Source organism: Lycium ferocissimum, chromosome 1 (assembly GCF_029784015.1).
Source record: "Lycium ferocissimum isolate CSIRO_LF1 chromosome 1, AGI_CSIRO_Lferr_CH_V1, whole genome shotgun sequence".
In the NCBI taxonomy this organism is placed as follows: Eukaryota; Viridiplantae; Streptophyta; class Magnoliopsida; order Solanales; family Solanaceae; genus Lycium; species Lycium ferocissimum.
In genome coordinates, this window is record NC_081342.1 from 18,181,133 (window position 1) to 18,253,221 (window position 72,089).

Genomic DNA, 72,089 nt, shown 5'->3' on the forward strand with positions numbered 1-72,089 from the left:
TCAGTAGGACAGCCTCGTATCAGCTTTTGGGTGAGCCCCATCTCATTCGGGGTTTAGTCAACTCTTTGTTTTATAATTAGTTATGCATCTAAGGTATGCTGGGGGCCTTGTCCCAGCAAGCATGTTCCATGTCAAACTCATGATAGAGGTTTCATAGACTAGACAAGTCGGTTATGTTATGTCAGACTTTCGGAGTCGTATAGCCATTTTTGGCTCATTCATGTTATTTCCGCACTCATGTTTAAACAAGTAATTTTATTAAGTATTATGACTTATTACGTTTTATAAAGGCTCATCATGCATTCACGTTATATTCTGCTCATGTTATGCCTCATGATGATTCAGCAAGCCATGTGGTTCGCTCGGTCACATGCGCAAGAAGGCACTGAGTGCCGTGTTTCGCCCAGGCCATGGTTCGGGGCGTGACAAAGCTTGGTATCGAGCCCTAGGTTCAAGTGTCTTAGGGAGTCTATGAAACCGTGTCCAGTGGGGTCACTTTTATATGTGTGTGGCGCCCACACATATAAACATTGACCACCAAGACATTTAAGATTGTCTCACTTCTTTCAACTCTAGATCGTGCAATAGAGCTATGTTCTTAAAATCACTCGGACTCGTGTGTTGTTTCCCATTCTACCGAATATGCCACGTCTCAATGGATGAGGATGATGTAAATCCAATCCTTATCGATGTGTTGCTTTCAGATGGAGTCATCAGGAATTATTCTAATTCGTGCCATGCAGTTTAGAGCAGTAAGTAACATTTTTTTTTTTCATCGAATTCTGAACGTATCAAATGTGTAAGCACCAAGAAGGAAATTCGAGACCCAAGACTTGCCAAATAGTGTGTGGTGTGTTTATCAGGTTTTAGTACCATTTTAAAAACAAGTTTCGGCATGGCAGTACACATAGGTTATATACCTTACAGAATAAGTTTATTTGGATTATCTGACCATGGAGCTACAGTATAAGGATGATAGTTCAGATTTAAGACCCTACAGAGTAACATGTTATGAAATTAGCTGCAGCAATCATAAATTGTCCACGGTAGTTTTGAGCAGGAAATAGCCTAAGAGCCAACCACCTGTAATACTAGAAAGTCTTGACTTTTTTTTTAAGGATATATATATATTTTTGCCATATGATCTATGTACATGACTAGGAAGGGATTGATGCGATAAGAAAATCACGAGCAGACGATATTGAATTTTTTTTGTAGGGTTAGTCATAATTTATTTAAGCTTTTTCGAATCGACCTAGAGAGTATGATGTTAGTGAGTTACTACAAGAAGCAGATATTACTATGAGATAAAAGATATGACAATTCCCTCTTAGGTTATGTGATTAAGTATTTATCCCTGATGTGTATAGTATGATATAATTTTGAAAGTGTATAGGGAGTTTGGGGTTAGTTATTCCAATTTCTCATTTGAGAATTTGAGACAGATAAAATTTCCCTAGGTGTGATCCGTGTCTATAGTTCAGAAAGATAGTATACAACCCCAGAATAGAGTCAGATAAGGAGGAAAAGTTAGAAATAACCTTATGCTTCACTTTAGTGCTCAGAGAAGAATTAGATAATGTGATGCTAGCAAGTGGTTAACAGAAGCATAGTAAGTAAGTTTGAATAGATACAGTGAATTAGAAATTTTCGGCAGAGTTAGTAGAAGTACGATTTGAGTACTTAGTCAAGTTAGCACTACTAAGTGGGTAACTGTCTGAATACACCGAAGGCGTGTTAGAACACAAAGGGTTTAAGTTAAATTTGAGGTATAGAAATTGGTGAAAGAAGAAAACTATCTAAGCAATAAGAGAGCAAGCTACAGAAGAAGAGCCTTTAAGGGTTATCAGAAAAGAGTTTTCCTCAAGACTGACAAAGCTAGTATGTCAGTTATGTACATTAGAAACCCGTTCATTTAAGTAATCCAGTTTTCCCAGTAAGTAAGACTTGCTTGATGTAAGCCGGAAAAAAAAAATGAGTCATCAGTATGTTAGAGGAAATTAGCAGAACCACTAGATGACCACTTATCGCTAACTCGAGAGATCCACACAGCTTTAAACGTCGCTTTTGAACTAAGGGGGAGATCGTGCGATAAGGTGCCGATATAGATTATGTGTTTTGTAAGTTGATAGGTTAAGGAGATTATGTCAGAGGATCACAATTTCATGTAGCCAAGATAAGGTGCGTAGAATGCGATTTTTGTCATGCCCGTTGAGATCAAGTACTAGGTAATTATGTTATGAGATAAAGTTCTAGATCGAATAGCGGGTTTTAAAGGTATAGCGGTTCCAATTTTCGAATAATTCATGCACTATGTAGTACCAATGCCCAAACGTACTCTACACATGCATAGCATACCTATCTTATGCCCTTGTTAAAGCTTTACACTCCATGTTTAAGATACAAGAATTAAGTCTCCATACGATAGTAAGCTATGCGAGGGAATGTTCTTTCATGTTTCTCACATCAGGTTGTACTCATGTCCAAGGTTAAAGACCGCATTCATGTCTCACGTATCTATCGTGCTTTTATACCCATGACCACGTTCTAGCTTCTAAGTGCTTTCCGAATATGATGTTGATTTTGATAATGATTGAGGAGAAGGTAACACAATAGTTTAAAGACTAAGAATCCTAATGCCCACCTGGTCCTTGAACAAGGGAAAAATGCCTTAGGTAAATGATTTATTTCAACTCCAAAGATATGCTACCTACGTTCTCACATACTCGTGCCCACGACCGACTTCTTTGAGCATCCACATATAGAGATAGCATAACAGTGGGGTTGGTAGGTAATGATAAGAGTAAGTCAAGATGGATGTCCTACCCACGATTCTACGTAACTCATGCTTATGTTCCTCTGGTTACTGTTTTAAAGCAGCTCGTAGCTTGGCACAAAGGATGCCATTTTCTTTTCCGAAGTACTTATGCCCTGTTTAAGTTCAAGATGACTTTCTACTTATGCCTTAGGTGCTTGACGAACGAAGCATTTATGCCTATGATCCTTGCCTTCATGAGTCTTATTTTATAATGAGGGTGTCGACTTACAGTAATAAGAGTAAACTATGTTGAACCATGTCCCATTCTGTAAGTATAGCTAAGTTCCAAAAGTGATATCTTATCCATCCCCATGTACGTCTATGAGTACCCAAGAGTGAGCCTACAATTGTACTCCACGCAAATCACGCTTATGTCTTATTAATAGCTCAATACTCATGAAATTAGGTCCGACGCCACGATATGCATCCATGATGTACTCATGTAAATGTCAGGTTGCTCATGGTCCCATGCCCCATGTCATGCTATTCACGTTTCATGCCATATGACTCACGTTCCCATGTACGCATGTTCCACGTTACGTCCTCCATGTACAATGCACCATGTCATGTCTGTTCTCCAAAGCAAAGTATCTTATATAAATAGTACTAATAATTCCTTTTCTCTCAGTCCTCTATAATTAGCTCACGAGAATGAGCAAGATGAGCTAAGGTATTTATAATCATGATTAACAGCTAGCAAGATAATCAGAAGTAAGGTGCATTCCTATATTCAAATAGATATCTTTTCATGTACCCTATGGTACTTATCTCGGGAGTATTCTACTCAGATTCGACGTATTCATGTCATGCCTATGCTAGAGATTTATGAACACCTATGTTAGGATCATATTCTTGTTATATGACTCAAGTCTGTCGCATTCACATCGAGTTGCACTTACATTCAAAGCCTAAGTCATAGTTGCGCTTACATTCAAAGCCTAAGTCATACTCCTATCTCATATTACCATGGTGACATACGAGCGTCTATGATTAAGTCTCTAAGTATCCAAATCCTACACGCGCTTAGTATTCAACCCACATGTTGTAACAATCATGTTTTCGACATCCAGATTCCATGTTACGATATCCATTTTCACACGTATTCGTATCTCATGACAGTTTAGCACTCATGTATTCATGTCATCCAGTCTTCGTGTATTTATGTCCCACGTCATACATCTCACGCCCGTAATCATGTCATGTTCATGCCTATTTCCCGGTATTCATGTCATTCGTGCCTACGCATTTCTTCCAAACCCCATGTATAGTAATCATGTAATCATTCAACCAATATTCGTGTGTTCAAGCTAGCTCAGTATTTATATTAGCTACATTCAAGATTCAGTAATCACGTTATGTCACATCATGCGTATTAAGATGCTATGTGAGTTGTGTGTTGGTACTTTAGTTATTTGGCAGGCGTTTGAGAAATGTCGTGAGGGTCCGAATTATGAAGGAAGTCCTGCCATAAATTTTGTAGATTCCAAAGTTAGTAGCGATTCTTAACCACTAGTCACAAATCGAGGACAAATGTTTCATGATTCTCATTCATGTAGTCGCTACTCGTTTCATGTTCCCCAAGTACATGTTTCCATGTAATCACGTATTCAGTTCTCATGATCCATGACCATGTTCCCACGTAACCATATCAAGCTCTTATGTTTTATGTCATGTTTCCTTCATGTTCAAGTATTCAAGCCATGTCCAGTCCCAATCTTAACCACGACCCATCATTCGAGGACGAATGATCCCAAGGGGGAGATATTGTAACACCTCGTACTTTCATACTAAACCATATCGGTAATATCCCGTAAATCCGAGTTAGATGTGAACGTATGAAACTAGTATAAAGATCATATTTTAGCTATATGAATCCATTCGGGTGATAAACAGTCGTTTTGAAGTCAAACCAAAAAGTGAAGTTCTTAAGGCCTTCTAAATTCGTCAAAGTCTGAGACAGTTGTACTTATGGCCAGTTTTCGGGTAGTGACGTTAGGAATTTGAGAAAACTCAAAACATGAAAGTTGTAGGCCTTTGAAATACCTTTCCAACCATATATTATGGAGCTCAAACGGAGCTCTGTGCTAGAAGTTATACCCGTTTTTTACTCATTTGCGCGAAGTGCCGCGCGATCGCGCACGCAGGCGCGTGTTACGCTTCGCCGCGCGATCACCGCGCGAAGTAACCTCCGGCTGCGCGACCGCGCACCGACCACGATGTTTTAAGAGCCAAATTTCGTTATATTCATTCCCACTTCGTTTTAAACCAATTTTTCAAGGGTAAAGAACCCTAAAGAAGTCTCTCAAGCCCTAAGGACTAAGCTCTTCTCTCCCAACCTTCAAGAAACTTTAAGGTAAGCCTATTCCATGCATTCCAAGTCAATTCCAACATACGTTCCTGATCATTAAGCAAGAACTCATCATTCTTAACATAGGGTTTTCAAGAAAACCCAATTAAAGGGATTCAAGACTAGGTTTTGGGATTCTTATTCAAAGTTCATATTTTCATTACAAGTTTGGAGCATTAAGGTATGTAGACGCTATCCACGTGTGGGAACATCCTTGTTCTTCCCCATGTTTCATAGTATTCCATGATTACACACTAGGTTTTAGAGTTCTAGGAATATTCATGATAAACCCTAGACACTTGAACCATGATATATTATATTGTTGTTATAATTCCATTTGTTTAGTCTTAATTTACTGTTTTGGTGATTGAGACTCAGTCCGTAATCTATGAAAAACCCATAACTTGCATTCCATGGGTTCTATAACACAAGATATGAGATATTATGCTTATTTCCATGAAAAACTTGTATATATGTATTTATTGTCATGTCTTCATGTATCCATGTTCATGTTAAGAATCTTTAAATCATGTCTTCAAGTTATCTTTCATGTTCGGGAGTTGTATTAATACCGAGAAGGCTCGATAGACAAGTTATTTCGAAACTACGTATGCCAACGTAGGATAAGGATCGCTCCGCTATATTATGTTCATGTTTTTAGGACGATTCCTTCATGTTTTCCCCATTGAGGGATTTTGGATCCATTCATGTCATGTTCACGTCTTATACCCCGGCAAGGTACAAGATGGCTTAGCTGATCGGGCAGAGATCAGACTCCACGTTTCTCCCCGTGGTGGTTCATGTCGGTATTACCGTTATTATCATGTTTTATGTTATATATATATATATATATATATATATATACTATATATATATATATATATATATACTCATGTTCATGTTCGGTTTCGCCCGTTCAAATTTCATGTCTATATATTATGTGCCCGTTTATTCTCTCATGTGTTTATATACCAGTACATTCAAAGTACTGACGTCCCCGTTTATTGCCTTGGGGGCCTGCATTTCACGATGCAGGTACTAATTTACAGGACGATGTATCTGCTCAGTAGGACAGCACTCGTATCAGCTTATTGGTGAGCCCCATCTCATTCGGGGTTTAGTCAACTCTTTGTTTTATAATTAGTTATGCATCTAAGGTATCTTCGGGGGCCTTGTCCCTGACAAGCATGTTTTCCATGTCGGACTCATGATAGAGGTTTCATAGACTAGACAAGTCAGTTATGTTATGTCAGACTTTCGGAGTCGTATAGCCATTTTTGGCTCATTCATGTTATTTCCGCACTCATGTTTAAACAAGTAATTTTATTAAGTATTATGACTTATTACGTTTTATAAAGGCTCATCATGCATTCACGTTATATTCGGGATATATGGATGTCCTCGGTTTGAATCTTGCACACTAGGTATGGTTTGCAAGATAAACAAATCTCTATATGGCTTGAAACAAGCCAGCATGAAATGGTATGAGAAGCTTACTAAAGCTTTGAATTCAAGAGGTTACACCCATTCAATGTATGACTATTCCTTCTTTTGTAGAAAGAAGGGAAGTTCCAAGGGAAGTTCCATAGTTTTCCTTGCTATATACGTGGATGATGTGTTGTTGATAGGAACTGACATGGATGAGATCATTCATCCCAAGCAATTCTTAGATGATAAGTTTAAGATCAAGGACTTGGGGAAATTGCACTACTTCCTTGGGCTAGAAATTCTGTACAAACCAAATGGTGTGGTCATCTCACAAAGAAAATTTCTTTTGGATATTTTGAAGGAATTTGATTGTAGTCAGTATAGCACCCTTAGTTCACCTTTAGATCCCAATGTCAAGCTAAGAGCCAAGAAGGAGTAGCCTTTAAGTGATCCATCTTACTATAGAAAATTGGTGGGAAAACTCAACTTTCTCACCAATACCAGACTTGACATAGCTTATAGCGTGCAACATCTTAGCCATTTCATGCAAGATCCTAGACAACCTCACTTACAAGCAGTTATGTATATGCTTAGATATTTGAAAAAAGATCTTACCTTAGGTGTGTTCATGTCAAGCACTGATGATTACACTGTAAAAGCTTATTGTGACTCAGCTTGGGTCTCTTGCCCTGACTCTAGAAGATATGTATCTGGGTACATTGTTCTTTTAGGTGACAGTCCTATCAGCTGGAAATCCAAGAAACAAAACACAATTTCACTTTCCTCAGCAGAAGCAGAATATAGAGCCTTGAGAAAAGTTATTGGAGAGTTGGTGTGGTTGAGCAGACTTTTCACTGAATTGACTATCCCCTTTCCTAGTCCAATTCCTGTGTTTTGTGATAGTCAGTCAGCGTTACACATTGCAAGGAACCCGCTTTTTTCACGAGAGAACAAAGCACATAGAGGTTGATTGCCATTTTGTGAGGTCCCGGTTGCATCGATCTCATCTCTCTTCATCACATTGGCACTAATCAGCAGCTTGCAGATATTCTAACTAAAGCACTCACTGGCATCAAGCATTCTTCCATTCTTAGCAAGTTGGATGTGCTTTCACCACTTCCAACTTGAGAGGGGCTATTGGGATAAATAAATATCTATTTGTAATGTCTTTGAGTCAGCACAGTTAGTTAGTTGGTTAGATAAAATCTGGTTAGTTAGGTTGCTTAGTTGTACAGTGCTTAGCTGTGATTAGTTGTCAAAGTTAGTTTAGATATTTTGATCTTCATAGTCAGTGGATGATGTATATATGTAGTCAACTCACAGATATTGAATTCAAGCTTTCATTTTCTCAAATCACAAATTCTCTCTCTACTTCTCCATTTTCAATTCTGCAAATTCTCACCGCCATTGTTGAGCAAGCTTGAAGCTCACATTGCAGTTACAGTACTCCGTTATAATTGATTCTAATCACTTTAACAACCTGTTTTAGCTAGCTAGTATTTTCATCCGTCTACCCCAGGAGTTTGAAAAACTTTCTAAATATGAGGTAGAATTAAGCTTAGGCTTAATTAGATCAATTACAGCAAGTATACCTAGAGGAGGGGGAGGAGTAAGAAATTTTAGTACTGGAAATGAAATAATTGCTTATTCTAGGATTAAGCACTGGAATTAGAAATTACTGACCATAAAGTCCATTAAGCTAACATGTCAAACACATGATAAGTAGTAGTTCTCTTTTCTAATTCTTAAGTGATTTGAGGAATTTGTGAATTCAACATTTCCCATATCAAATTCTGCAACGCAAGGGCTATTACCTTAACAACCCTGGACCAACTAGGACTGCAAATGAAAATTTTCTCCTACCAATGGAATAGCACTGAACTAGTTAAAAAGCAGAACAAAGAAGAAAATGTGTTTTATCCAATTTATTACTCCGTCGAAGTACCTTAGAGGGTACATTGATCTTCTGCTTGCATCATATTTGTCAATTCAAAATCTCAGTATATTCTTTCTATACTGTAATTACATGTTTGGCCTTGCAGTACTGAGCCCAAATCTTTTCCTAGGGGAACCTTAACAAGGTACCTCAGAGTCCACAAAAGTTGTCTTATTTGTCCTGACAAACATTACGTTGACTACTAAATCATAGACACATTTTAGATTAAGTTTAGCCGGCCACATGTATCCAAGGGGTGTCAACTAATACTCCTTCGTTGTAAAATTACATCATATATTTATTACATGTTCAATTTTAACTTGTTCGTACATTTACTTTTTCATATTTTGACACATTTTAATAAAAATCATACTTCCGCCATTGTTCAGCGAGTCCAACTAAATTGTTTTAGCTTCGAACATGCAAAACAAACTACTTAATTTATTTATATGTATAATAGATCACACGTTCTGAATTTAATAACTCTGCCAAGCGGATTTGTAGGAAGGGTAGACTTAGCTTGTTTGAGTAGAATTGGTCTATTGAAAATGTGTGTACAAATGAAGAAAGCCTAGGATCCTTGGATTACATTCATTTAGATTCAAGCTAGGCTTCTCTTCGAGAAACGAAATTGGAAAGTACTTTTATCCTTCTCGATGCAAAGACCAGTAAAACTCATAAATGTGGATATCATAATCAGTACACAGCTCAAATTCCGAGACTTGTTCCAAAATGTCAAAGGGTACCTTCTTTAATTACTGTTCCTCATTAGTCAAATGCTACATTACTATTCTCGAAGTACTAGCTTTCTTAGACCGCCTGGTATAAACTAAGTAATATGGATTAAATAAGGAGCTGTGGAAGTGGATCTAAAGATTGTTATCAAAAGCGAAAAGCGTAAAAAAGTTTCAATGTCCATTGAGGCTTTAAGCGCAAAATGCAAATACAACATGGACTCTAACGCAGAGAGGCACAAATGGAGAAAAAAAAAATACAATTATGTATATCTTGTCCAAGACTAATAATTATTAGCATGAATAACAAATATATGGACAACGAAATTAGGAAAAAAATTATGATAAAGTGAAACATCAATTGTTTAATGTCGCATCTTAATATGAAGCTCATTAGCAAGAAAAAGTATTTCTTATAAGAGCTTTGCTGATAATATTGAAGCGCCTGCTAAGGGAGGCGAAAACCACCTTGCTTTCAGCACGCCTGACAACACTGCTAAGGAAAGTTCTGTAGATTCAACTAATATGCATATAATAAGAAAATTAAAGATCATTTTTGCAGTGGGAAAAAGCCTCCTTTGTAGGCTTGGGTAACATAAGATGGATCAAAGTTTCTTCTCTCTTCTTTTCTTTCCTCTCTCTCTCCCTCTCATAGTCTATGTACACATGATTTAGGCATGTAGAATAAAACAAAAAGAAAAAGGGTTCTAATTAGTTTTTCATCATCCTAAGAGCCAATGCTTGAAGTTCACCCAACTCAGTTTGAGACGGTCTCTTCCTGCCAGTGCTACTACTATAGGCTTGATGATAAAACACTTGGTCTCTGCTCTGTATCTCTTGCACATTATTTATTCCATCATTGTAATGATCAAGTGATTCAAGTGAACTCTGTGGTGATGAATTGGAGTTCACAGTATATGTTGGATTATTATTATTATTTGGTGGGAAAGAGGATGCCATTAGCCCAGTTGATGGTGCCATATTGTTGGGCCATTGAGGATAAGAATTTTCTGAATTTCTTAAACTATTGAGTAAACTTTGTGCCAGCTGACCCTTCACTTGCATCAGTTGAGCTTGCAAGTATGCCACCTAACAAACGTAACCAAATTGAAATCATATACCAAAAGAAAAAAAGCTTCAGAATTTACTACATAAAGCCATCTATCTATGTTAATATAATTACTCCAAGTACTTTGAGATTTTTGTAAGCTTTTAAAGTGCATTGTTCTCATACTAGGATAAGATACATCATTGTGTTTTGGCATTGAGGATGTTTTTGGTTAAGAAAAATGTTTTTCAGAAGAAATTTTGTTACACTAACCAATACTTTTAAAAAATTTAAAACTTTTTCAAATGAACCATTGATATTTTATTTTTTTTGAAGAAAGTCATGTTTCCCCCTTTCATGGAAAATATCTTTTGGTGTTGGAATGCTAGAGAATAACTTCTTTTCCTTTCTTCGTACCAATCACACCCTGAATTTAAAACAAAAACAGTGATTATTAATGCATCCTAACCAATATTTTATAAGCAGCTTTCTCCAATAATTGCCTCACGAGTCAATCATACTTCCCATTAGCAATAAGTTTCCATTTCATACTTCAAAGTGTTTAAGAACACATAAGCAGAAAATAGCAGAAGAATGGCAAACTTAAGGATAAGAAATTATATGTATAACTTATGAATATACTAGGCAAAAAATCTACTCTATCAGTAAACCTTATGTAGCAGTAATCCAAGCTACCCTATTTTATAGGTTATTAATCAAACTTCTTATGGACAGTTGTCTATCAGCATATAGAAGCTATACTCTTGAGGTTAAATATAAACTTTTAAGGCTTCTTCTTGAAGTGGCCGAAGAACATACACTGCTAAAAAGAAATAGGAAATAGCGAAGGAAAAATTATGTAGTTAAACAGTAAAAATTCATCGTTAATTCTATTCCAGTACTTATTTTTTGTAGGGATAAATAGAGTAGAGAAGTTGAAAGATTGAAAAGTTACCTGTTGTTGTAGAGCGAAAATATGTGCAACACAGCCATAGACAGGATCTTTAATCCTAGCTTGAGCTTCATAAGCAATAGTAACAACAGCTTCACACCGATCAGGCACGGGAACATGCAGCAACAATTTAGAAACATTACTAGCTCCAAACACCTTATGTATGGCTGCAAATCTAGCAGGACCTTGTTCTGAACAAAAATAAGGAGCAAATATACAGTCTGCAGCACACTTGCGTCGCAGAAATTTGCATGCACCACAAGGTGAACCTGTCCCAGAAGCCATAGCTAGATAGTTCAAAAAGAAAAGAAATTAACAAAGAGAAGAAAAAGATTAAAGATGAAGCACACGAGTGGACTAGGAAATGGTGCAGATAATGAAGAAACTGAGAGGAAGATGCTAAGGTGGGGCTAATACTGGACTTCCAGGGACTTTATATAAGGAGATTGAATGAAAGGAGACATAGAAGGTCTGTGTGTAGGGTTCTAAGGGGACATTTATCAATGGCTTGTGTAATATATACACTCTAAGCTAGTATAAAATATTTCTCCCCTCTCAATTTATGTTACATTTTTCTTTTAGTTAGTTCAAAAAGAAATAGTAATATCTTTCTATATCTACTAACTACTCCCTCGGCCTCCAAATAGTCGTCGTATTTTTCATTTACACACCCCTTTAGGAAGCATTAATAAGTATAGTATTTTGACTTTTTTACCCTCTTATCCCTCCTCAATAAATACTTACCTATGTCAACTCCATCAATGATATACTCCCTCTTAAATGTTGTAATTAGTATAAAGGGTAAAATGAGAAAAAGCTACTTAATTTTTTCTTGGTCTTTTAAATTGACAAATATTTTTAATAAGGACAACAAGTATTTTGAGACGGAGGGAGTATGTATTTACATTTAGATTTGAGACAGAGGGAGTAAGCATTTACATTTAGACTTTCTATTTTAGTATGAATGAGATGATTTATAGCTACAGAAATTTCTATCACTTATATTTTAAATTGCAAATTTCAAAAATCTTCTTTTCTCTCAAAACTTTATGTATTGTCAAATACCTTCACATAAATTGAGACAGATGAAGTATACTCCTTTTATTTCAATTTGTTTGACATGATTTAATTCGGAATTTAAGAAAGATATATATAAGACTAATAAGAGTTTTTAAAATTTAAAGACTCTAAATATATCATAATATTTGTATAATTAGATCTTAAATATGTCATAACGTTTGTGTCACTATAGAAATTTCTCATTAAAAAAAATAAAAAATGCTATTCGTTTCTTAAATAAACTAGAAATATTGTTAAATAAAGTGGAACGAAAGGAGTATTATAATAATTTTGACACTGTTAAGTCGTAGTTTAGCTTATTTGGCAAGTGTTCCTTCATTTTTTAGTTAATTAGTTTCAACTTATTAATTAGGTGCAGTGGTGGAATCACAAATTTTAGGAAGAGTCGAAAGATGTAAAAACGCGCCATTCTATTTATTTTTAGACCACTTTTGACACTATAGAAAAAAATTACTGTATAGAAGATTCAAGGGAGTTTTTTGGAAGCTGATTTTTTGGTTTGAGAGTGTACCTCTCTGTCCATGATAGCCAGTAGAGTAGTATTTAGGGTGATTAAATGTATCAGTGGTTTAGCTCATTGCTATTATCTCTAAATCCCGTACTTTTCTCTGATTATAAAATAAAAGAACGATGCCCCCTTAAAGGCGTAAATTATATATGTATAGAGAGAGAGAAAAGTTTGTTTTTACCCGATTATTACGTACATAATATAGTTTTCAAATGAAAGAGTGGCTCCGCCACGAATTTGTTATATGCAATTACTTATAATTATCTTTTAGATGTCTAGTACTAGTATAAAGTTAGTCTATATGATATGTGTATACTAATTGAACTCTTTTTATATTTTATAGCTTGAGTGCGTATATTTTATTTGATTTGTTAAGTTTCTTAGACCAGATTAGTTTGCGCATTAGTATATTAGTTCCAATTGAGTAAGAAAAGCCCAAATCTCTTTTTATTTTTTGTAGTGTTTGTTTACCAGCTTTGTTAGTCGTAGTAGTAATAGTGGTGACAAGGGAGAGGGTCCAGTATCATTTGTCCTGTTGTTATATTGAACGTTACGTTTAATTGTTAAAATTAGAAAATAATTTTTTTGTTCTATTTGTTAAATAATTTCCCGCCGAACGCCGCACCTGGGAACTGCTGCTTCTAATTTGTTGCTTTCTGGAAAAAAAAAATGTTACTTTCTGAAGAAAAAAATAGTTTTCTTTTGATCCTAGCTAATGACACGTGGTGATGATGCTTTTATACTTTGACTTCCAAGCTGGGCCTTATTTTCTTTATTTCAATTTCAAATTTATTTTTCTGTTGAATTATTTCCGGTGAATAAAGAAGGACGAGAATGTAGAAGAGGAGTAGAGTTTTGATTCGATTGAAAGAACAATAATGTTTAAGTGATGCAGTTTATCTTAAAGGGCCTCATATTTTGTGCTGTTTGTCTTCTTATATAATTTTAATTTGACGAAATTCAACTCATAAGTTAGGTTCAAGGTCTATTTTTTCTTAACAAAATATTAATGTCAGATCAACCCTTAATATGTTTTTCAGTGATTGCCCCCCGTGCTATGTTATTCATGTCCGGAATGGTTAATGTTGACGTGTAGACAACGTTAAAATATCTTAAATTAATTGAAAATACAAGTATCATCTTTTTATATGATTTTGGATCATTCTCTACGAGTTTAGTCTGAAAGTTGCAACCATAATCCTTAAATTGGAGGGTAACACTTTCAATAATATAATGGTCTCCTTCGCGGAATATCAATCTTTAATATTTTCAATAACACATAGTTAAAAGAGGAAAATTTTCTTTTAGGGTAGCCTTTACTCATCTCCTCCCAATTCCAATCAAGTAGATGAGGTGCCCACAAATGAAAATAATTGGCATTAGCGAGTAAGATACATATAAAAAGCGAGAATTATAACTAAAAAGAGGTCAGTTATGAGTTATGACTATCTCAACTTTGAAATATGGGTGAAGAAAATAGAGCTAGAGGTTTCCTTGGTATTATACGTTCATTAAAGACCTTGGGAATTTGAAGTTTTGTGATTTACTAGTTCCCAAATGCTCATTAAATCAGTGCAACGTATATATGACCTCCGATTATAGCAAATGAGTTAAGTGTTGCACCTACTTCCTATATGTATATGAATATGACAAGAGTTGATGAAGCAAATTTACAAATAGGTACTTTTATACAACCAACGTATCCTCCAATTCCCCACTCAGTCACTGCTCGTATATACTATCCATATGTACGGATGCTATTCATATACTAACACTATTTGCTGATCGAATATTGTTCACAGCGGAGTAACAGGTCAAATAAGGAACAAGAGTTGCAAACTGTACATTACTTCGAGTAGTAATAATTTTTAAAAACTAGTATTACTTATAATTACGTGAAAAACAACTAAATTTAATTCAAACAAGTTACTTGTAAATAAATAAATGAAAAAATAAATAGGAGACATGGAAACTTATTTCTGCAAAACCATAGGTAATTGCCGACATTTGCAACCCAAAAAAATCACCATTGGATTACATATGTGAAGGAGAACAACTGGCAAAATACGTCTATAGTCAAATGAAAGCGATAAGAGGTTCGTCATCCTAACAAAAGAAAATGGCAGTTTGCAGGAAAAAGGGTAAAGCCCCATGTTATGTTCATGCATCAGCTATACAACTCAGCATTGTCCTTACTCCCACCCTCTAAATTTTTATGCATACAGCAAATATCCTCCCTACCTTTAACCAAAGCTATTAACAGTTTAACACTCCCTATGTCATTTTGAAAGTCCAAAGAAACTAAGAGAGAATAATATGTCAAATTATTCAGCAATAATAAGTAGATAAGTGACACTAAAGGTGTGCTTAGGGTTATTGTGGCAAAGGTTTCTAGATCATTAGCTTTAGCATCAGTGCCTCTGATTCGATTGAAGTTGATGAACAGAATTGAAATCCTTTTACTTTTCCATAATTATTAGTACCATCTTTCATACTATAGCCATTCATAGTTTGTTGACTTGATAGGACTTCCAACAGTTCGCAATTTAGCCAAAGCAGCCAAGAGAAACTATGTACTTCTAACTATTTTGACTTCACATTAGATGAATCGTTTAGACTTTAAACAGTTCATGATTTAGCCAAAGCAAAGCAAGGAGAAACTATGCACTACTAACTAGTTTCATATCAAATTTCTTAGCAAATTGGAAGAGAGTAGCAGCAAAAAATGATGCTAAGCAAACCTGCAGCAGTATCTCAAGGAAATTTACGGAGCAAAAGCAGCTTCAGCTGCAGCTAGCAGTGAGAGCTCTCAAGTTAATACTGCTAATGTTAGTCATAGTCGAAAAGTAGTAACACGGTTTCATCTCTTACAAAAAGGCATTAACATGTGCAGGAAGCGATCTCCTCCTAAAACCCCAAAATGAGATCTAGCCCTCCCCATACACAACAAAAGATGACCTCAATGTCAAGCCTGCACATGATGGGTAAGAAAGTGCAGTTTTTGCTAACACGGAGCGGAACCGTATTTACAAAGCAGACACATATTTACAAGTCCGAATCATAACTTCACCGCTTATAATTGAACCTCACTTTGACTAAGAACTGCAGCTTTACCTGCAGAACATACAAATTCAAAGCAATCAGTCCATCAGTATGTTCATCTATGAACATGATATTCTGCACACAACTATTAGGCGACTCTGACTTCAAAATACGAAATAATTTAAGTACTACTCTCTGGATCAACTAAGAAACTGTTTTAACAGGGTTAATTAATTAGAACACTTATTTGCTATGTAAGTGGCACAAAATTCTGATGTTCATGTAATACATAAACCTATTGATTTATACGAAAGAAGCAAAAGTAATACATAACCCTATAGTTCGTCCAATTAACAGATAGAGTTCGTTCTGTGTCAAACAAGAATAGGTTTTGAGTACTCTCAAAGGTTTATCACCAAACTCCATCAAGAAACAGACCTAATGTTGACAAGAGCACTTACTTGGGCAGCATTGTACACTATGTATTCATTATACAAAAGCTCAGAGTTCTTAACATTTGATGGTACTGGTTTTCCACATGGAACCACAACTTCATCCCCCCAGTTCACAAACTCTGATCTCTCAGGTACTGTCTTGCCAAGACCCTTAGTAGAGTGCTTCCCTTTAGGAGGTTTGTCCATATACTACATGGAAGCCAAACACAATAAATATCATAAGTAAAAGGGTAAAAGAAGGCAGACAAAGATAGATAGGACAATGCACTGAATGAACAAAATAACAGTATGGTATGGAAATCCAACTGTATTTACTCACCTTGGCTGCCTTTAGCTCATAAACCTCACCTAAAGCAACTTCACTGAGAAGCATAAACCCAACAGGGTTCTTGCGATCAGGGAAGCAATATTGTGCACTTTTACTGACCATATCAGCAAAGTATATTCCCTTTCCAAACTACAAGGTAGGAAAAGACATTGCACATCAGATACGTGTAAAGCTTAGTAAATGCCTTGATATACAGACAAAAGAGTAACTAAGAAAATTTAAGGGGCAGGTGATACCATGTATCCTGTAGCTGGGGCTTCTGGAGGAGCAATTCTCAGTCCTTGGCTTAGTATGCCCACAAAGTTTGTCAAACGGGAACCTGAAAAGGATTTCGATGCGGTTAAGTTTACTTTCGCAGTTTGATAATAATCTCACAACTTTAAATTTCAAATACAATGCAAATTATGAACCATTCAATTGATAAATCCTCCGCTTGACAGGTCGACTTGATGTGTGTTTCAACTTACCGTGCCATAGAAGCATTCTGTTATTCAGTTTCTCTCTGTGAGGTTTAAACTTGTCAAACTCCCCTTCACGTTCGAGAGAAAACACTTCTTCCACTTCTAGAACCCAGTCCTGAGAAAACTCCAACATTAGCACATACTTTTTTTTTCCAAAAAGTTGAAAAATATAAAACATGTAGTCTTTTTCATATTGCTTCAATAAGAAGGTAGATAGCTAAAGGTTTTAAAGAGGGCAGGGAGAGGATTCAGTTGCATCTATGCTGGTGGTGCTCTCACCACCGCCATCCCACTGTGCTTATAGATCCATTTTGGGTTTCCAAAAGTACAAAAACATAAAAATATTGAAGTAAACTACTAGCAAGCTCCCGGGGAGAAGACGGCTAGAGGAAGGGGGAGTCGCAAACTAAAAGGAGCTTAAAATCCACCTTATGTGTAGGAGCATGAGTTCTTTGGACATAGTTTTCAATCAATCGATAATCTTCACTTTGATGAGGAAGCGGAGATATATCACAGTGTAGCTTCTTATACTTGTCATCCAGAGAGTCATCATTGTCAATGTCGAAGCCAACAAGTCTTGAAGCTATTTCAATGTCCTGAAGCGCTTCCAGCATTTTTATCTATCAACAAATACACAGCAGCATAAGTTAGATGGTATCCTGGTACCCAGATGAGGTTTGCTCGAAAAGACGGTGAGTAAAAAATCCAACAGGACGTTTGCCAAAGAAAACAGCACCACATGGATGTTGAAGAGGCAGATAACTTAGTCAGAGCATGTCGTCTTAACTCACTCCATGCACTTACTACATAAACTTAAGGGACTCTTTTAAGGATTTAGCAATTAATATTACGAAAAGTATGAAAAAAAGCAGATATATGCAAAAAAAGCATATATATATATATGCAACTTATAAATGAGCTCAGTTGATAAATATGGCTCAAACTTTCTACAAATCATCTCAATCTTAACTTTTTCTAATAAACAAGAAATCCCTGAGGGCCAGCTGGTGTACAGTTCGAAACTCGATGGATAATGGGCCCACCCTTCTACTCGTTTCCACTTAAATAACAAGATTTTCTCCACGGAAAAGCTTTAACTTGTGACGTGCATCTAACCCCATACATTATGTTTCCCTCTTACTCCCTAGACCAACACCTTTGGGGCTCATCTGATAATAAACTTAAATTCAACTGGGTATGCTGTTGTTGTTGTTGTTGTTGCTGCTGTTGTTGTAGTTTCCTTTTCAGCCGTGGGGTCAAGATTACAAGATGTTTCTAATGGGAAGGAAATCAAGACAAAGTTTCAACTAGTCAAGTGGGCTTTGGTGCTATATAAGAAAAAAGGAGGCGCAACCAGGTCTTGACATCTCGTCGAACAGGTCTATGGAAACAAATTAAAAGACCGAGATGAGTTCTGGCCCCTCATAAGAATGATAATTGGAGATGTGAAGAAAGTCTGAATGAGGGCAAGACATGTGGATGCACGGAAACACTTTATAAGATGCTTCTCGGATCCATATAGCATCGAAAATAATCCCCACTGAACTGTTGCTGAATGCTATAGTAATGAAGTGTGGAAATGGTGTTTAGAAGAAACTTACAGGAATGGGAAATGAGAAGTATCACTCTTCTGCTGACAGAATCGGAAAAGGTAGAATTGGATGTGTAGAAAACAAATAGATTGCAGTGGATAGTGAAGAGTAATGAAGTTTTCTCAGTAGGCTCACGCTACAAATGGATAATGACCTGGAAAGGAGTAACCAACGGCCTTGGAAGATGATATAAAAGACCATAAGGAAGCTTTGATTCGGATGGCTAATACATCACGTGAAACCTGTTTAACTAGTGAAAATCTGCAGAAAAGAGGCGCCACAAAATGCAAAAGTAAATGTTCCTGAGTAAATAAAACCAGAGGAACCTTTCTCAGGCCCGTTTCTTTTTATTAAGATTAAAATGTCTAAATCTGAATACACATCAAATTATAAAGATGTACCTAGATATCAACATTGAATAGTTAAGACTGATTGTTTTCTCAACATTTAAACATGTAAAATTTATCTTTAATCAAAAATTAACAGTACTAAATATAAAATTCAAAAAGTAATAATAATAATAATAAATACTATACCCATAAATGTTAGAGAAAATTAAATTTATTTGGTGTATATACATTGTTATCTTTGATGAACGTCACTCGCAGCTGGCGATGGTCGTGGTTTATGAAGTATAGCGATGAGTTGTGCAGTGGCATCCAATGGTGGTTTATGGTGTAACCAAAAGCAATGGACGAGCAGCGATGGCTGATGGTGGTGGCTAGCAATGGAGCAGTTGGTGATGGTGGTTGCGTGGTGATAGTTTGTGCGGTGAAGGTGGTTGATAGTGGTGGTTGGCGGTGGTAGCTGCGCGACAGAGGTGGTTGGTGGTGGCGATGGCTAGTAATGGTGGAAATGGTTGGTGGTTGTGGCTGATGGTTGAGATGATTGACGATTTGGTTTTGGTAAGTGATGCCGGTGGTTGTGAGGTGGAGGCGAGCAGTAGAGGCTGGTGGAGGTGGTTGGCGGGTAGAGGCAGCCAGTGGTGGTGGTGGATGTGTGGTGGTGGCTGGCGGTGATGTTTGCATGGTGATGGTAAGAAATAGAATAGCAGTAAAAGGTAAATTAATGGAACTTTAGGGGAAGATCTTAATGATTTAAGCCTTTGTACAAGATCTGAACGATTCAAATCTATTGAAGAGCTAATGAGTGGTTGTTGAAGAAAGAAAATGCTAAAATCTAGATTCGGATTTAGACCTCCATGAAAGGCTTGTGTTCAGTATGAAGGAAAACATTTTCTTGGAAAATATTTTCTAAACAAAATAAGTGGATTTCTTACTTATTTTCTTGTGTTCGGTACGACAACAAAAAATATTATTCTAAAAGCATTTGGATATAATCTAGACAAATATATGGGGGGTGGGGGTGAGGTAAGGGTGTGGGGTAGTGGGGATGGGGACAACGGAGGTGAGTGTGAAGATGAGGTGGGTTGGAGGGTGACAAAGAAGCAATCAATGAAAATGCCACTTGTGGAACTTGTTTTCCCTACTTCTACTAGGAAAGTCATTTTCCTCATTTTTAAGAAACTTGTTTCCCAAGAGAAAACGTTTTCCAAAAATTTTGACCAACCAAACATGGCAAAATTTGATGTTTTCCTCCACACCAAACACAACCTACGTGGAAACAAATAAGTCTCTTGAATGCAAGAAGACATGGCAAGTAGCAACTGGTAATATGTTTTTTAACTTGGTAGTTGGTGATCCATCAAAATCCCAAGATGGCACAACACAGTTGGCAAGAGTAGTTGCCAAAATAAACGACAGTGATATGAAGTAAAGAGGCTTCACCTTCAGCTTAAAATCATCCTCATCTTTAATAACATGAGGATGAATAGATGGTATGACTGTGAAAAAGCGGTTGCTTGCGTCAACAAGAAGGGTCTCCTTGACAGATGGATCATGATTAGTACTGCTTAACAAATTTTGTATCTCTGTCAATGCCTCAAAACCTAAATACCAGAAGCATTATCAGGAACTAGTCGGCAGATGAGCTTAAAACACCCATAAATAGACGGAGGAGATTTCCAATAGAAGTAGATAGCTGAATAGATATACCTTTTTGAATATTCGTTTTACTCAGCTTTCCTAGTGGCATCTCAGACATATTTATCTCAAATTCCATCATAGCAGCCCTGCAACACTTGTGGGTTTAGCTGCATTTCTTAAACATACAAGGAGTTCCAACAGTGAGATTTTATTTAACCTGTATGTCTCAACATTAAAGAGAATCTTCATCAGTTCCATCAATGGAGGGGCAAGTTTGCTGTTTGTGTCATTGAGATTTCTCTTAGTAGCAGCTTTTTTGTCAACCCCATAATCCTACAAAATAAATCATTTGAAAATCTGAGCACTTGGTGAAGGAACCTTACGTTTCTATAGCACAAAAATAATAAAAATAAGGTGACATTAGAAAAGTATCTCGGGGGTGCAACCCACGGAAAAGGAAAATGTTTAAAGACTTGAGGCAAAAGGAGGCGGCTAACAATATCTAGAGGATAAAATCTTCCAGCTTGCTTCTGAAAATTTTTCTTTTGTTCCCATGCTTCCCATGAGTTCCCGGTCTTCTCAAGAAACAATCGCTTAAACTCTCGTATTGCATCTGATTTAGACATCTCCTCTAACTTCTTTCCTCCAATTTTCTCACTTCCAACGCGACCCCATTTGCGAAAAACATAACAATCTGACCCTTTGTCCTCTTCAATAATTTGAAGGATATAGTAACTGCAGACAACAGAAACAAAAGGGCCAAAATACCATATGATCAGACAGAAGCTGGATCTTACACGGACAACGTTATAGACAGAAATCATCCTTGCTATTTTGATAAAAGTGTGCTACTTTATAACTTGAAGAAGATTGACTTTCTCAGCAACATGGAAAAACAAGCTATTTATAAAATCAAATGATATATTTAAAAGAATATCATAATACTCATGTAGATGTAGAGATAGAGCTTGTCCAAAATCAAATGATATATTTAAAAGAATATCCTAATACTCATTTAGATGTAGAGATATATAGGTAATTCCAGACCACTTGTTTTATGAGGACAAAGCAATAGCCTGGTTGTGAAATGGTTATGGAGGTTTATTTTGGAGGAACAAGCGCGGTGGAGGAGAGTCATTTGTGAAAAATACGAGACTGAAAGACAGCGGGTATCAAGAGGGGTAACTTCACCTTATGCTTATGGGTTAAGTGCATGGAAATCAATCAGAACTCTTTGGCCTTCTTTACGTGCAAAAGTGAGCACAAGATAGGAATGGGATGAAAACGTCTTCTTAGGGTGATAATTGGCTAGGACAGGGAGCTTGGAAGCAGTTGTTTCCAGATACACCTTTAATCTAAGTCAGCAGCAAGATGCAAAAGTAAGCAACACTTGGGGTCAAATACTTGGGGTCAACAAGGATAGAACTTGAATTTTGCGCGTATTTCTCTGAAACTAGTTACTCTCATTGAATTCCACTTTCGCACACCCGACCCCCTAGCCACATGAAAATTCTTTTTCCAACTCTAACAAAATGAAGTTTGAAGAAAGATTGTTACTTTCATGCGACTTATCCTTGAACTTGTGCAATCAGGATAGAACAATTCATTTCATAATTCTGGCACCGGATACTCTGGTTATGTCTGATGGTTTACGTATAATATATCTAATTCACTTGAGATTAAATAGCAAGTACTCCAAAAAGATTCACTTCAAAATGAGTGAATTTAGTAATTTGATTGGGATGTTAATGTTATTATGTTAATATTGTTATGTAGCTCACGATTTGATATTAATATTGTTATGTATCTCACAAGTCACTTCATATTTACAAAGTTTATGATGATTCAATTTAAGGCAGAATCTGCAGATGACAGTTCCGTTAAACAGAGACATTTCAATTACTAATGCAGAAAAGACCACAAGTGAAATGCAGAGGAACGACCCAAAAAAAGAAAAGGACAGTCCTGGATTGCTCTAGCATATTTCAGAGGGAAAATATGGATACATCTCACCTATTAATACCAGTTGAGAGGTCTGACATGTTTAAAGTCGTGTTATAAATGCTGGTCTTGTCCTCAAGAATGTGTCCTGTATCTTGCAAGCCAGATGACTCATGAACCGCACTCCTTCCTTTTACTTTGACAGTTACCATGCTTTGAGTCTCGCCATAAGCTTCTAATTTATACAGGTCAAAAGGAAGTTTTTTCTTTCTGTCGATACTATCCACCACATAATCCTCCCTGACTACTGGCACTTTCATTCTCCTGTTAGAACGAAGCAGATGAAAGTGAAGAAGTTGCCAGGCTATAATGTATTGGTTGCAACCTGCAAGAATTTTACCTGGCCTTCTTTATCTCGGGATCTTGATCATCCAACGTCCCTACCACAACTAAGCAACCTGTGTCTGCAAGTCCAAATACTTCTAACATTCAGAATATAAGGAGGACAAATTTTTAACCTAAATTCCAAAGATTGATAAGGCACCTTTCTTTAGCTTGGCATGCACCTGTCCACCAGCTTCCTCAATTTTGCTCTTCCAGTTCTCCTATTAATTTGAAAAAAGTGTATTAATAAGCTGAACAAAAATCACAGAAGGGAAAAATATAACCTCAAATACCCATGACTCAACCACTAGGCGAAAGAAACCGGAAAAGAAGGAAAATTGTTACCCTGGAATCTCCGGACAATCCTGTCAAGGCAACTTTTAGATCACCTAGGTTTTCGCTCTTGGAAGACTGAGATAGCCCATTAGCAGCCTTGCTCGCAGATGCCTTGGTGGGTGTAGCCGGGGGCAGTATCCTTTCTGCTTTTTTTGACTTTTGTGTCTTAAACCACTGAACAAAAAATAACAGTTGTATAACTTCTCCAACTAAAGTCCAGCATGAACTTTGATTCATATCTAATAAAAGTGTAGGCTAAAAGGGAATCTTTAAAGTGCTTCTCATACTTTTGTATCAGATTTTAGAATTTGTCAACCATGTACCTTGAGAAGATACTCATTGCTGGTTTCTTCAGGAATTTTCCATTTTCCTTTAACACGTTTTATGTCAGTGACAGTGTATGAACACTTGCTCCATTCTGACAAATAACCATGGCATCTATACATGCCTCCAGAATATCGAAGGTGTCCTGAACAAAGGGGGCATTTGGGGAGCGCTCCGAAAAGCATCCCATCAGCACTGGATAAAAGCCAAGAAAAAAGAGTAAAGAAAACTTTTGATGCACAAAAATCCCATCCACATCGAACACTAAATTTGCATTCAACAAACAAAGAAATCCAGAACGGAAAAGCTGACATTGAACAATGGATATAGAGAAAACTAAGGGAAGTGAAGCCCACGTCACGCAATATCCAAGACTGTACTAGTACAAACTGCCCTAAAGTTGGCAATTGAGAAGGAGTTAGATATATCGCATGCATCACAAGTGACCAATGCCATATCTCAGGTATATCACATTAACCATACCAGCGATCTCGCAGATCAAGCTCTGATCCTGTAGATTCCTGATCATTAGCTTCAAGCATCTGTCGCAACTCTACTGTACTGACATGCTTTTTGAGATCATCCTTGAGTGCCCATAGAGCTTTACTCTGGGCCTCCAGTTGGCTCTCCAACTCGGATGCTTTGGAGAAGTCTTCCTTCACATTGTCAATATTTCTGTCTAATACTTTTTTGCCGGTAGAAACATCAGCTTCGGCTTTAGCAACCTTTAATTTCTCACTGTTGTTACTGGCTTTTTTCCTTTTAGCACCAGCCTTAGATGTTGATTCCTGTTCTGGTTCCTCTTTGGGCTCAGTTTTGTTACCTAAGATAATTGTCAAACACATTAGTTGCTAGCGAGGGGAGAAAAGAGTATCTGACAACAACAGTAATGCGCGATCAACAGAGCAAAGTTCTTATTACCCGTCGAGACAGAACTCTTAAAAAGGGATAGAGCAGCTGCCTGATCATCAGCCGAGAGGCTAGCCCATCCAGATAACTTTTCAAGCTGGGTAGTCGAAGATATTTCAGAGAAACACTTTGCATGATGCCACGCCAGCGACTTAGCACGTGAACCTTCAGGTTTCGATGATATGCGGACCTAACAACAGATAGCAAGTATTTAAGAAAATATATTGAGTTTCTAGTTAACTGTCCATTAGGATGATGATGCAATTGATTGATAAGAAGATAGATATTAAATCCAATTTTTTTTTTTTTTTTGATAGGTGATACTAAATCCAATTATAAATTCATATTTCATACTCCTGCTTGGTAATTTCGACTAGATAGGAAAGGCTAAAAGCCACGTCATTCACACAAGCAAAAGAATTCATGAATAATATAAAGCCATGCACCAAAAAGATTAATCATATTTTCAAAATCAATAAAATGATAAGAGGTTGTTATGATGATCAAGAGGAACGTACAAATAGTGATGCAGAAAAAAAAAAATCTTCTCATAACTGACATTTACAGTAAGCTTCCTATAATCTTATGGATAAATCATGTTTACTAAAATAAAATATTAAAGGAGAGAGGGAGAGGGATCAACATGAAAATAGTCTTCTTTGGGAAACTAAAACATAAAGTGTCATATTTTTCTTGAAACCATGCTTCACATCATTGTCTTTTCTTTCGAGCTGAGGGTCTATTAGATACAGCCTCTCCACCCCACAAAGGAGGGGTAAGGTCTGTGTACATCCTACCCTCCCTCACCCCACTTGTGGGATTACATTGTGTATGTTGTTGTTGTTGATGAACTAAAACATAAAGAACGCAAAGCATTGCTAATGGTGTGACCAGATTGAAAATATCTCCACATATCTGCATACAATGTTTTAAACTACACCATTTCAAATGATGTCATTTATTGAGAAAAAGACTTGTCTCACACCTAGAGATGAGCCTTTGTATAAAAATACAAATTCTCTAAAAGTAAAGAGAAAAATAACCCAAGAAACACATATTGTTCAGGTGCTTGGACCAAAAAGAACAAAGGCCTGATTTATGACAATGTTCAACCAAGACTACCTAATAGGCTAATACTTCCAAGGAAAGGAATTGTTTTTTTGACAAGGTAACTCCCAAGGAAAGGAATTGCGGCAGATTTAGAATTTAGCGAAAATTAAACAAAGAATTGGTAATAGTAGCTGACTAAAGCCTATTGAGTGACAAAACCAACCTCCCCCTTAACAATCTTTTGGTTGCAGTGCCGACAGGAAGCACGGGAGGCTGGAGAGACTTCAATACCACATTCCACTGCAGCAGCAGGAGTAGGGGTGTTTGAGGATCCACCACCCTCTACATATTCCCTTATCTTCTGCTGATCCTCCCACCGCAACTGGTCGACCCCTTCAACATCTTCAAGGCTAAGACCAAAATGAAAGTCAATGAAAAATAAAGTCCTTTCTAGTATCAAAAACCATAATTTAACTGTAATATTTGGAAATGGAAGTGGCATACGATTTTATCTGTTTTGCTTTCCTCAAGATGCAGCTAGCATGATGCCACATCTGATTCAAAAAACAAGAACAAAGGTAGGTCAGTGACGACATAAAGCAAAACTTAACTGAAAGCTTGTAAACAACAACAAAAATGAAAAATATAACAGCAATAGGTTTTAAGACTCTTAACTAATCAACAATGAGTATCATGAGGGAAGCTCTGATACCATTCACCATTAACATAAGAGCTACATGCCCCAGCAAGAAGGTGATGTTCCAACAAACGCTTCAGAAGGAATTCTTTCATTATCCTAAACTTGAGTCTCTTTTTCAGTACGCAAGGTACAGTTTTGGGCAATCAAACTAACATACTAAAAAATTTAAGGGTCTTCAGATCTCAAGAATCGGCAAGACATAACACATATAGGACTTATAATCATACTTCCATCAATAGCATACATATACAGTGCATCCTGATATGTAGTGCATCTCATATATAGTTGAAATTTCCCCATTACCCTAGTGAATCAAGGCCACCAGAGACAGATACTACAATGGAAGCAAGCATATCATCAACTTGTAGATGAACTGATAAACTAAACAAGATACCTAGAGGGCGAAATGTGCCTAATCGCATACAACAACAACAACATACCTAGTGCAATCCCACAATGTGGGGTCTGGGGAAATGTGCCTAATCGCACGAGAGCTAAAATAAGTAAAGGTGCCATCAGATTGCAAGGACACCACCACACCTTTGAACTTATTAGTATAAAACAACCATAATGAACATGACTTTTTGGGCATGTTCTAATAATAATTCACACACACATGAGTGAGTCATACCATAATGTCTCCATGAATTTGTATACTCACATCAAGAATGCCAAAATGGTTATGGGCGAAACCCACACAAGAAAAAAAAAACTAGCAAGAACTTCCAGAAAATTACTTTAGAGAAAAAAAAATGAAAAGATCAATGTCCAATTCAAGAAAACATGGGAAATACACAAATTGAAAAAGAATTATAAATAATAACAAAGGGGAGAGAATAATTGTTCAGATTACAAGATTATGCAAGTGAAATGAACTAAAATGTAAGAACAACACATTCAAGAAACAAAAAAAATAGCAACACAAGGACTCCAATAGCATAGATGACTGAGAAAAGGGTGAAATTTTTCACATTACAGAATTATGAAAGTGAACCAAACTAAAATGCAAAAACAACATATTTCAAGAAAGGAGAAAATAACAAGCCAAGGGGTCGATTACATACAGGCATGAAGCCATCAAATTGAGTAGCTTGGACCATTTTACCAAGCCTAAAAACTTCTTTAGAAATAGGACTTTTACAAGTCTTGCATGATGAACGTGATGATTTTGCATATTCTGCTTTCCACGGCTTTGGTGGATTCGCCATTTTCCACTACTTTACTCTTTTTGGGTGTTTGTTGCTCTCTATGTGGCACTCTTCAGTGGACTTAAAAGTAGGGAATATTATTGAAATGAATTCTTGAATCTTTAAGCTTGTCTGAGAAGCCGTGTCGTGTTGCTGTTTTTAAAGGGCAATTTCCACGATTGTCCTTCGTTGGGGTGGTCTTTAGTTTTTGGCCCCTCAAATTGCTCGTATTTAATATTTGTCATTCGCCTAAAATATTTGAGGTTCTGGATTCGAATCCTTGCTTAGTCATAAAAGTAAAAAAAAATATTCGCAAGCTTTGTAAAAAAATTCTGCCTTATGCAGCACACTTTGCCTTAAGGCATAGTTAAAAGTGTGCCGGAGAGGGCAGAACTTTATCTTATAAGACAAACTTTTAGTTAAAGGAAAAGTACTGTCTTATGGGACAAACTTTGTCTTAAGGCATAACTAAAAGTCTGTCCCATAAGGTAGAACTTTTCTTTAAGGCATAACTAAAAATTTGTCTTATAAGGTAAAGTCTATACGCTTTAAGGCAAGAAGCGGCAAACTTTTAAGCATGTTTAACGCAGCCTCACGTAAGGCGAGAACATTTTGCAAAGTCTTATCTTGCTAAATTTATTTTTTTCGACTTAGTGGGGATTCGAACTCAGAATCTCAGGGTATTTTCGGCCACCTTTTCAAGCGAAGGGCAAAACTTAAAGATCAGCAATTTCAGGGACGAAAATTAAAGACCACCCCAAAAGAAGCACAATCCGCGCAAAAAAAATGTTTTTTAAATGTGGACCTAATGGGCTTGAACTGCCTAACTTCTTTTGGGCTTAAGTCCACCGATTAAAATTCCAAATAATAGAACTAAAGCCCACGTAGCAAGACGGGGGAAAATTACAGCCAAAAATCATCCGGTCATTTAGTTTATAATATATATACACACACACTATACAGATCTATACATATAATGTACATACTTATACACTATGTATATAGTTGAAGTGTATTGATAGCGCATGCTTTGGCCATGTTTGATAAACTAGATGGTTGAAGGGTATATTTCTGTAAATTTCCTTAAACAAACCGTTCTGAAAAATCTCAAATATCCGTTTTGCCTTAATCAGCCAACGTAGTGGCACATAACATGACCTTAATGATAATAAAAATCGGTTTGCATTGAAACCCAATAAGGCGTTTTCCATAGTAGACTAATTCACTGGTTCGATTTATTTAATTAAAAAAAATAAGCGAGAAAAAGTGTGATGAATACTTTTGGAGTTGGAATGGATATAATTACTATGATAGTAATTACACAGCATAGTAATTACTAAAATCTCATTAGATTTTATTAAATACGCTTAATGCATATGCGACCTCCTAAACTTGTCCCTTTTTTCCATTTTGGCACCTCAACTAAGTGTTGTTCCTATTAAACCCCTGAACTCGTCCTCAAGTGTGTCTATCAAACCCCTTAAATTTGATTTTTATTAGAAGCAGAAATTAAATTGGGAAAATGAGGGTGGAGTAATATTTTAGACATGTGGTAAGCTATTCTTTAGGTCATGGATGTGTCGATTCTGCTCTTCCACTGTCAGCTTAATTAATAGCTACTCTTTTTTTCCTCTCTCAATTGCTGCTAATCTTAACTAAAAGATAGCATAATTAAATTAGACTATATATTAGCATGTTGCTACATTGAGATGGAATACTATGTAAGTCGGATTATGTTTGATAGACACACTTGAGGACAAGTTCAGGAGTTCAATAGGAACAACACTTAATTGAGGTGCCAAAATGAAAAAAAGGGGCAAGTTTAGGGGGCCGCATATGCATTAAGCCTGTTAAATATGACATGTTTGTCATAACGTAATTACAGTGTAATTGTAAATGTATTGCTTGGCTGGTGGTGTGTAATTACACAGTTAGAATTTTTAAATTTTAAAAATAGAAGATGAACCCGATGACTTTGCATACTCTGCTTTCCATGACTTTGGAGGATTCACCAGTTTCCCCAAACAAAATTTAATGTTTTGGGGTGTTTGTATATTCACTCTCTATGTGGTAGCGTTCAGTGGACTTATTAGAGTACAATAACAACATATCCAGTGAAATCTCACAAATTGAGATTTAGAGAGGGTAGAATGTACGCAGATTTTACCCTTACCTTAGAGGCAGAAAGGCTGTTTCCGGTAGATCCTCGACATAAGGACAAGCAATTCAAAGCAGGATAAAAAAGAAATAATGAATAATCCATGGCAACATACTATAAAAGTATGATAGAGCAGTAACAATCACAAACAGGAGCAGGAACAACAAAGTAATACTATAGTCAAAGAACAAGAAACAACAAATAGTAGTAGAAATCGAAGGACAAGAAACGACTAGAGTAATACTACGACTACTAGTATGAAAAGATAAGCGGGACAATGCTCAACTACCTACTACATTCTACTCTAATATGTGGCCTACACAACCTATTATCTTCTATGGTCATATCCTCGGTAAGTTGGGACTACACCATGTCCTATCTAATCATCTCTCCCCAACACTTCTTCGGCCTACCTCTACCTCTTCTGAAATCATCCACAGCCAACCTCTCACACCTCCTCATTGGGATATTCGTGCATCTCTTCTTCACACGTCCGAACCACCTCAGTCTCGCTTCCCGTATCTTATCCTCCATCGAGGCCACCTCACTTTTTCTCGGATATCGTCATTTCTAATTTTATCTCTCCTAGTATGCCCACACATCCATCACAACATCCTCATTTTCGCTACTTTCATCTTCTAAACGTGAGGATTCTTAACTGGCCAACACTTCACCCCGTACAACATAGTTGGTCTAACCGCCGCTTTGTAGAACTTGCCTTTAAGTTTTGGTGGCACCTTCTTGTTACATAAGACTCCTGATGTGAGCCTCCATTTCATCCACCCTGCACCAATATGATGTATGACATCATTGTCAATCTCCTCATTTCCTTGTATAATAGATCAAGATACTTGAAACTTCCTTTCTTTTGGATGGCTTGGTGTCACTTTTTTTAATCCCTCCCCCCAGGAGCTCTCCCTTTTGGTCCCTTGGTGACTCGAACGCACAAGCTTCCGGTTAGAAGCGAGAGATGCTTACCATCTGCATATTCAACACCATTTAGAAAAAATTTCACTGATTACCCATGGTAAAGACAATGAAAAAAGAAGAGATATCAGTATATCTATATTATATACAAGAACATTTTCACATTATCATATAACTCTATTTTCAGTTAAAGATACTCTAGAATCCCATTCTTCTTGTTCATTTCCTTGCTAACATTAGCAGGTGGCAAAAAAATACAAATGCTCTCAACATCCTAGCTACATGTTATATTTAAAACCACAAGATTCAAATGACATTTCGGTACATTACATGTTTACACGGAAAATCAGTACAGTTGAATTTGTACACGAGGGCAAGGACACGTGGATCGATATAACCAAACTTATGAAATAAATTAGTAGTAACAAGTAAGATTATTGAAATATCACTAGAAAATAATCAAAGTAATAGCCTAGGCTTTGGAGAAACGTTGAGCTAGAGTCTGAGCTACTAAAACTTCAATAAATTGAGCAAGAACAAGAGAATGCTAAAAATGATATGAGTAAGTTGTATTTCTGTATGATGTTTCAGATCCCTTACAATAGAATGAGTACCTCTATTTATATTAGAGCCACTACAAAAAAATTGGTTATTTGCAGAGGTTGAAAGTTGTAATTCGCGGAGGTTTTAGCCTCCGCTAGTTGCTAGAAGAGGCCAAAACTTAACTTTCAACCTTCACAAATTACCTATTTTTTTGTTGTGAGCTATGGGGTGCATGATTCACGAATCATGCCCTCTTTATTACCAATATTAATGCCAAAAGTAATAAAAGGTAACAAAGGGATTTAATGCTATGACAGTGAAGGGCAATAGTGCACATTTAAGACTAGAAGAAGACTTGGGATTTCTTGTAACGGTTGCACATTGAATGACGTTTGACCGGTGAGTTGGCATGCTTCTCAGGACCCTTTTTAATTTCTGTCTCCGGTAGCGGATGTCAAGTTACTCCTCCGGAGCGTCGTTATGCTTTTCCGGAGCCCCTCGCTTGCTGACTCAAATTTGACATGTCACCATCGCCACGTGTCATCCTTTGATACGTCCACTTAGTGTCGACGGATTTTACCCTATACATTACATGCATATTTAGTTTAAGATGACAAGATTGAAAAGTTTTTTATTTTTCTTAAACTCCATTTGAGTTAAACTAAGACAAAAAGTTGAAACACAAGAAGTAACATAAATGTGGTATCACATGGAAGGCCTATAATTTAAATATAGAGAACTCTACTAAAGAGTTGCATTGATCAAAATTCATACAATTGATAACTCAATTTAGACAGAAAAAATATGCCAGGACTGAAGTGATTATTAATAACTGTATCTCTTTGTATAAAACAAAAAACTTTACAATAAATTTCTCGACTCAAATGTTTTGACGGAAAATCGACCAAAGAAAAAGTCAACTTGCGCAATAATGATTACACCTTATTAATTTCAAATAAGTTGGGTTGGTTATATATATAAAAAAATTTACCAATCGCATTTTTTCATTTAGGGTGTGTTTGGTACAAAGGACAATATTTTTAATCTCAAATGTATATGCTGCATTTCTTCAAACTTTACTTGACTGTAATAGACACTCAATATTGTTATTTTATTTCTTTGGAACTTTGCGACTTTAATGTTGATGCTTGATTTCTTTGGAATACCGTACGCCACGCTTGACATAATTTATTTGAGCAGCTTGTACACTTTGATCTATCCCTTCTGTTTTCCTTTTTATTTGATCAGATTGTGCATTTGTGTTTACCCCTTATATTTTCCTTCATGATGTAGTTGTATCATATGTCGTCCGATATGGCGATATGCATGTGCTCTAATTAACATTGTTAGAGTATCAACATCTGATCATCACTTCATGATGTCTACAAGTGTCGATATTTTTATCAAAGAAGACGACGACTATGTTCAGTATAGTGAATGCATCACCCGTCATAAATACGTAAATTATATATATGGAGAGAGGGAGCGCGAGGGAGAGTGCATCTCTAATTGGTGTAAAGGATGTATCAATTAATGTATCATTTGATAAGCACATAATATCCATGAATACGAGTTTTGCTCTCAAATGGATATGAATATTATATGAAACAGTTAGCATGTGTTCTTTATAAATGACTTGATATCACTCTATTCTTTCTATCTTAAAGAATACAAACTATTTTCCTTGTTATTACCGGATAAGTCACTCGTCTAGTATAATTAATAAGATTGTGATTGGATGGATGAGATCTCTCTACCTATAATCAGAGATATCGAATTTAAATTTTGAAGATTCAAAGAAATCAGAGGTATCGAGTTTAAACTTTGAAGATGCAAAGAAAAGTCTTGTTAGAGAGCTAATTCAAATACACACCGAGTTAGAAATAAAAAAAGAAGACACTACGGGTGTATTCAGTATGAAGGAAAATGTTTTCCAGAAAAACAAGTGGGTTTCTTATTTATTTTCCTATTTTCGGTGTGTAAGCAAATATCGTCCTAAAAATATATTTGTATATAATATACACAACACAAATACTGTGGGAGGTGAGGGTGGAAATAGGGGTCCGAGGGGGTGGGGATGGGGTCAACGGGGGTTGGGGTGAAGATGAGGTATGTTGGAGGATCGATCAATAAGGAATGCTACTTGTACAATTGGTTTTTCCTACTTCCACTAGAAAAGTCAATTTCCTCATTTTTAGGAACTTGTTTTCATAGAGAACAAACTTTTTTAAAATTTTGATAAATCGAACATGAGAAATTGAAAAATACTCCCTCCATCCCAATTTAAGTGTCTTACTTTCTTTTTTGTCATGCCCCAAAAAATTCACTCTTTCTATATTTAGTAAGTTGATAATTAAAACATCCTACATGACAAGTATAAAACCACAATATTCAAAGGACATTTTAATACATGACACACGTATTTAATTTAGGACCACAAGATTCAAAATTCTCTTTTTATTTCTTAAAATTTGTGTCTAGTCAAACTAAGACACTTAATTTGGGACGAAGGTATATAAACCCTGTTTGTATGATCTTTACCCATGGTTTCATCATGTGCATTATCATATAGTATTGTACTGCATTAATAAATATAGTGTTTGGATAGATTGTATTGCTTGTTGTGGTTTAATAACATTTTTATAGTTTGATTTGATTGTATGGTATTCTATAATAACATGTAAGTTTACTAAGATACCCTTAACCCTTAATTACAAATTAGTTATTACATACAATAAAATTAAGTTAGAGGATAAAATCGAAACTTAAAAAAATAAGTTGGTGGTGGGTAGAGGGTGGGCGGTGGCGTGGTGATGAGTGGTAGTAGGTGGGTGGTGATGGGTGATAGGGTGGGGGTGGGGTGAGTGGCGGAGAGTGGGGTGGGCGGATTTGGGGTATGATGGAAGCATGGGTGAATGGGTATAATAGAGAAATGAAATAAGTAATCACGCAAAAATCACCAAATCTGTAATTACAAAAATTGAGTTATTTCATTGTTATATAACAACAAAATTAAAATGAATTTACAACACCATGTAATAAAATTTTATTTAAGAAAAATGAAAACCAACATGGGAAACGACCATCCAAACAGGAAGTAAAAGAAAGGGATAAAGTATTTTTAAAACTGGCAACTTATTATACTTTAAAAACCCATTTGTCCTTCCTAATCTTCCCCACAGTAAGCAAAAGGAATTTATACAGTAGACTCATATATTCACCTTTCAAGAAAATACAGTGTAAATTTCCGGTAGATCTGAAATTCTTCGTTTCTTTATAATTTTACTGTACGATTTAAACCCATTTTATTATCTAATTGTGTTTGATTTTTCAATTGATTTGTCACATCTCTACCCATAGGGTTGTTATACTTTGACAATTAGGATATTATTATATATTTATACTTTATGGGGCTAAATATATTGATCTATTTTTGCAATTTTAGGCTACAGGTTTTCGTCTTGCGATCCACCACAACAAAATTTCCACATCACTAGCCATGAATTCTCGAAGGTTCTTTTTTTCTTCTTCTCTTAATTAATGATTTTTAAGCCTGATCATCTGATTTATTACGTTAATCATGTTAGTAGCATAGATTTAATCATTTGGTACCCTTTCTTACGTCGAGATAGGATTATGAGCTTGTTTGGATTGGCTTGTTTTACGTGCTTTTTAGCTAAAATAGCTTTAGAACACTTCTGTAGTGTTTGGGTAAGATAAAAAAGTGTTTTTAAACACTTATTTTAAAGTCAAAATAACAAAAATAAGCCAAAAGCTATAAGTTAGGCTTCCGAACTTATGGCTTATGCTTATAAGGCATAAGTTTTAAGCCCATCCAAACAGGCTCTATGTAACTTAACACACCTGAACTATCACTTTTTCGCGAGTTTCATACCCCAACTATCGGCGGTTCCCTTTTCCTACCTGAACTATTATCATTTTTGTATTAGAACACACTTTGAAGCTGACTAGGTTAACTATCCGTTGTTTCCTTTTTCTACATGAGCTGTCACCATCTACTCAGCTAGTGATAGTTTAGGTAGGAAAAGGGAACAACTGATAATTGGGGTGTGAAACTCGTGATAGTTCAGTTGACCATTATCTCTAACTTTTTGGGATTACCAGGATACTTTTGGTAAATGGGCCTGCATAGGGTGGGTCTAGATACAGAGGATTCATATATGATATCATTGACTCAACTAGTTTAGGATTGAGGTAATAGTTAGTTGATTGATATTGTGGTAATCAGAATATTCACATGATAGTAGTATGCATTTCTACATGTAACGTGGTTTTTGATATTAACTTTAACAACAACAACAACTATTTCTCAATCCCAAGCAAGTTGGGGTTGGCTATACGAATCCTCATTGACCATGTAGCTGAATTTAATCTCATCGCGAACCAATATTTGACACGCATGACCAGTGGGCTGCAATTACCCGGTTTGATACTTTTTAGGACATAATGATGTGTTTTACACTCATTTTTTTTTTTTTTTTTTTTTTTCTCGTTTCAAAGAAGATTTCCTGTGTTTTGTTGAAGTAGGTTTTAAGAATCTTGTGAGTTCTCTTTCACAATTCATTCTAACTGAGTCATTACTATTAAACACTAATTTATGTACTATATGGACACTACTATTCGCAAAGATATATATATGGTTTCCCAGACCCGGTGTCCGGTATCCACTTTGGGGCCCGACTAATCCTCATGCTGGGAAGTCCCACTTTGGGAGGTAAAGTGCTATCTACCAAAGCCCACTCCTGAAGACGACTCCATTCCCAGGACTACCCGCAAATATATATTATCTCACCAGTATTTAGACCTCAAAAATAGCCTCAAAATGTGTAATTAGGTGGCATAGAGTTGATTTTATCTTATTCGGGTACTAGCAATGCTTTAGTAGTGCTGACTATCTTTCTCCCAACTTCAATTGTTAAATCCTTTGTTTCTTAAAGCCTTCAGATTTAGCAGGATGGATACGAACTTTAAGTTGCTGTAATATTTATGACTAAAATTTGCTCTTTTACTGTTCAAAAGAAAATATTATGACCGATTTCCTGTTTGTGCATTGAACATGTATGACCCATGTGTGTTTCCTCCTTTTTGTGGTATGAGGTGTAAATATGGGGGCTATATGCTTGATCTAAGTTTGATGGTGAACTTCATCATTTCGGTCACAGCCATAGACTCTAACATTTGACATGGCCGGGGTAATTTGAAGTGGCAAGTAGAGACCCCCCAAAAAATAAAAATTAAGTGACAACTTTTTTTCTAGCCTTATCCATGCTAACCTACTGGGGTGGGGTGATGTCATAACCAGGGCTGCTTTTTTGTTCGTGTAATCGTAAAGTAACATTCTTATTTGCACCTATCTCTTCCTATAATTGCTTAACAATCCTTGAATTTAGGGAACGTAGCAACAGAGCAGCACTATTTGATGGTATTGAGGAAGGTGGTATAAGGGCTTCATCATCATATGCTTCACATGAAATTGATGAGCAAGAGAATGAGAAAGCAATGGACGGGCTGCAAGATAGAGTTCTTCTGCTGAAAAGAGTAAGTCCTGCACATTTAGAAGCTATTAGTTTTATCCAGTTCAAGTTTTATTTTTCTATGTTTACTGGCCAAGTATAAAAGCACCGTCATTTTGGTTGTCCACTTTGAATTATAGACCACTCTTAAAGGGTGATGAGGGTGGCTTAGTTGGTTAAGCATGGGGCTTTCATAATAGAGGTCTCAGGTTCGAAACCCCCTACCTACGAAAGTAGGGTATTTGTCTTCTGGGTCGAGCTCGTCGCAGATGGCTTGCCTAATGCGGGTTATTTCTCCCGTGTGGTTTGCGGGCTATTACACAGGAATGGGGTTTACCCTGTCCGCACCCAAAAGGGTAGCGGCTGTGGTTCCCTTGTCATAAAAAAAAAGGGGTGATTGAGGCTCCATTGGGGAATCTTTTTCTTAAGAAGTAGTAGATGGAGCCTATCTGTTTGATCTCTGATGGGGTAAAATAGAAACCATCTTCCTCAAAGAGAAGATTTATGTTAAGTGTTTGAGTTCTTAGAAGTTTTTCATCTGAGTTATTGTCATGTATATTTAACTTGGAGATCTTTCATTAGGTTGGGAAAACTGCTTTCTCTTTTAGTTGCAACTTAAGTGTTTGAGCTTTTCTAAGTTTCTTTCCCTTCTAAATCATAAACTGAATTTGTGTGCATCAAGTGACATAGCTTTGTTGTTGAATGAGCATCTTGAACCTTTGAAGATTTTTGGATTTGTTCTGATGAAGCTTTATATCCAACAGTTATCAGGTGATATACATGAGGAAGTGGACACTCATAATAGAATGCTGGACAGAATGGTCAGCACTCTTCGAATGTGTAACTTACGTCATGCTTTTATGTTGGTTGTATTACTGAACATTTGTTTAAGCTTTTCTTGTTTCGCTGTTCAGGGTAATGATATGGATTCTTCAAGGGGAGTTTTATCTGGAACAATGGATAAATTTAAGATGGTATGTAATATTGTACGACCTTTATTCCCGTTCCGCCTTAGCCTTGATGGGTGTGCTGAATCTAAATTGTTTCCTTGTCTTTTCAGGTATTCGAGACCAAATCAAGCCGAAGAATGTTTACACTTGTAGCCTCATTTGTGGTCCTCTTTTTGGTGGTATACTATCTCACTAGGTAATTAGCATTGAAAACTGGGATGTGTACTGATTTTGTGTGCAGAAGATGATGCTGTTTTTACTCAAAATTCTGCTGCCAATTCCTCAGTGTAAGAATCTTGTGACTTGTGGGTCTGTGTAAAGATGTTTTTGATGCAACAGATATCGATACTTTTCAGTATTTCGAATGGAATCAGTGCCTACATAGTTAAACGTTTTATTTCAGGCACCTAACTTGATATAGAGCCCAAATATTGTCGTTTCTGCAGCAAACGGCATTCTTAAAATGTTAAAGGAAAGTTCACCGCAACCCCTTTTACGTACCTCGTGCCTAATGATGCGTTATGGTCAGGGGTAATTATATAAGCCATCAATGAACTAACCACATGGAGTGGAGTTATAGAAACCAAAGTTTTACTCGGTAGTTAAAGCTCAATTAGTACGAAATTCAGCGGATCTGGAGGGTTTCTTGGATGATTGTTAGAAGTGTTGAAGTTGTAAAAAGTAACCAGAGTACTACTTTTAAGCCAACTGTAGGTAACCACCTATGATAAGCGTAAGCATTAATAGGCGATGAGCTTTACATTATCAATACATGGCAATTCATCTTTCCAAATGTAGAATCAGCTTTAAGGTTGATGAGCGAAAAGTAGATTTTTCAGTAATACTCTATCGGAGACTCGAAGTTGACCTAATGGTATGTTCATTGACAACATTTCCCCTTAGGGCCTAGGATAATTTTTGCTTTCTCTTCTCTTATTATGCAAACATGGGGGAAGAATAAGACGTGTGGAGTTGATCTAAATAATATGTCTTCCGTATGTTTCCGTTTGTTAAAGATGTTCCTTTCACATGAAAAAGCTAAGATAGTAAAAGAGATCATTCTGGTTTTCATCTACGTAATCAGTAGGGATCTAGTAGTTCGGTTAGTTTGCTACCTGAACTTTCACCTTATTGGTGAGGGTTCTAATCCCCTCCCCCTACCCCTTATGTAATAAAACATGAAAAAAATGTACGTAATGAAAGTAATTTCAATGAAAATAAAGGGGATTTTACAAGGCAAAAAGTGGTAGATAGCATTGTGCCCCGTTTACTTAGTTTCAAGAAAATATGTTGCGACAAAATTTGTAGTATGGACTTTCCACCTAAATGTGTGCTGCAAGCTATCCGGTTATGTTGAAATTGCGAAAAAAAAAAGGCCTGCACCAGCCGGGAATCGAACCCGGGTCTGTACCGTGGCAGGGTACTATTCTACCACTAGACCACTGGTGCTTGGCTGCTAATGGTTACTTCTGTTTCAATGAGACTAAGTTACCTCTTTGATTCGATCATCGTGTTAATTTGTGGTAGTTACGGTTCCTTTGTTTCAAAGAGCTTATCATGCTTTTTATAGTATTTTGCATTAATTTTTTATACTGCTTTGAATTGCTTGTCTTGTGTCGAGGGTCTACCGGAAACAACTTCTCCCAAAAGTATAAGGCATGCATACACTCTACCCTCCCAGACCTCACTTTATGAAATTTCACTAGGTATGTTATTGATATCTGATCTTAACTTATTAGAATTGAATCTTGGCCCCAAGGAGTATGGTACCGTCCCGAAAATTCTTCTTACCCTTAATTAGCACTTTTGAGTTCGAAATTTTGGAATGGGCATTTCAGAAGGAATTTGGGCAATTTGCACGATTTCCCTTATTCGGGGCAGTCTTTAATTTTTGCTCCTCAAATTGGTGGTTTTTAATTTTTTCCCTTCACTAAAAACCCTTTGGTTTCGGGTTCGAACTCCCGATCAGTCAAAAATTAAAATAAAATAAAATCGCAAGGTAGAGTTTGGATTCACACGGTAGAGTTTTGTCTACCTTCAGGCAGAGTTTCAAACTTTACCTTAAGGCAGAATTTGCCTCAAACTCTACCTGATCAGGCAGAATTTGACCGCAAACTCTCCCTTATCAGGCAGAGTTCGACCGCAAACTCTACCTTATTAGATAGAGTTTTGCCTTCAGGCATAAGACAAACTCTCCTTAAGGCAGAGTTTTGCCTTCAGGCATGAGACAAAACTCTACCTTAAGTTAGAGGTTTGCATTAAGGCAATTTTTTTTTCCTCATTCGGAATTTTGCAAAACTCTGTCTTAAGGCCTAACTTTTGCTACGAAACTTTGCCTTGCAAAACTTTCTTTTTTTATTTGACTGAGCCGGATTTCAAACCCCAAACCCCATGATAATAGGCGAAGGGCAAAGATTAAAGACCAGCAATTTGAGGGGGTAAAAGTTAAAGACCAGTGCCTTTGAAGGACAATCCACACAAAAAAAAATGAAGGAATTTTCTGTTTCATTAGTTCAACCCTGATTAGTCGGTCTATGCATTGGACACATCGGTAGCTTAAGGCCAGAAAAAGAAAAAAGAAACAATGAAAAAGAGAGAGAGAGAGAGAGACTGGAAACTTGTTTTTTCAGATGACTTTTTGCTTATTAAGTCGATCCGTTGAGTCCTTTTTTATTTTTTCATTTTTTAGTTTAGTTTAGCATGATAGTATTGGAACTAAAAAATTATGAACCGTCACCTAACTCCCACTTTATAGTGGATAAGAACAGGTTTAAGTTCGTGATAATACGATTAATATAATACTGGCGTATTTGCAGTTATTTATAATTTATTCGAAAGGCAGAAATTTCCTTCTTTAATATCGGTTGCAATTGAAAGTATAATATAGAAATTGAACTTGGAAATAATGTTTTAAGTAGTTTTGACGATCAACAGATAATATAATCGGAAAGGGGTCAAATATACCCCTGTACTATCAAAAAAGCGCCAAATATACCCCTTGATATACTTTGGGTCCCAATATACCCTTACTGTTATACTTTGGGCACAAATATACCCCTGCACCGTTAAAGTTGACCAATATGGACATCCAATCCTATGTGGCATTGACATTTGATGAGGTGGATGCCACGTGGCATGCCACCTCAACATCCCTAACCTCTATTTGTTCTTCCACGTCTAAAATTTCCTTCTCCTCCACCGGAACGCTACCATGTTAAAAAAAGAAAATTCTCTTAACTAGTTTAATCCGCGCATTGATGATACAGAAATATTATCTGAAGATTGTGTTGTAATTTGCAAATGGTAGCATATGGTTATGTGTATTCTTGGGGAAGAGGAACATTCGGTTGACGTGGTACCGGTTCAGAAAATTGTTGGTATTGCAGCTGGTCTTCTCATAGTCTTGTCGTTTCAGGTTACCTGTGTTCTATGATAGTTACTGTTCTACGTTTTCAATTTGTTCTAATTTTTGTTTTCTCTGCGAAGTTAAAATTTTCTTACTATAGTTTAATTTTTAACTTATAGTCGAAGTCTTGATTAGTTTCTACAAATAATTTAATTGGGAAATGAAATGTTGAAGTTCATGTATGTAGAAATGTAATTTAGGCTGGCTATCCCCATTTTTAATATGGTGGTGAAGGGGAAGGAAATTTTAGAGGTGGAAGAACAAATAGAGGTTAGGGGTAAAATGGGTTAGGGATATTGAGGTGGCATGCCATTTGGCATGCACCTCATCAAATGTCAATGTCACGTAGGGCTGAATGTCCACATTGATCAACTTTAATGGTGGAGGGGTATATTTGTGCCCAAAGTATAACGGTAGGGGTATATTTAGATCCAAAGTATAGCGAAGGGTATATTTGACCCTTTTCCGTAATATAATTTACAAAATCTCAATCTGGAAAGAGCCGAAGAGGAGCAAGGTGTGTGTATATATATATATATATATATATATATATATATATATATATATGTATGTATGTATATATATATATATATATATATGTATGTATGTATGTATATATGTATATATATGTATGTATGTATGTATATATGTATATATATGTATGTATGTATATATGTATATATATGTATGTATGTATATATGTATATATATGTATGTATGTATATATGTATATATATGTATGTAATATAATTTACAAAATCTCAATCTGGAAAGAGCCGAAGAGGAGCAAGTGTGTGTATATATATATATATATATATATATATATATATATATATATATATATATATATAAAAGGAGAGTAGTTTAACTTAATATTAAGTCAAGTGGCGTAATATGAACAAGTCACTTGACAACAAATTCTATTTTCATTAATTATAAAAGAAGTTATTAATTGTAGTCCAAATATTACCATATAAGGAATAATGTCTTCTAATTTAAAAAATATACTTATAATATTATTCCTTATATTGACATTAGAATATTTGCAGTTCAAATATTACCATATAAATAATATTCTATGACAAAAAATGCTTATACAACATTATTCCTTATAAATAAATTATAATATTTGCAATTCAAATTTCATCATATAAGAAATATTAGGATATTATCAACATATAATAATAATAATGTTGCTCAATATTTGCGAATTTGAATTTTGAAATGATATAAGGAATACTTATATATGACAGAGAATATTCAGATGGTGTAAAATGAGTTGGAAAGTTAATCAATTAGCAATCAATTAAGATTGGCTCCTGTTTCACACTAAATAGAACCCAAAAACTTTTGAAAAATAAACTTACTTATTTTATAGGGAAGATTCCTATAATCGGACTCTAATGCAGGGATGAGTACAAATTGTATTCTTATGATATTTTTGGGTCATTCAAATATTACTCATTGTTCACTTGATTCGTTTGCTTTTTAATTTAAGTTTTTTGTTCTTTAGTATCAGGATTATGTTGGATAAGTAAAATTGGTCTAAGATATTTAAATCAATAGAAGATATTTACAGCAATATATTGATGTTCTCAAACATAAATGGAGAATCTCGACCTCCAAACAGGTAGATAGTTGAGTTTGAAGATTCAATCGAGATAATTTTACATAGTTGATTTTTTAATATATAAATATAAAATTTTATACTATTAGTCCATTTAATATCGACCGCGCATCGCGCGGGTACGAATACTAGTATATCTATATTATAATAAAAGGAGGATAGTCTAGCTTAATATTAAGCCAAGTGGCATAATATGAACAAGCCACTTGGCAACAAATTCTGTTTGTGTTAATTTTTAAAAAATTTATTAATTGCAATTAAGATATTACCATATGAAGAATCATGTCGTATAATTTAAAAAATATTCATATAATATTATTCCTTATATGGATTTTAGAATATTTGTAATTAAAAATTACCATATAAGAAATAATATTATATGACAATAAATGTTCAGATTATATTTTTCTTTATAAGGAAATTAGAAAATTTTCAATTCAAATACTAGGATATTATCAGCACACAATAATAATAATCTATATTATAATAAAAGGAGGATAGTTAAGCTTACTATTAAACCAAGTGGCGTAATATGAACAAGCCACTTGGCAACAAATTCTATTTGTGTTAATTTTAAAAAAAAATTATTAATTGCAATTAAGATATTACCATATGAAGAATCATGTCATATAATTTTAAAAATATTCATATAATATTATTCCTTATATCGATTTTAGAATATTTGCAAGTAAACAATTACCATATAAGAAATAATATTATGTGACAATAAATGTTCAGATTATATTTTCTTTATAAGGAAATTAGAAAATTTTCAATTCAAATACTGTTATAAAATTAGTTATTGATGTTATAGGTAAAATGATTGTACGTGAAATATAAATTTAAAAGGAATTCTTTGTCAATTTCAATCCAAATATTGCATTACCGAAATTGTTTCCTAGATTTCTACCATTTATGTTCGAATCTAATCCTGCCTACCTTACCTTTTTCCCCACATTTAGATGTGATATATTGACCTATGTTGAATATTTTTTTCAGAGAAAATTTAAATCCTTATTTTATTGAATTTGAATTATCTATACCTATATCCTTTATATGAAAATTTTATTTGTATTAATAATCACTTTAATTTCGTTATAAGATTTTGATTTCTGCATTTGGGTTATTATTTAAGGGAGAAAGGATTTAATTTTTGGTTAGTAAAAGAAAATTGCCAACCCATATGATTTTGTCATTAAAAGCTACATTAATAATATGTGAGTCATTAGATAAGGGAAAAAAACTATAGTCTTGCTTTATTTTCCACGTTTGGAAAAAAATTTGGTTATTCTAGACTTCCTATAATATAGTGATGATTGTTCTAAATTTAACATAGCACAGTAAAATAATTTTCTCCATCCATGACATGCCAAATTTATCATATAGCAATTAAAATAGATTAACACTTCATATTACAGTTGTGTTACTAATAAATTAGAATATATACCGTTCAAATTTTAACATATAAAAAATAATATTATGATCTGCATATTATTTAATTTATTGCATTTATTTCTTTTACTGTTTAGATTTTGAAGACAAATAGTAATTTTGATTATAAAAATGAATAATTGATTAACAAACAAGCAACATATATGGTAAAATAATATTGTGAGCAAGGGCCTTTTAAAAAAAAAAATCTATGGGGATTACTATATATTCAGATTCTAACCACTAGGACAATACAAATCTTCAGCGTATACATCATATGTGTAACGACCCGTTTGGTCGTTATAGTCTTTTCGGCATTTTCGCCCATTGCCGAGCATTGATTATCTCACTTTAGATCCGATGGGACCGTTAGCACGCTTCCCGAGGTGTCTAGACTGGATTTGGGCAACTTTTGGGAAATATAGGCTTAAAGTGAAAGATGGTTGACCCAAAGTTGACTTTTGGGCAAACGAACCTTTTTCGGAATTCCGGATGGTCGTTTAGGACTTGTGTGCGTATTTGGTTCGGTTCCCAATGCACTCGGATGCATTTCGGGACTTGGGTTGGGAAATTCAAATTAAGGCATCCGGGGTTGACTCGGTCAACGAGACATCCGTTGGGAATTTCGAGGCCACGGGCGCGTTCGTAGCGCGTTTTTATGTGTGTCTATGTGGTTGGTATGTGAACAGATGGCCTCGGGAACTAGTCGAAAAATCGAATCGAATTCTTTGAATTTGGGAAGTTTTCTGGTGTTTGGTGCCCGCTTTGGTGGCACCAACACTGCGGCAGCGGTACCATTGGGGCAGTAACCCTACCGCGGAAGCGGTCCAAGCGTTTTAGGCTCAAACGCTGAAGCGGTCAAGTGACCGCTGAAGCGGGTGATGGGTAGTTAGTAACATTAATAAAGTCTTAAAAGCCCTTAGATCCTTATTATGTCCCATTTCGATATTTGAGCTTGAGGGAACTGTTCTTAGGGATATTTGGAGGAGAATCTTGAAGGTTAAATCTTGCTTAATTCTTCATTCTTCCTTTAACCATTATCATCTTAGATTCCCCTTTTCCCTTAATAAACCCATAGTGATGGGAGTTAAAAGAGGGTTGTGGAAGAACATTGTCCATAGGCTTATTAATGATAAATTGGTGATGTTTATGTTAGATAATGACTAATCTAAGCTTATTAATCATATGTCTTCCACTTTTAGCGTTGAATTTCGAAATCAAAGACTCAGGGTTTATACCCAATTTGGGGGTTTTGCTTGAAATCAGAAATTAGGCTAATCCTTGAGTTAAATCAACAATTAGTGGTTGGGTCATGATTACCTAGCACTTAATTTGGTATTTTGTTCCCGAATTTCCCATTTTGCCCTTGTGGGTCCGTTTCTCCAATTTCTAGGGTTAGAATTGACCTAATTGAAATAGTAGAAACATTAGTATCATTCTTCATGATTTCTAATCTAGAATTCGATTATGCTTAGACTACTTTGGTTCCGAGGTTCAGCGGAAGGGCAAGGCAAAGGAGTGAGTTGTTGGTGTTGTAGTTCGGCCATCCAGGTAGGTTATGGCTTACCCTTGGTGAGATTTCGTATAGCGAAGCTGTTATATCCCGTATTTTGTACATTGAATTATTTGTAAGCTAATCGATATAAGTTCAAGGACAAGATTATTTTCGGGATATGAAACGAGGACTTTTAATCACCGATTTTTAATTAGTGCACGATTTGCTTATAAATTTCAATTAGCATAGAAATATTAGTGGAGATTAGGGATTAATTGACCATGATCAGATTATTAGTGTGGAAATATTAGTGGGAATTAATGATTAATTAGCCTAATTAGACCACTAAGTGGGCCCCATACAACATGGCCAAATCCGATTGGTCCATGCCATAGTGGGACACTTGTCAACATGGTGGGCAGCATATAAATAGCCTAAAGATGACTCATAAATCATATTCATCTTCTCAAAGTTGAATTAGAGAGAGAAGCTCTTCATTATTCACAAGTTGAGTTTGAGAGAGAGAAATAAGAACAGCCATGGCTACTGTTCACGACCAGCTCCAAGCTATTTAAAAAAAAAAAATTATCAATTCCAAAAGTGTTCTACACGTTCAAGGGGGCAGCAACCTTAGGATTCAAATTGAGGAAGAAGAAGCGGTGCAATTGGTGCAAGAAATTGTAGAATCTGTCCTAACTAATTGAGGTAAGATTTCTTCCTCTTGTAATGAAATTGGAGTTAATGATGTTGTAAGGGAGAGATTGATTTGTATTAAGTGGAATTGGAAGTAAGAAAATTGTATGATTAATGTTGGCGTTGAAATGGGCAGAATTGGAGTTGTTCAAATTAGGTTGGGTTTGATTGTTGTTATTGTTATTAATGTTATGGATTATGTGTTAAAAGTGAATGAATTATATATGTTAATGTTAAGGTTCCGTTTGGGCCGTGTTGGGGCTGTTCTAATCTAAAAATGGTGGATTAATTTCGATTAATGTTGTCGTTATTGTGGTCATTGACTATGTGATGAAAGTGAAGGAATTTGATATTGAAAGTTATAGTTGTATTGTATTGAGAACGATCGGGTTCGGGTTGCGTTGTCGTTCTTGTTAAATTGGAGGACTAAGTGTAGTAAGATCATGCATTGTGTTGTAATTGTTGGACTATTATAAGGTCGTTTCGATGAAGTGTTATGGCTATAGATTATTAAGAATAACTTGAATATGTCGTAGTCTCTATGTTAACGATTATTGAATGTTGCATTATGTGGGCTGATTTGGAATGTTATGCGGGCTGTTCGGAGCATTCTTGAATCTTGTCTTGGCTAGACTTGATATAGTACTTGAACGTGTGGTTATTGATGTTGACTTGGTTGTTTTATAGTTGGCTTGAATATAGGGGAAATGCCGCCTAATTTTCTAGAAATGAGCTACTAATGTCGGAATACGTTTTGAACCTTCCCGTAGCTTAACCATAGTTCTTAACGTCTTAATATAGGTTGGGACACTTCGGGCAGCGTATACGTATGGTATCACGGATAAGCGTTGGAGGTATGTAAAGCTATCCTTTCTTTCTTTTGGCATGATTTATATGAAACGAACAAATGACGAATGTATAAGCTCCTATTCTTAGAGACACTAGGATGACTATTGTCCTTGACTTCCAAAAGCTATTTCATGTTATCTTGATACGTGTCTATGATTCCTGAGGCTCTATTTGATATAGTCCATAGTGACGTTCAGAGGGTACTTAACGTGACTATCGCCTTTGATATTCGAGTGTTAATTCATTTACACATTCCATTAAGTCTCGAGATGATGATATAGATTGCATATGGTTGCTCACTACTCGCTCGTGCACTTCGTTATTATATCTTTCACCGAGTCCCCTGATGGGCCGGGTATGTATTCGTGCACGGTTTCACTGCATTGTTCACCGAGTCCCTCACTAGAGGGCCGGGTACGGTATATATATATGATGATATGATTATGGCACCGAGTCCCATGATGGGCCGGGTATGGTATATGATGAGATTATTCACCAAGTCCCATAATGGGCCGGGTATGGTATATACATATATGATGACATGATGATATGATGATATGATGATGTGATGATGGCACCGAGTCCCATGATGGGCCGGGTATGGTATACATGTATACGACTTATTCACCGAGTCCATAATGGGCCGGATATGGTATATGATATAGCTATGCATGATTTTATTTCATAAGGCACGAATGCATGGTGATTTCTTGATTATCATACTTGTCTCACGGAATCTCTACTTGAGTTATGATCTTCTTATTGTATTTCATGCTTTATATACTCGGACGTATCCGTCGACCCCCTTTCTTCGGGGGGGGGGGGGGGGGCGCGTTTCGTACCGCAGTACGGATACTCGATTTGGTGATCCTCTAGCTTATGACTTCTACTCAGCTGTCTTGGAGTGCTCCATTGTTCCGGAGCCTAGACTGTTGGTACAGATCTTTGATGTATATATATATATATGTTTATCCAGGGGTACGGCGAGGTCCTGTCCCGTCATATGTCACTGTTGATACTCTTAAAGGTCTGTAGACATATGTGTGGGTTGTATATAGATGTTGTACAGCTGTGTCAATATGACTTATTTGGGACGTTCCCATACGTTATGGCAGCCTTGTCGGCTCGTGTACTATGTTATCTTTTGATTGGTTGTGACTCCTCAGGAGACAGGTGTTATATCCCGTAAGTTCGCACATTCGGATAGTTTGAAATTGTTACGACGAGATAAGGACAAGGCTACATTTTGATCTTGTTAAACTTACACGAGTTGGATATGAAAGTATTAATGTGGAAATATTAGGAAAGGTTAGGGGTAAAAATGAAAATTCGCAAAATGGCTTATGGAAATATCGAGAAAGGCTAAGGGCAAAATTGAAATTTGGAAAAAATTGGGACCTAAAAGGGATTTTGGAAAGATGAAAAAAATTCATGAAAAATTTATGAAATCATCCATGTGGTCATGTGGGTCCCACACATGATTTGACCAAATCCAATTAGTCCAACCCATGTGTGGGCCATGGACACTTGGAAGGTTCATCTAGGAGCATAAAAGATGACCACTAAGTCATCTTCCTCCATTCCAACACAAAAAAAAAAAAAAAACAAGACCAAGGAGGAAAAAAAAAACCCCATTCGGCCACAAGCTTGCAAGTTGAGGTCCAAAAACTAGCCATCAAAAAAATTGTTTCTTCTAGCAAACCCACTAATTGAAGGGTCCTCGTTAACGTGGAGTCGTTGTTTGAGGCGATAAACCGTTCGTTTTCATCCTTTGCTAACCCTAGCTAAGTTGTGAAGTTGAGAAGAAAGGTAAGATTTAATCTTGTTTCTTATATGTTATGGATGATTTGTCCATATTGGAGTATGTAGAAATGAATAAAAATTCATGAAAGTGTGTATGTTGATGTGGCCGTGTAGGTGTATGTGTGTAGGAGAGATGAACTAACTTTATTTAGCATATTTGGTTGTTGTAGTGTGTTGAAATGAATGAAAAACATGGGGTTGGAATATAGGTGTGTTGGCCGAATATGGTCCTTTTATGTGATTAAGAATGAACAAATTTTAGTTAGTATTTTGGTTGTCGTCGTTATGGATTTTATGATGAAAATGAAAGTTTAATGACCTAAGTTGAAGTTGTAAGTGATGTGGGACGTTTGGCACCTTAATGTGCTTCTTATATAAATTTTGTATTTATGGAAATGACATTGTTGGAATGCGGATTGTTAGTATAAAGTATGAAGTTGGGAGAAAGGAATGTATGTTGTGTGTGTTTTCGGGTTTGGGATGAATTCGGGTGAATTGGAGAGTTGGTTGGGTTGTTTGAAATATTGTGTGACTTGCTTGAAATGTCCTCGAATATTGTTGGTATGAGTTCGGACTAGTATTTGAATGTAGAAACGATAATGTTGGGTTGAATACAAGTGGCTAACTTGAATATAATGAATGTTGTCAACTTATGTGGAAAAGAGTATTTGATGTTAGAATGTGTTTTGAATTGGACATTGATGTTGTTGGGTTGATTGTTGGTGTTGTTGTTGTTGATTTGGCCGAGTTGAATTCTCGGGGATGTTATATTTATAGGGGAAATCTTTTGCCAAATTTTTATAGACAAGCATTCCTTCCAACTTGCATTCTTAAGGCTTACAAATGACATTTGGTAATTGTGACCAATTGCAGATTTTGGAGGAGACGGGAATTGAGTTTAGGCAAGCGTAAGAAGCAATTAAGGTATGTAAAGCTTGCTCTTTCCTTCTCTTGGCATGTTCTAGGTATGTTAGGCTAAGATACGAGCTTTGGGGACGACTCTACTCCTCGGAATCCGAGTTTTTGGGCTCTTTTTCATTCGGAATTGAATTAAGTATGTCTGTTTTGTTGAAACACTTACTCAAACATCAGTAGTTTTCCGAATGATATTGGAGGGCCTAGAATCCTTTGTATATGACCTCGTAAGGCCTAACGACCATAGTTTGGGGTACGCGCCTCAATTTAACCGAGGTGGGGCTAATGTCCGAGATCTCCCTATGTCGCTCTGTTTGGTATATTTGTGTGATTTTGAAAGACAACTTTTGACTATCACTCCGATTACTATAAAATAGTTATTTTAACTACTTCATTGAGTTTGATAATACATTTTGACACATAAGAACGATTTCAGAAGTTTGTAACTTTTGCATACTAATTCCGATAAATCTGAAACTTATTTCTGCATTTTCCGATGTTAGTAAACATGTTTGGTTATTGGATTTTGGAAGGTAACTTAATTATTTATTTGCTCATATGCATGTGATTTTGATACGTGAATATGGATTCTGAGGTTCGGTTTGATAGGTTTCCGAGCGATATTCGAAAGAAAACCTGATTTGGTTATTGTTCCGGTTTTAGACTAACAGTTCGTTTTGATTTACCCTATTGGGCCTTTGTAAGTGTTTTGCATTGCATATGAGATGATATATGATGATATGATGATTCTGTTTACCGAGTCCCTCACTGGAGGGCCGGGACACGTTATATGTTATATGTATGGATTCTGGAATATGATCAGTTTGGAATCAGGGCCAGTGGTGGGGCAAACCCAACGGTGGGGCAAACCCAATGGTGGGGCAAACCCAGTGATGAGGCAAATTCCACCTTTGGTTTGGCCAATCCACGTCGGTATAGCCCGATCCCACGTCGGTTAATGGCGTCTCGTAATGACCGGTCATGATGTTATGATGCGCTACGATATGGTTATGGTTATTATATTATTTCTGGATCGGGCCATACGTTCCTCGGCATTCAGTTAACATCAGTTTATATGATATGTTCTATTTCCCGTACATGTGAGTCAGAAACGTTTTTCAAAATAAAGCTAAGCATTTTGGGCATTCTGATGATTATATTTGCCTTCTGTACTGCTTATGTATGATTTGTATGTCAGATGTAAGTACTTTGGTATTCGGGTTATTATGCTTACTTCCTGTATTTCTTGCTTCGGTTATGACATCATTTCCCGCATTCTACGCTTTGCATACTCAGTACATTATTCCCGTGCCCCGCTTGAAATTCGGGGCCGCGTTTCGTACCGCGAGTACAGACGATCGCTTCGGTGACTCGACGGTTTAGGACAGTCATACTCTCTATGTTTGGAGAGCTCCTTTCATTCCGGAGCCTATATTTTGGTATACACACTTCTGTTGTACATATGTGTTTGTCCAGGGGTACGGCGGGGCCCTGTCCCGTCATATGATTCTATCGTTCTATTTAGAGGTTTGTGGATATATGTGGGTTGTGTCTTGTCTGTTCGGTTGCGCTTGTATGATTTGTGTTTTGGGCGGTCCCACTCGCCATGGCAGCCTTGTCGGCTTGCATATATATATATATGTGTTGATCTGTTGGCCCTGTGCAGCCTTTGTTGGTATTTCCTGCGTGCAGGTTATTTTTGGATAGTCAGAAAAACAGAGGAAACTCTGCCGAAATTTTTCTGAAAATAATATAAGCTTGATACATAGCCTTACCGGCTTCTGATATATATATATACATTTGTATTTGACAGTATTTGATATTCGTGTGCTTATAAGTCATGTGTTTGCGATTCCGTTGATATGTGAGTTTGGGTGCCCAGTTCGGGCACTAGTCGCGGCTTACGGGGTTGGGTCGTGACAACATGTTACCTACATATATAAATGTGACGTTCTGAGATAACGTCTTGTCTTTGCAAGCTTCCATATTGTGTTTAATTTTGGGATTAACTATATCTAACAGATATGTATACGAGTGTCCAGCTCGGGCACTAGTCACGGCCTACGGGGTTGGGTCGTGACAAAAGTGGTATCAGAGCAGTTCATCCTCGGAGTGTCTACAGACCGTGTCTAGTAGAGTCTTGTTTATCGGTGTGTTGTGCACCACATCTATAAACAGGAAGCTATAGGACATTTAAGATGTTACCTTTCTTTCATATCTAAGATCGTGCGATAGAGCCAAGCCATAGGAAATGAGATTCCTTATACTAATCCTTGATTTTAGCAGAAGAATGGCATCGACAGAAGAAAGTGACTGATGATATTTGAAGTTACAAAGTACGCAGGTAAGCAACGGTATGAAAGATGTATGTCGGGTAAGGTATTGAAGTACGATTGAAATGTAAAGTTGAAGATTGAAAGGGAAAGTAAACAGGAAAGTGTAACAGGTGCAATTTGAGTTGAACATACGAGGTAAGTTCATCATTTTCATACCGTTGTTGATATTGGGAGCCCTGTGTGGCTGTGATATGATATATATATATATATGTTGGCCCTGTGAGGCATTGTTGGTATTTCCTGCGTGCAGATTTTGAGATAGTAAGAAATACAGAGGAAACTACGCAAAAGTTTCCTAGAAATAAAAAGAGAATGAGATATAGGTTTGTAATATGTCTTGAAAGGTCGTGTCAATAGTAAGGATAGGATTTGACTAAGTTGCGAGTATGGCTGACCTCGAGAAATAAGCTAACTACTGAATTGATAGTAATAGCAATTAGGAGATCGATATCGATAGGGTAAAAAGAATTTAGAAGGGCTTGTGATAATAAGAGATGATTTAGAAAAGGCTGGCAAATCTTGATAGAGTGTTATATTAAGGCACCGACTGAATTGATAAGCAGGGATAAATTATGACGAGTTTATAGTTAAAAGAAGTAATAGTATGATTAAGACAATAGTACAGAGGAAAAAGAATTGTGACGGATATGAATGTATTGATAAGACGACTTGTGAGATATTAAGGAAAAGATTGACGGGGAGGTTAAAAGGTTAAGTACGCTTACTCCACCGAGTGTAATCAACCCATAGTAAGAATCGTGAATAATGTTAAGAAGTGTCACACTATAGGATTGAATACGAACAGGATATGATGTGAATATAATGAGGATTGTGATGAAAATAAGTAAAGCCTAGTGAGGGAGTGACTAAAAGATATGACGTGATCTATGTGACTAAAGTATAAAGGCGAGCTATAGAACGGATAAGAAAGACTTATAAAGTTCTTCTATAGGGAAAGTTTAGAATAAAGGTTATATGATAACGGAAATGAAAGCGAGTACAAGAAAAGAAGGAGTTAATTGAAAGAAGGAAATAAGAAGAAAGCGAGATAACAGTGCAGTAATAGGTTATGACATGTATAGCCGAGAACACGAGTAATGTAAGTGACGGGACTGTGAAAGACCAAACTATAGAAAGATGAGCAACGAGGTAGAATGGGTGCTAGAAAATGACTGGTATGATAAGAACAAATAGGGATGAACAGAATACGTTTTGAAAATGGGAAAGGGATTATGCAGGAGTAGTGTTTTCCGAAGGATACAGAGGTAGTATAAGATTCCTCGTGCACAGAATAAAAGATGAACATAGACTAGAGAGATGGTAAGGGAATACTAAAGGAAGCACCCAAGATAGACGTAATTAATTGAGTACGAGTATGGAACGAAAGGGAAATATATAGTTATGAACTCAAAGGTATAGTACAACGACAAGGTTATAAAATAAGATTGTCATTTAGATGAACTTATATGATTTTGAGTAAGTTAGAAATCGGTACTGAGCACACAACAAGGGTAAAAGGGCATAAGACATAAAGGAGTACTGCGTATACACGACTTCACCTCGAAAATAGTGGAATCCTTAAAGGACAAAGACGGTAGGCTTGAGGAGCAAATGATGTATTGTAAATTTACTAAAGGAAACAGATGATATAGGTTGGGATAAAGATAATGTTACAAGAGAATTTTGAATACTTATCATCAGAATATAGGTGCGATCTAATTGAAAATTTGGAACGACTCCAAGTACTAATTAATTATTGATTGGAGTAAGTGGAATGTGGCCTTGGATGAGTTGCTACATTGGTTGCATTACTCGAGTACAGATTATCAGATGAGATTTTATACTATATATAGAAAGGCTCTCGTCGTTTCATGATTTTGTTAAGGTTTCGTACGTAGATAATCAAGTTATAAATTATAAAGAAAGACATGGATATGGTACAGTATACCAAGTGAATTGGAAAAAGGGTATCGGACGAATTTAAGATTGGAAATGGGGACATAGAGCAGAATATAGACGGATAATGGTATAAGTACGCCCTTAAGGGGGGAAGCGGGTAAGAGAAATGCAAGTATAAGATGGAAACAATTGACACTGTAATATATTTGGTATGGATGCTTAAATGTCAAATGAGATCCCTTGCTGAAACAGGTTAGTAAGATCTGAAAGCCAGCAATAAATGGATAGAAGTTAGGATGGTAATTGAGACAGTGTTGAGAATTATTTGTAGAGATCTTGAATGATATGACATTAGAAAGTGGGTGCGTATAAAAAGAAAGAGTACGACAAGAGAATGGTATCGAGTAACTTAAGAGATATTATAAAAGATAGCAATGCTATACTAGATTAGAGGCTAAGATGTTGGCAATAGAGTTGTTCGCTGATGATATTGCGACTTATAAGTAGCAAAGGAGAAGGGATAGAAAATCTCCTATAGTAGGAAGTGAGAAAGTCAAAGGGTGAGTAAAGGAAGAGAAAGGAGTATGACAAGATAGGCTACGAGCGAATTTTAGTACGGAGGAGATATGTAAAAACGAGAATGAACCGGAGAAGGAAAGGCGCGTGACTAAGATTGAATATACTTTATACAAGATTCGTGCAAGAATAGTTATACAACCTACGAATATTTGTATACTAAGAATGAGGCCAAGTGAGTACTTGATGAGAAGAGTAAGGATTTAGTAATGACAATGCAGTTGTGATATTTTAGGTACATTAAGGAAAGATGTAAAGATGGTTTAAGCTAAATTACCGAGATAGAATTAATACTGAGGGCAAATAGGACATGGCCATGGTTGAGCCGAAGATTTACCCCGATACCGATAGTAAGATACGAGAGGAGAATGCAAGATTAAGCATGAAGACTAGTGAAACGACGCTAAGGTACTTCTTGGGCTAATTTGAGCACCTATGCGTATTCTTGTAAAGATTGCAATAGGGCGCGTGATAGGAGTACTAAGAGCAAAATCTGAGTAAAGAGGCAATAGGAAAAAGTTTGAATTAAAGATAAAGAAATGACACGAGATAATGTGCCTAGAGTGTTACAAGTTGGGTTAAGGGAATTATAAACGGTTTAAGAGAGGCGATCAGAATTAGCTGGTTACTAGAAGGTAGTGAATTTATATGTCAAATCAAAAAAAAAATTCTTTCAGAATTATACCACTTAATGATAGACAGAGCATAGAGCAGCTATGTAAAGTTATTATATGAGGGAACTCCAGCGCTACTTGATAGCCAATTCTAAGGATTGAGATTAAAGAGCTAAAAAGTGGAGTGACAGTTAAAGTCTTTTAAAGAAGTCGAGAAGTAATACATGAGGCTGAAGATTCCAGAATATGGACTTCATTACAGGCTTACCTCCAACTCTACGGAAGTATGACTCTATATGGGTTATTGTGGATAGGCTGACAAAATCAGCCCATTTTCTTCCAGTCAGGACTACTTATTCAGCTGGGGACTATGCGAAGTTACATATCAAGGAGATAGTAAGACTTCACGGGGTTCCCACATCTATTATATCGGACAGAGGAGCTCAGTTTACAGCTAACTTCTGGAGGTCATTCCAGAAGGGATTGGGGACACAAGTGAGTCTTAGCACAGCATTTCACCCTCGGACGACGGACGGCCGAGCGTACTATTCGACGCTAGAAGATATGTTGCGGGCTGTGTTTTGACAGTAGGTGCCGGGACGATCATTTGCCACTTATCGAGTTTGCCTATAACAATAGCTACCATTCTAGTATTCAGATGGCACCGTATGAGGCCTTGTATGGTAGGAAGTGCAGGTCACCTATTGGCTGGTTTGATGTTGGTGAGACTAAGTTAATCGGCCCAGATATGATTCGACAAAGTTGATAAGGTGAAGCTTATTCGGGAAAGGTTATTAGCGACCCGAGTCGACGGACGTCGTATGCAGATAATCGACGTCGACATAGAGTTCAGTTGGTGATTGGGTATTCTTGAAGGTGTCACCCATGAAGGGTGTAATGAGATTCGGCAAAGGGGAAGCTTAACCCGAGGTATATTGGGCCATATCGGATTATTCGTAGGGTAGGCAAGGTTGCTATGAGTTGGACCTACCGTACGATTTGGTAGCGTGCGCAGGTCTTTCACGTGTCGATGCTTCACAAATATATTGATGACCCTTCTAGAGTATTCCCGTGGATGATGTTCGTGTAACGGAGGAAATCTTTCTTTACGAGGAGAACCTATAGCTATACTTGATCGTCAAGTGAGAAAGTTGCGTACTAAAGATGTGGCTTCCGTTAAGGTATTGTGGCGAAATAATAACAGGGAAGAGATGACCTGGGAAGCCGAAGAGGAGATGAAGAATAAGTATCCTTACTATGCCTACAGGTAATCAAAATTCCTCACTTGATTATATTGGTTGGTAGATGAAACTATATGTTATAGCAATAAAAGAGACTCCCCCGAAGTCTTTATAAGACCTTGTGAGACTAGTTTAACATTCGAGGACGAATGTTCTAAAGGGGGGAAGGATGTTATATCCCGTATTTGGTACATTGAATTATTTGTAAGCTAATCGATATAAGTTCAAGGACAAGATTATTTTTGGGATATGAAACGAGGACTTTTAATCCCCGATTTTTAATTAGTGCACGATTTGCTTATAAATTTCAATTAGCATAGAAATATTAGTGGAGATTAAGGATTAATTGACCATGATCAGATTATTAGTGCGGAAATATTAGTGGGAATTAATGATTAATTAGCCTAATTAGACCACTAAGTGGGCCCCACTACAACATGGCCAAATCCGATTGGTCCATGCCATAGTGGGACACTTGTCAACATGGTGGGCAGCATATAAATAGCCTAAAGATGACTCATAATTCATATTCATCTTCTCAAAGTTGAACTAGAGAGAGAAGCTCTTCATTATTCACAAGTTGAGTTCGAGAGAGAGAAATAAGAATGACCCATGGCTATGCTCACGACCAGCCTCCAAGCTATTTAAAAAAAAAAATTATCAATTCCAAAAGTGTTCTACACGTTCAAGGGGGCAACAACCTTAGGATTCAAATTGAGGAAGAAGAAGCGGTACAATTGGTGCAAGAAATTGTAGAATCCGTCCTAACTAACCGAGGTAAGATTTCTTCCTCTTGTAATGAAATTGGAGTTAATGATGTTGTAAGGGAGAGATTAATTTGTATTTGTTACACCTCGCATTTTGGGCCTTTGGATATTCTGAGACAATGGTGGAACGTTCAGGGCGAGGTTATTTTTCGGTTTCGTCGAGATGCGTAGGTTGTTGAAAAATATTATTAGTATGGAAATATTGAGAAAGACTGAGGGCAAAAAGGGAAATTTGCAGAATGGCATTATGGTAATTTTTTGGAAAGACGAGGGACAAAATCGTAATTTCACAAAAATTCTAGAGCAAGTCATCTTTTGGAGGAAAACAAATAAAAGAAAATTCTAGAAAAAGAAAAAGAAGAGAAAGAAAAGGAAAATTCTAGAGAGGGGCACGTGCCCTCACATGCTTGCCAAATATATATATATATATATGAGGCTAGTCATTCTTTTAATTAAGAGAGGGAAGAGAAAGAAAACAAGACAAAAAAAAAAAAAGAAGAGCAAAAACGGCAAATAGGGGCTGGCCGAACCAGCCCCTCCCCTAAAGTGGTTACAAAAAAAATTGTTTGCTTCATGTTTTCTATCAATTAGAAGGCCCTCGTCGTCGTGGCGTAGCTATTAGAACAAGAAGATCGCTCGTTGTCGCGTTTCAACAAGCTAGCCAAGGATGTGGAAGGCAAGAGGAAAAGGTGAGGTTCAATCTTGATTTCATGTTTTTATAGATGTTTATGCATGTTGAAGTGTGTGGAAGAGGATGGAAGTTATGAAACTTTGCATGGGAATGTTGTGGCCGTGGGGTGAAGTTAGTGGAATAAGTGTGATGCACAAATTTTGTTTAGAGTAAATTGGTTGTTGTGTGTGTTGTGAAAGGTGAACAATGAATGAAATATATGAGAATATGGATGTGAGGTATAGCCGTATATGTGTGTGTCTAACCGTGGGTGTGTAGAGTTGTGTTGTGGTGGTGGATTAATTGTATTTAACATGTTTGTGTGTTGTTATAATGTGTAGAAAACGAATGAAAATCATGAAATACTACATGTTGTTGTTGGCCGAATGCGGGCTGTTTTGGGGCAGCCATGTTGAGTTAATGTTGCCTAGCGTTTTGGTTGTTGTCGTCATGAAATTTGTGATGTGAAAATGAAGGTTAATAATCCAAGTTGAAGTTAGAAACCGTGTGGGCTGTTTTCGGGAGTTAAAGTGATTTATGTAAAGTTTCTTGTTTGATGAAAATATTGTTGAAGACGTATGGAATTGTCGACATAGTTTATGAATTTGAAAGTAGAAAATGTGTTATGAAGGTTTCTAGTTAAGTTGGAAGGTTTCGGGTGAGATTGAATGTTGGTTGGACATCTTGAAATGATCTATCGATATTGTTATTATGGTTGGTAGTATTGTTGTTGGGTTGGCCGGGTTGAATTCTCGGATTTCTGTATGTTGATTTGGGCCGAGCCATATTCTCGGGACGGTGCGTTTACAGAGGAGGTGCTGCCGAAATTTCGGTAGCTTATAAATGAACTTGTATGAAAAATTAAGGCAAATATAAGTCGATGAATCTAACGATCATATGGATCCTTGTGAATGTAGATAAGCGAGTTGGGATGAACAAGTGTAGCTAGCAAGGCGGCGCAGGTATGTAAAGCTCACCGCCCCTCTCTTTGGCGTGTCTTAGTATGAATAGGCTATGATATGCTCCCGAGGGTAACTCTACTCCTACGATCCGAGCATGTCCGTGATTCTTATTTGTTTCTTGACCTCCGTATGCCTAACGTAGTCAAATTATGGCTCTATGCCTTTGTATGATTGAATAAGAATGTGCCTAAAAGAATATATCCATAAAAGAGTCGAAACTACGAACGTCCCTAACTTTTGACTAAGGGCTCGGATCGCTCCGAAACGCTCGTGGAGGTTCCCCTAATGTATAACATCCCCGACATTCATAAGCGGGCCGGGTCGGTTGGTACTTGCCCGTGGGCCCGCAAGACGTTCCGTTGTATAGTTTTGGCAACTTGTTGGTATAACTTAATATGGCTAATAATCTAACTTCCGAATATGATCCTCACTTATATGCTAAGTCCGATACGAGCAATTGTATGTATATGATTTTGATACGTAACTACGATGGCTAAGTTATATTTGATACGCTCGAACAACATTCGTAAGAAATCGATACGGTCCTTTGTTGTGTCCGGAGTAATAGTTTGTTTTGATCCGTTACTTATTTGGTGAGTTGCAAGGGTGAAGCGTGTGTATGTGTACGTGGCTTCGATTACTCGCTCGTGCCTATTATGACATTATTCGAGTCCCTTCTTAGCGGGGCGGGTACGGCACGACCGAGTCCCTCTTTGAGGGCGGTGTACGGTACGCGATGACTCACCGAGTCCCGAAAGGGCGTATCTACCGAGACCCTCACTAGAGGGCCGGGTACGGTATGTGATTAATTCGCGAGTCCTCGCGAGGCCGGTACGATATTTGTTTGATGATCCGATGATATAATGATTTCACAAAGCGAAAATGCGACAATATAATGAGTCCGTTCGATGATGCGATAGTCCGACGATGTGACGATTTGATGATATGAAAGTACGATACTATGGTAATCGGATGATCCGATAATATGACGGTTACGTGCGATGTGATGACTTGATCTATTTTCTATTTACGTAAGACGTAAACATTTTCGAAAGGAAAGAAAATTAACAAAGCCTTCCGACGTTCGACTACTAAATCTATTTTACGTACTTCGCCTATGGTTTCCGAAATAATATGATTATGATATGTCTTGCTCACCTGTGTGTATGTCCGGGATAAGTCTTTGCTCGGGCAAGTTTTGACTCTCCGGTTATATATTTGTTTTACGTGGTTTTTCATCCGTTATGACTCGTTGTTGGTTTTCTTGCTTTACATACTCGGTACATTTTCCGTCCGACCCCCGTTCTTCGGGAAGTGCGTTTATACCGCGCAGTACCCGCGGTATGAGTTGAAGATATTCCGGCAGATGGTTGGTGAGCTCCAATTCTTCTCGGAGCGAGTGAGTCCGAGTATGTACGTTGTGTCTTGGATGACATTAGAGACTTTGCGAGGCACGGTGTTGTGGGGTATGATGCGTCGGTACATCCGTGACTCCGCTCCGTACCGACATGTCGATGTGGGTTATGTAACGAATTTTGTGAAATTACAGATTTTGGCAAGTTTGTAAGCATCATTATGTATTTTATAATTTCTCAGTATTGAGGTTCGAAAAAAAATTTATGTGTGCAATAGGAGTCTGTGGGTTCGCTCGGCTCCGGGTATGGGGTCGGGTGCCCATCACGTCCCTCGGAAATTGGGGCGTGACAGTATTAAGTGGAATTGGAAGTAAGAAAATTGTATGATTAATGTTGGCGTTGAAATGGGCAGAATTGGAGTTGTTCAAATTAGGTTGGGTTTGATTGTTGTTATTGTTATTAATGTTATGGATTATGTGTTAAAAGTGAATGAATTATATATGTTAATGTTAAGGTTCCGTTTGGGCCGTGTTGAAATTTCTAATCTAAAAATGGTGGATTAATTTCGATTAATGTTGTCGTTATTGTGGTCGTTGACTATGTGATGAAAGTGAAGGAATTTGATATTGAAAGTTATAGTTGTATTGTATTGAGAACGATCGGGTTCGGGTTGCGTTGTCGTTCTTGTTAAATTGGAGGACTAAGTGTAGTAAGATCATGCATTGTGTTGTAATTGTTGGACTATTATAAGGTCGTTTCGATGAAGTGTTATGGCTATAGATTATTAAGAATAACTTGAATATGTCGTAGTCTCTATGTTAACGATTATTGAATGTTGCATTATGTGGGCCGATTTGGAATGTTATGCGCGGGTTCGGAGCATTCTTGAATCTTGTCTTGGCTAGACTTGATATAGTACTTGAACGTGTGGTTATTGATGTTGACTTGGTTGTTTTATAGTTGGCTTGAATATAGGGGAAATGCCGCCTAATTTTCTAGAAATGAGCTACTAATGTCGGAATACGTTTTGAACCTTCCCGTAGGTTAACCATAGTTCTTAACGTCTTAATATAGGTTGGGACACTTCGGGCATGTTATATCCCGCATTTTGTGCGTCGGAATATTTCGAGATCGAGTAAATCGAAGAAAATAAGTTCGACGAAAATTTGGAGAGAAATCTTTGGGCGAATTTTTAAGTCAACTATGGAGGCGCATATCTCATAGTATATGTGGAGTTTTAAGGTGCTTTAAAAAGCCTAAAATGAAGTTCGTCGAGTCTAGTTTGTAATGCAACAAACCGTTCATTGATAGGACATCGGAGTAGAGAATTATAGACGTTACAAGCCGGGCTCGTCGACGCGAAAACAGTATTCCCCGGTGCAGACCGCGCGCTACGGTGATGCGCTACGATGCGCAAAGACGTTCCTGATAAACCGACGTTGCGTTTTTTAAAAGGGGACAGAAACTTCATTTTATTTCAAAGAAAAGCTCCACAAATTTCCGTAAATTTCAGCAAGAAAGAAGAGAAAAAAAAAGAGAAATCTTGAAGCCTTCAACTTTGATTCAAAATTATAATTTGTTTGTATTCCTACTAAGTTCAAGATTCTCTACAAAGTGGTATAAATATCATGGCAAGAAAGAGCTTCTTTTGGCAAGTGGAAAAGTTGGAAAAGGGTAAGAATTTAATCTTCTTTTATATGTTATGTATGGTTGTGTATGTTGTAGTGTGAAGAAATGGATGAAAAATCATGGAATTGATGTATGTTGGTGTTGGCCGAATAGGGGCTGTTTTTGGTAGCTTATAGCGAATTGATTTTACTTGGTATTTTGGTCGTTGTTGTCATGGATTATGTGATGAGAATGAATGTATTGAATGATTCAAGTTGAATATGTAATTGTTGTGTGGTGGCCGTGCATGTGTAGTGTGGAAAGAGAGTGAGGAACAAGTTTTATTTAGTGTGTTTTGGTTGTTGTCGTCATGAATACAATGATGTAAATGAGAGTTTAAGGTGCCAAGTTGGTGTTGTAATTGTTGGTGGGCTGATTTAGAACCTTAAGAAATTTTAATGTAGTTTCATGAATTTGTGGAAGATAATGTCGTCAATGTGTGAATTGTTAGTATGGTTTATGAGTTTGGAAGAAAAGAAATGCGTTGTTGATATTTCTTTGGACTTGGAAGGTTTCGGGTTGCCTTATGTTTTGGTTGGGTTGTTTTGAACAATTTTGTGGATTGTGGGAAATGTTATTGATTTGTGTATGAAAGGTTTGCATTGTTATTCGAATATGCGATCGTTGATATTAGTTTGGAAATATGTAGTTAAGTTCAATATAATTGGAATCTTTGTTGAAGAATGTGGAAATGACTTGTTAGTGTTAGAATGCGTTTGGAATTACTTATTGATGTTGTTGGAATGGTTGTTGGTATTGTTGTTGAAGATTTGGCCGAGTTAAATTCTCGGGGGCGTCCAAGTTATAGGGGAAGTGCTGCCCAAAATGCTGTAGAAAAAGTAGTGGTTTGGAATTGAATTCTTCGGTGCTTATGGCTAATGTTCGATGCTTATTGATGTTGGTGTAGATTTTGGAGAAGACGAGACTTACGTTTGGATTAGCTTAGGAAGCAAGTAAGGTATGTGAAGCTTACCCTTCTTTTCTTTTTGGCATGTCTTAGACGGAATTAAGGTATGACATAATATGTGCCTCGGGGAAATTCCATTCGTAAAGTTCGAGTATATACGTGATTCGTATTTGCTTTGATGTTGGCATCCTTAGTATGGTTTGTATGTCTTGGATATGGAAGTTTGAAATGCTGCGTAAGCGATTCTTATATGTCTCTTGATATTCGTACCTTTAATACGGTCGAATTATGATCCTTACGTCTTTCGTATGATTAAGTTTCTAAGGTTGCAAAAGAGTTATATTTTCAAAAGAATTTTGTTTCAAAAGAGTTTTGTTTTCAAAAGAGATATATGCCTAAACGACTCCGAAACTACGAACGTCCGTAACTTTTGCATACGACCTCGAAACGCCCCAAAACATAATATGTAAGTTCATAAGGCATCACTCTCCCCTACCCCTCGTAGTCGGGCTCGGACGGGGGTCGGCACCCGTCCGTGGGGGCCGCGGCCCTTTCTATGCTACCTTTATGGATTTTTCGAAAAATTTAATATTTTCTTCCGTGATTATTTATTTATCCGTCGAGTTGGTAATAAGGGTTTTATGCCCATGATTTTGATACGTAACAACGGTTTCGAAGTTCGGTTTGATATGTCCCGAGCGAGATTTCAGAGAAAAACTATGATTTTGGATTTTCAAAAAAAAAAAGGGTTCGTTTTGATCATTCGGTTAGTCGTGATGGTGTACGATATGTGTGTGGTTACTTACGATCCTCGTGCGTTACGTGTTACCTCTTTCACCGGATCCGGCCGGTATATGATCGTGCGCACTATGATATACTCGGTGTTATCTGCCGTGTTACGGTCCCCGAGACCTCGCCATAGGGCGGGTTCGTTTATGGAGTTATCTTGTGATATGGCTTATGATGTGTCGTGACGATGTGTTGTGTTCGGGGATACGGAGATTTGAAACTTCCGGTGTTATCCGTGTTGTGGCGCCGGATAGGGTGGCGACCACGTTCCGTCCCGGGTCCATGGACCGTATTTGATATGTGATGATGTATGATGATATGATGAGTTTGATCACCGATGATGAGGCAAATCCCACATCGGTTAATGTCATTCCATGTGACAGATTATGATGCGTTCGGTATGAGTATGTATGATTTGTGTGTCAGATGTAAGTACTTGGGTAGTTGGGTTATTACGACTTTACTTTTCCGTACTCCCTACTTTGGTTATGGCCTCGTTTGATGTATCTTTGTGCTTCACATGCTCAGTACATATTTCGTACTGACCCCCTTTCTTCGGGGGCTGCGTTTCATGCCACGCAGGTACCCACAGATGAGTAGGTGCTGTTAGCCGAAGATGCTCCAGCTGGATTGGCGAGCTCCATTTCCTCCGGAGTGCTGCCGAGTCAGAGTGCTTTGTATGGTGTTCGAAGTTATGATAGAGACTTTGCAGACAGTGTCAAGTGTATGATATGTCGGGTCTGTTTTGTAAGCGGCTATGCAAGCCGGTGTGTTTGTATGCATTATGCTACCGATGTGTTTGGCAAGCGGCTATATAAGCCGAAGTACTGTTATGCCTTATATTACGGTTTTCATACGATTGCTGATTTTATTTGGTTTGAAAAAAAAAAGAGACGAAAGGTATGTTTGTTTTCTGAAAAATTTCCATTTCGTGCGTATGTTATGTTTTGTGGGCCCAGTATGGTTATGAGTGTTACGTTAGTCAGCGGGTTCGCTCGGCCCTAGGTAAGGGTCGGGTGCCCATCATACCCTATCGGAAATTAGGGTGTGACAGGGCAGCATATACGTATGGTATCACGGATAAGCGTTGGAGGTATGTAAAGCTATCCTTTCTTTCTTTTGGCATGATTTATATGAAACGAACAAATGACGAATGTATAAGCTCCTATTCTTAGAGACACTAGGATGGCTATTGTCCTTGACTTCCAAAAGCTATTTCATGTTATCTTGATTACGTGTCTATGATTCCTGAGGCTCTATTTGATATAGTCCATAGTGACGTTCAGAGGGTACTTAACGTGACTATCGCCTTTGATATTCGAGTGTTAATTCATTCTACACATTCCATTAAGTCTCAGATGATGATATAGATTGTATATGGTTGCTCACTACTCTGCTCGTGCACGCTGTTATTATATCTTTCACCGACTCCCCTGATGGGCCGGGTATGTATTCGTGCACGGTTTCACTGCATTATTCACCGAGTCCCTCACTAGAGGGCCGGGTACGGTATATATATATGATGATATGATTATGGCACCGAGTCCCATGATGGGCCGGGTATGGTATATGATGAGATTATTCACCAAGTCCCATAATGGGCCGGGTATGGTATATACATATATGATGACATGATGATATGATGATGTGATGATGGCACCGAGTCCCATGATGGGCCGGGTATGGTATACATGTATACAACTTATTCACCGAGTCCATAATGGGTCGGATATGGTATATGATATAGCTATGCATGATTTTATTTCATAAGGCACAGGTACAGTGATTTCTTGATTATCATACTTGTCTCCTGGAATCTCTACTTCGCTTATGATCTTCCTTATTGTATTTCATGCTTTATATACTCGGTACATATCCGTGCGACCCCTCTCTCTTCGGGGGGGGGGGTCTTTGCGTTCATGCTGCAGGTACAGATACTCGATTTGGCGATCCTCCAGCTTAGGACTTCTACTCAGCTGTCTTGGAGTGCTCCATTGTTCCGGAGCCTAAACTGTTGGTACAGATCTTTGATGTATATATATATGTTTATCCAGGGGTGCGACAGGGCCCTGTCCCGTCATATGTCACTGTTGATACTCTTAGAGGTCTGTAGACATATGTGTGGGTTGTATATAGATGTTGTACAGCTGTGTCAATATGACTTATTTGGGACGTTCCCATACGTTATGGCAGCCTTGTCGGCTCGTGTACTATGTTATCTTTTGATTGGTTGTGACTCCTCAGGTGATAGGTTACCTACATATATAAATGTGACGTTCTGAGATAACGTCTTGTCTTTGCAAGCTTTCATATTGTGTTTAATTTTGGGATTAACTATATCTAATAGATATGTATACGAGTGTCCAGCTCGGGCACTAGTCATGACCTACGGGGTTGGGTCGTGACAGAAGCACATATTTAGATTATATTATCGGAGATAACATGTGAACCTTCGGGTATGAAGTTGGGTTGGATATTGCCTTAGGTTAGGCCTTGCTGTGTGTTGGGACTAGTCACCCGGTTGTATTGTGCTTAATTGTTTGTTGTGTTGGCTTGAAGCCATGAGTTGTTGGTAGATATTAGATCCCGTTAGTCATCTTGATTTGGATATATTATTGGCATACCTACTTTGGTATTTGTGGTTCGGATACACTGTTGGCATACCCACTATTGGAATTGTGATATTGATATATTGTTGGCATACCCACTGTTGGTATTGTGATATGATACATTGTTGGCGTACTCTATTGTTTTGTACTTGTGATATTGAACTTGATTGTTGATGTCGATACACGCATTGCACGCATTTTCACTCATTCATGATGCATGGCCGATACCCCGTGATGATCCGGTATCGTTGATTGAGTAAACTGATATTTGACAAACTCTTTTACTTGAGTAATTGTGAGATGGCTGATGTTTGAGGTTCAATTCCAAAATCGTTGATTGTATGAAACTAATATTTGACAAACTCTTTTACTGGAGTGATTGTGAGATGGTCGATGTCCGATGATCTATTTAGGCATCGTTGTTGCATGGCCGATTCCGATGATATTCCGAAATCGTTGTTAGTGCATGGACTCCGCAGGTCCCCCAGGGTAGTGCCGGTGAGAACCCTCGTGGGCAAAGATTCGGGGTCCCGTCTGTCTGTTGGGCAAGGATCCGGGACGTGTGGCAGTTAAATTTCGTGAGTCACGCTGGGTTGTGCTATCGAGACATCGATATTTTTGTCTGGAGTACATGTGTACACCGCATTTGCATGGCATTGCATTGCATTATGATGTTTGGTGTTGTATTGTGATATTGGATTGGATACCTTCAGACTTGGCACATTTGGGATTAGATGATGTACGTAGGTGATGACGAATAATTGGGATTGATTGCATTGTCTTATACTTGCTAGTTTCCTTGCTTATCTGCTTTATCTTCTGAATTGTGTTAACTATGTTTAGTCGGCCGATGATGCCTACCAGTCTTTGTTGTTTGTACTGACCTACATTTGCTGCATTCTTTTATGAATAAATATACATATAATTAGTTACTGTTTTTGAATTATAATTTAAAAATAATAAATAAATATAAATAAATCTGTAATTAATCAAGAACAGTACAAATTCTACTTTATATATATATATTTTTTTAAAATAACTGATTTTTAGGGGGGAAACAACTGCTACCGTATTTAGTCCGGAAAACCATCTCTACAATTATGGAGGAAATTAAGTAATCAATTAAATATAATCAAATCCGAGATTTAAGGGGTAGTTAACTAAGAGAGATTTGAGGTGAAGTTACAAAGAAGAAGAGAGTGATAAATACTCAGTCACTATTTTTCTGCCATCAACCGATTCTCCAAACATCCCTACTTGCTTTTTGTTTTCATTGCTCAATTTTCAGGATTATAACTTGGGAACTCTCTATACATGCATCTACAATTCCTTCATTTTATATTATTTTGGGGTCTTGCATTATTATGAAGGTGATTGACCTTCTTGTTTTTTTTTTTTTTTTTTTTTTTTTTTTTTTTTTTAAACTTTTGATATCAGGTTTTAGCAGAGTAAGAGACCAAGCATGTAGATGAATGTTATTACCAATTCAAAATTTGAGTTAAGTAGGAAGAAATATATGAGGAGGTTGAACATTGTATTCACAACATAGGTTTGGAATAAGAAAATTATTTGCCGAAATGATATTAATTATCCGCATTATTTTTCTTTCTTGAGAAAAAATAAGTTGGTAAGTTTGGTAATTTCATTATTCAAATACCAAAATAATTTAGTAAGTCAATAGCTTCTATTTGAATAGAGATGGATAGTATTTTCGTGCCATGGATATTCGGGATATTTAAATTAGTTGAAAAATGTAGCTATTTGATAGTCTTCAATTTCAAAATTAAAGATATATAAAAAAGAGACGAGAGACGAGCAAACATTTTTCAAAACGAGACAAGCAAAAAAGATGGTGATTTTTATATAGCATTTTTATCAAGTGATTGTATTATCTTTTATTTGAGATTAGTGGGAAAGCCAAGAACGCCACTCGAAAAGTAAATAATAAGACATATTGTACTCAAACACATACTTTCAATTGTACGAATTATATTTTTATATCAACCATAAGTTTTTTGTATGACTTGCTGTCTTTACCTTTAAATGTATAAGATTTTTTAAATGATTCAATTTTAAATTATAATGACTATGCATAGCGCGGGTACATATACTAGTATATATGTAATATGTGTAAATTGTAATACTATTAGGTTCCGATTAGCAACGCAACATATGCCAGAGTTGTTGCTTTTGAGTTTTTGATAAGTCCAGCTCGGTTTTGCTAGAGTCAAGTTCAACTCGTGCTCAAAAGAGTTCAAAGTAACCTAGTTGCGTTTTTGTGACAACTTTTACTCGATTTTTTTTTTTTATTTTTTTTATTTTTTATATATAGTGATTGTTCTAGTTTCTTTTTTATTTTTTATTTTTTATTTTTTATTATAATATATATATATATATATATATAGTGATTGTTCTAATTCAAGATGGACGATTCAAGCAGAAGCTAAACATGAAATTAAGAGATTTTTTTTCCTGCTCATAAAGATGAATCATATAGAAAAAGATGGACGATGCTAATTTATGTTAAGGAGATTCAACGGTTTAAATAAACCCCATATACAAAAACACATTTTCCCCCTCTATTTGCATATTGTAATTCCGGGATGAATAGGATTCAATTGAATCCTAAGGGGTTGTTTGGTAGCTAGTTAAAATTATGCAGGTATTAATAATACATAGATTAGTTATGAGGGAATCTATGTATTATTTTATGCATGTATTAGTTATGCAGGGTTTTATTATTCATGTATTAGCTATTCCACCATTTGCCCTGCATAAAACAATACATAGATTCCCTCGTAACTTATACATGGTATTAGTTATGCAGATTTCTAAATTGCAAACCAAATACCGTACTAATTTTAATACATAAATAACTCACCTCATAACTAGCTACCAAACATAATAGTACCTATGCAAATTTTTAATAATACACGAATAACTTACTCCTAACCGGCATACCAGACTCTTTTACTGGAGTGATTGTGAGATGGCCGATGTCCGATGATCTATTTCAGCATCGTTGTTGCATGGCCGATTTCGATGATATTCTGGAATCGTTGTTAGTGCATGGACTCCGTAGGTCCCCCAGGGTGGTGCCGGTGAGAACCCCCGTGGGCAAAGATCCGGGGTCTCGTCTATCTGTTGGGCAAAGATCCGGAGTCCCGTCTGTCTGTTGGGCAAGGATCCGGGACTGTGGCAGTTAAATTTCGCGAGTCACGCCGGGTTGTGCTACCGAGACGTCGATATTTTCATCTGGAGTACATGTGTACACCGCATTTATATGGCATTGCATTGCACTCATACCATTACTGCATTGCATTGCATTGCATTATGACTTTATTATGATGTTTGGTATTGTATTGTGATATTGGATTGGATACCTTCAGACTTGGCACATTTGGCATTAGATGATGTACGTAGGTGATGACGGATAATTGGGATTGATTGCATTGTCTTATACTTGCTAGTTTCCTTGCTTATCTGCTTTATCTTCTGAATTGTGTTAACTATGCTTAGTCGGCTGATGATGCCTACCAGTACTGTTGTTTGTACTGACCTGCACTTGCTGCATTCTTTTATGAATAAATATACATATAATTAGTTACTGTTTTTGAATTATAATTTAAAAATAATAAATAAATATAAATAAATCTGTAATTAATCAAGAACAGTACAAATTCTACTTTACATATATATATTTCAAAATAACTGATTTTTAGGGGGGAAACAACCGCTACCGTATTTAGTCCGGAAAACCATCTCTACAATTATGGAGGAAATTAAGTAATCAATTAAATATAATCAAATCGAGATTTAAGGGGTAGTTAACTAAGAGAGATTTGAGGTGAAGTTACAAAGAAGAAGAGAGTGATAAATACTCGATCCACTATTTTTTACGCCATCAACCGATTCTCCAAACATCCCTACTTGCTTTTTGTTTTCATTGCTCAATTTTCAGGATTATAACTTGGGAACTCTCTATACATGCATCTACAATTCCTTCATCTTATATTATTTTGGGCTCTTGCATCATTACGAAGGTGATTGACCTTCTTGATTTTTTTTTTTTTAAAAACTTTTGATATCAGGTTTTAGCAGAGTAAGAGACCAAGCATGTAGATGAATGTTATTACCAATTCAAAATTAGAGTTCAGTAGGAAGAAATATATGAGGAGGTTGAACATTGTATCCACAACATAGGTTTGGAATAAGAAAATTATTTGCCGAAATGATATTAATTATCCGCATTATTTTTCTTTCTTGAGAAAAAATAAGTTGGCAAGTTTGGTAATTTTATTATTCAAATACCAAAATAATTTAGTAAGTCAATAGCTTCTATTTGAATAGAGATGGATAGTATTTTCGTGCCATGGATATTCGGGATATTTAAATTAGTTGAAAAATGTAGCTATTTGACAGTCTTCAATTTCAAAATTAAAGATATAATAAAAAAGAGATGAGAGACGAGCAAACATTTTTCAAAACGAGACGAGCAAAAAAGATGGTGATTTTTATATAGCATTTTTATCAAGTGATTGTATTATCTTTTATTTGAGATTAGTGGGAAAGCCAAGAACGCCACTCGAAAAGTAAATAATAAGACATATTATACTCAAACACATACTTTCAATTGTACGAATTATATTTTTATATCAACCATAAGTTTTTTGTATGACTTGCTGTCTTTACCTTTAAATGTATAAGATTTTTTAAATGATTCAATTTTAAATTATAATGGCTATGCATAGCGCGGGTACATATACTAGTATATATGTAATATGTGTAAATTGTAATACTATTAGGTTCCGATTGGCAACGCAACATATGCCAGAGTTGTTGCTTTTGAGTTTTTGGTAAGTCCAGCTCGGTTTTGCTAGAGTCAAGTTCAACTCGTGCTCAAAAGAGTTCAAAGTAACCTAGTAGCGTTTTTGTGACAACTTTTACTAGATTTTTTTTTTATATATAGTGATTGTTCTAGTTTATTTTTTATTATAATATATATATATATAGTGATTGTTCTAATTCAAGATGGACGATTCAAGCAGAAGCTAAACACGAAATTAAGAGATTTTTTTTTTCTGCTCATAAAGATGAATCATATAGAAAAAGATGGACGATGCTAATTTATGTTAAGGAGATTCAACAGTTTAAATAAACCCCATATACAAAAACACATTTCCCCCCCTCTATTTGCATATTGTAATTCCGGGATGAATAGGATTCAATTGAACCCTAAGGGGTCGTTTGGTAGCTAGTTAAAATTATGCAGGTATTCATAATACATAGATTAGTTATGAGGGAATCTATGTATTATTTTATGCATGTATTAGTTATGCAGGGTTTAGTTATTCATGTATTAGCTATTCCACCATTTGCCCTGCATAAAACAATACATAGATTCCCTTGTAACTTATACATGGTATTAGTTATGCGGATTTCTAAATTGTAAACCAAATACCGTACTAATTTTAATACATAAATAACTCACCTCATAACTAGCTACCAAACACAATAATACCTATGCAAATTTTTAATAATACACGAATAACTTACTCCTAACTGGCATTCCCCCCCCACCCCAAAAAAAAAAAAAAGAAAAAAGAGCAAACAATTTTTTTTAATAATACACGAATAACTTACTCCTAACTGGCATCCCCCCACAAAAAAAGAAAAAAGAGCAAACAAAAGCTACCCGTAGCAGTGTAATTGCAACCCAAATTAGAAACAAAAACGTAATGTGCATAATATTATTTCAAACGAAAAGAAAAAAAGTAAAACAAAAGAAGAAGATAAAACTGGAAAGCAGATTGTGGCCAA

General features: G+C 36.6%; 3 protein-coding genes and 1 non-coding gene across 12 annotated transcripts; 1 reads left to right on the plus strand and 3 right to left on the minus strand.

Moving 5' to 3' along the window:
* Nucleotides 1-9,586: 9,586 nt before the first annotated feature.
* On the minus strand, nucleotides 9,587-11,655 carry LOC132069377 (LOB domain-containing protein 16-like). Its single transcript, XM_059462741.1, has 2 exons — nucleotides 11,267-11,655; nucleotides 9,587-10,352 (listed from the first exon to the last, which is right to left on the minus strand). The coding sequence occupies exons 1-2, from the start codon at nucleotides 11,546-11,548 to the stop codon at nucleotides 9,975-9,977; spliced, it is 660 nt and encodes a 219-aa protein (XP_059318724.1). The 5' UTR covers nucleotides 11,549-11,655; the 3' UTR covers nucleotides 9,587-9,974.
* A 4,010-nt stretch (nucleotides 11,656-15,665) lies between these two features.
* Nucleotides 15,666-27,635, minus strand: LOC132050960 (poly [ADP-ribose] polymerase 1). Of its 2 annotated transcripts, none has more exons than XM_059442286.1 (20): nucleotides 27,423-27,635; nucleotides 26,163-26,212; nucleotides 25,882-26,068; nucleotides 24,621-24,798; nucleotides 24,183-24,522; nucleotides 23,699-23,894; nucleotides 23,385-23,549; nucleotides 23,200-23,260; nucleotides 23,056-23,119; nucleotides 22,728-22,979; nucleotides 21,212-21,449; nucleotides 20,932-21,047; nucleotides 20,784-20,860; nucleotides 20,517-20,677; nucleotides 17,566-17,757; nucleotides 17,144-17,252; nucleotides 16,913-16,995; nucleotides 16,668-16,805; nucleotides 16,355-16,537; nucleotides 15,666-15,965 (listed from the first exon to the last, which is right to left on the minus strand). In XM_059442286.1, the coding sequence occupies exons 1-20, from the start codon at nucleotides 27,564-27,566 to the stop codon at nucleotides 15,918-15,920; spliced, it is 2,982 nt and encodes a 993-aa protein (XP_059298269.1). In that variant the 5' UTR covers nucleotides 27,567-27,635; the 3' UTR covers nucleotides 15,666-15,917. The 2 variants fall into 2 exon arrangements, with proteins under 2 accessions (XP_059298269.1, XP_059298274.1); XM_059442291.1 differs by lacking the exon at nucleotides 27,423-27,635 and adding an exon at nucleotides 26,334-26,492.
* Nucleotides 27,636-34,222: 6,587 nt separating this feature from the next.
* Nucleotides 34,223-38,027, plus strand: LOC132050979 (bet1-like SNARE 1-1). Of its 8 annotated transcripts, none has more exons than XM_059442321.1 (6): nucleotides 34,223-34,423; nucleotides 34,619-34,686; nucleotides 36,594-36,732; nucleotides 37,472-37,528; nucleotides 37,622-37,681; nucleotides 37,768-38,027. In XM_059442321.1, exons 2-6 carry the CDS (start codon nucleotides 34,673-34,675, stop codon nucleotides 37,855-37,857), a joined length of 360 nt encoding a protein of 119 aa, XP_059298304.1. In that variant the 5' UTR covers nucleotides 34,223-34,423; nucleotides 34,619-34,672; the 3' UTR covers nucleotides 37,858-38,027. The 8 variants fall into 8 exon arrangements, with proteins under 8 accessions (XP_059298304.1, XP_059298318.1, XP_059298279.1 ...); XM_059442335.1 differs by having other exon boundaries at nucleotides 34,223-34,412; nucleotides 34,626-34,686; XM_059442296.1 differs by having other exon boundaries at nucleotides 34,269-34,423; nucleotides 36,585-36,732.
* Nucleotides 38,028-39,035: 1,008 nt separating this feature from the next.
* On the minus strand, nucleotides 39,036-39,106 carry TRNAG-GCC (transfer RNA glycine (anticodon GCC)). Its single transcript has one exon. It is a non-coding gene; the product is annotated as a tRNA-Gly (tRNA).
* Between the last annotated feature and the right edge of the window lie 32,983 nt (nucleotides 39,107-72,089).

Bases quoted from the DNA above. Each gene is read 5' to 3' on its own strand.
- LOC132050979 (XM_059442296.1), top strand. The intron at 37,529-37,621 runs GTCAGCACTCTT...TTCGCTGTTCAG, and splicing joins ATAGAATGCTGGACAGAATG to GGTAATGATATGGATTCTTC. The intron at 37,682-37,767 runs GTATGTAATATT...TTGTCTTTTCAG, and splicing joins CAATGGATAAATTTAAGATG to GTATTCGAGACCAAATCAAG.
- LOC132069377 (XM_059462741.1), bottom strand. From the start codon at position 11,548: ATGGCTTCTGGGACAGGTTCACCTTGTGGTGCATGCAAATTTCTGCGA. The intron at 10,353-11,266 runs GTAACTTTTCAA...TACGTTTGTTAG, and splicing joins TTTTCGCTCTACAACAACAG to GTGGCATACTTGCAAGCTCA.
- LOC132050960 (XM_059442286.1), bottom strand. From the start codon at position 27,566: ATGGCGAATCCACCAAAGCCGTGGAAAGCAGAATATGCAAAATCATCA. The intron at 23,261-23,384 runs GTAACAATTTTC...TCAAATTAATAG, and splicing joins GATTGTCCGGAGATTCCAGG to GAGAACTGGAAGAGCAAAAT. The intron at 20,861-20,931 runs GTTAAATAAAAT...CAAGTGTTGCAG, and splicing joins TTTAATGTTGAGACATACAG to GGCTGCTATGATGGAATTTG.